This window comes from Pangasianodon hypophthalmus, chromosome 15 (genome assembly GCF_027358585.1).
Source record: "Pangasianodon hypophthalmus isolate fPanHyp1 chromosome 15, fPanHyp1.pri, whole genome shotgun sequence".
Lineage (NCBI taxonomy): Eukaryota > Metazoa > Chordata > Actinopteri > Siluriformes > Pangasiidae > Pangasianodon > Pangasianodon hypophthalmus.
The window spans coordinates 1,612,452-1,668,226 of record NC_069724.1 but is presented as its reverse complement, the minus strand read 5'-3'; the positions used below and the strand labels follow the sequence as shown (position 1 = coordinate 1,668,226).

At 38.1% G+C, this 55,775-nt stretch overlaps 1 protein-coding gene and 1 long non-coding RNA gene across 3 annotated transcripts; one reads left to right on the top strand and one right to left on the bottom strand.

Moving 5' to 3' along the window:
- Window positions 1-2,477: 2,477 nt before the first annotated feature.
- On the top strand, window positions 2,478-55,461 carry si:dkeyp-23e4.3 (rho GTPase-activating protein 7). Of its 2 annotated transcripts, none has more exons than XM_026938669.3 (14): window positions 2,478-2,934; window positions 40,611-40,682; window positions 40,792-40,873; window positions 40,975-41,038; window positions 41,161-42,434; window positions 42,532-42,702; window positions 45,293-45,452; window positions 45,610-45,808; window positions 45,984-46,197; window positions 47,490-47,604; window positions 50,494-50,709; window positions 50,816-51,030; window positions 52,290-52,463; window positions 53,201-55,461. In XM_026938669.3, the coding sequence occupies exons 1-14, from the start codon at window positions 2,814-2,816 to the stop codon at window positions 53,307-53,309; spliced, it is 3,186 nt and encodes a 1,061-aa protein (XP_026794470.3). In that variant the 5' UTR covers window positions 2,478-2,813; the 3' UTR covers window positions 53,310-55,461. The 2 variants fall into 2 exon arrangements, with proteins under 2 accessions (XP_026794470.3, XP_026794471.3); XM_026938670.3 differs by lacking the exon at window positions 2,478-2,934 and adding an exon at window positions 36,366-36,800 and having other exon boundaries at window positions 53,201-55,460.
- LOC117599133 (uncharacterized) lies at window positions 4,052-19,201 on the bottom strand. Its single transcript, XR_004579561.2, has 3 exons — window positions 17,228-19,201; window positions 14,010-14,290; window positions 4,052-13,784 (listed from the first exon to the last, which is right to left on the bottom strand). It is a non-coding gene; the product is annotated as an uncharacterized LOC117599133 (long non-coding RNA).
- Window positions 55,462-55,775: the final 314 nt, after the last annotated feature.

Sequence of the window (55,775 nt, the reverse complement as noted above, 5' to 3'; positions counted from 1 at the left end):
TTTGCTAAACAGCTCACTAGTTGTTGTTGTTAACATTAGGCTACGTGATGACCGTTAATATGTAACTTACTTTAACCTGCTCTACGTTCTATGTATCCCCTTTTGATATCCGAGCCACCATTTTTGCTGGTATCAGCCCGATATCGATATCCTGATCACACTGTTGCCGAGATGCAGGAGGGCATGGGCTACCATGTGCTATGTTGAGGAAGTAAAGAACCACACGGTGAAGGAACAGTTTTTATCCATAGGCCATCAGGCTAGTCAATAACTCTCACCCACTGCCGCTCCCATCAACACACACACCTGCTACCGAACTGTGCAATATTGAACATTTTTGCACAGTGTACTTTCTGACAATGGCTCCTTGCACATAAGGACAAAACATCTTGTACCACTAGTCTATAATTGCACTGTATTAATATTTACACAATGACATCTAATGTCTCTTTTATTGTACAAGGTTACTGCCAGTGTCTTTACTATCACGCTATAGCCGACCTTTTTCATATCATACTTGTAATATACACATAATCACACTCCACCTGTACACCCCATAGTACAATTTCCAACCGTTTTATAACACTATCTTTACAGTATCAGTGGTTTATCAGAAGAAATGTAAGAGTAAGGATTTTATTATACACTGTAACTGCCTGTTTTACTGTGCACATGACAATGAACTCTTGTTTTGTTTTATTTTTTTCATTTCTGTTACAGATACAAAAATAGTCACCAAAAAACTGTGCAAAAAAGTACATAGACCAACAAAGATATATATATATATATATATATATATATGCACTGTGAAAGAGAAAGGGTCAGGGTGACCCAAAAACAAGTTTTGAACCTCCACCAAGCTCAGATTTTCACTGGGGATCCAGGACATCGAGGAACAAGAAAAATATGCAGTGTGATTATGGGAAATTGACTAACATTATGAGAAATTGGCTCACAGCATCTGAGTTACTGGCATGACAATCTCTGTGTCAGTGTCTTCAGCTCAGTGTGTTATCTAATGCAGAAGTTGGAGCTTTGTGTGCGGGATGTTTATCATGGAAGGAGCCGATCTTACGCATACTTACATTCTAGATTTAGAATGAACGGATAATGTGTACTAAACAAATACCGAATACGAAATCCTGAGAACTACAGCAATACAGATAGTGGCAGTGCATAACACACTGATATAGCAGAAGGAAGTGACAAGCATCCTCAAAAATATACAATAATACTAAAAATTCATAAAACTAGAACAAGATCTTTAAAAAAAACACTTACTGTGTGTGTGTGTGTGTATGTTGAGTGCGACTTTAGGGAGACTGGATACTGGCGAAAGTGTTTAAATAGGAATTTTGCGTATTTGAAAAACACGTCACTTTTTTCTGTGATGTATTTATTAAATTAATTTTTTCCAATGTTTTGCCAGTGTAAGCTTTACCTTTAAAAGCCTTTAATAATTCAAAATTATGGGTAATTATGGGGGGAAAAAAACCTTATTCCTAAATACAAATGTCAAAAGTTTTGTACAGATTTTATGTAAATTAGACCAAATGCGATTGGGATTCCCAGGCAAAAGTAGACGCTTTCAGAGCTGTCAAACAAATAAAAACATTTTTAATGTTCTACTGAAATAGAAAGTTTTCTACAGTGATGTTAAACACTTGACGCCCAACGTTACCATTTAGGTGACTTCTAGCTAGTTAGACTAGCTAGCAGTCATTAGCTAGCCAAAGTTAGCTGTTTAATAGGAATTAAGCTATTTCAGTAGAACATAAAACTTTTGATGCTCTTACCTCATTACTGTTCATATCTTCCATTTCGACTCCACATCAGTTAGTCTACTGCACATCGAGCCTGAGGGACGACTGCGATCGGCTTAAACGCTGAATTTGCCCATTCTAGCGTCTAATCATTCCTGAGAATCCCAGATACTTCAACTTTGATCTAATTTACCTAAAATCTGCATTTCTCAGATTGGAATTATATTTGAGATTTGTATCTAAGGTTCTGCTTTTTCTTGTTTCTTTGTGTTTTTTTAATCTCAAAACTGTAACCCATAATGTCAAATACATTTTAAAGGTAAGTCTTACCCCTAGCAAGTTCAAAACAAAGATTTGTTAGTTGTTACTTTGTTAGGAAAAAAACAAAATTTCGATTTTTATTTAACGTGATATTTATGTAATTTAAAATGTACAGTATAGAATTCATATCCAGATAAGTTTCATAGTAATTATTTTCTCGGTTAAAAGAAAGCATGTAGTCAACCTGATCTTTGTGCTAAAAGAAACATGAACACTTTAAATGTCGGTGAGAAGAGAACTTCTGCTTTTGTTTTTGAAAGAGGAAGATGTACGAGACCAAACAACACACAAGGGACGGTTATTCGTCCAGTTCCCCAGACTCACTATCTCTCAACCTTAATATTTATCTCAGCACTCTGCAGATAGATGAGTGTGTATGCATGTGTGTACGTGTGTGTGTGTTAATTATGGCTGTACAGATGGAGAAGTATCTCTCACTCTGAAGCAAGAGGTTCAGCGCTCAACGCATATTTCCTTTTCAGGCGACTTTGACCCCTAGTTTGTGTGTGTGGAGGGAAAACATTTTCTCTTTTCCCCCTCCCTCACTCTCACACACTCTCACATGCTTGGAGGAGAGTGTGTGCCAAATTACATGCAGACTTTTGCATCAAGGGTGAAAAGTTGGAAGTAAAACTTTCCTCCTCTTGCTACGCTCAGCTGCCCAAACTCACTCACGTCTCTCAGCAGATGGAGTGAGGAAAGAACGTTGAGCATTTTTCAGAACAGCACATGGATATGGCACACACGGTGAAAACTCCACTACGGAGGTCCTTCAGCGAGCATGTGAAGGACTCGACCAATAAGGCTTGGGATATATTCTGGAGAAGTGCACGTGAGAAACGTCTGTCAGGTACAGCTACATGAATGATAGTGTTCACTCTTTGATGAGATCAATTGCATTTTTTTTTCTGGTATTTGTGCATTTTAAAAAGAATGAATGTCAAGTGCTGGGTTGTTCCAGAGATGCTTACTCAAATGTTTAGGGGAAGAAGGTGACTGTTTGTTTATAATGCAATAGTAAAAAATTCTAGTTAATCATTTGTGCTTGTTGCATAATTATAGATGTCAGCTTTGCTGCATTAATGCTTGTCAGTGCAAATTCTGCAAGTTTATCACGGGTTCTGCCAAGTTTAAGTTGTGACCCAATAGATTGAGCTGATCTTATTTATTTTTTTTTTTAAAAACTCATTATAGCATGAGGTTTTAAAAGGTGACACTGAAGAATAAATGAGCTGGCAATGTGCATACATTTGCAATCTTTTGGACTATATTAACCTGACATCCACTGAAACAAGACAAGGCTAATTGCCCGGATAGCTATTATTTGCAACCTCAAAGCCTTCTGAGAATCCTCAGGAAGTGGCCTTGGGTTTGCACCCGATTTCCTCCTACCCTCTCTTCTCTCCATGGACCCTTGCATGCTCATTTTGGTTTGATGTTAATGACGGCACTGTCCTAATATTTATGCCCAAGATGACCCAAGATGTCATAACAAATACAGTCCCACACGGATGAGCTCAAGATGTTCATCGACAGTGAACCGGCTACAGCATCTAAAATGTGCAATAACTCCAAACAGCCCACAAGAGCTCTCCAAAGGCCAATAAAAGTGAGGCTTTGTTGCAAAACACTAAATCTAAATCAATAAAATCAAATGAGGTACCATGCACAATGATGCAGTTGCCAGGGTGCTTTGGACAACATAAGAGCCTAAATAAAGAGAACGTATCACTGGGGGAAAAAACAAAAAAAAAAAAGAAGTTGGAGTAAACATCTGGTTCTGGGAGAGAGAGGTGTGCAAGACCAAGCCTTATCTGCTTTTTGTCCATGACTATTTTGTAATCCTGGCCTAACTCTTTTGCAAGAAGGCTGATCAATTTGTGTTTCTCACTCACATCATGTAAGCATTACCTCATTTCATGCACCAGAGCCATGTGTTCGTGTGTGTGTGTGTTCGTGTGTGTGTATTTGTGCGCGCGTAGTGTGAGTGTGCGTGTGTGCTTAAATGGTGGGCTTAGCGAGAGGAAAGAAAGGGGCTGAGTGCTATTATGATGCAGAGCAGGCCCCTGAGCTTGGAGAGATTACTGTGAGAAACCCTTCCCAGATGTTGCAATCTCAAAAAAAAAAAAAAAAAAAAAAAAAAAACCCTCACACAGCTGGGGGAAAAAGGGGAGGAAATGGGGTCAGGTTTCACATTTTTCTTGGCTACAACAACAACAAAAAGAATCTCTGAAAAAGCTATGATCATTTTAAGAAAAAAAAAATCACATCCTTTTTTTTTCCCTCCATCTCTTGGCCATGAATAGTTTAGAATATCTGGTTCCAAAGTGTTTTATCAGGGATGGTTGAGGATTTTGATACCTTACATCTGTGAAATTCATCTTGTAGTCACGCTACGCCGTCAGTGAGGCGATTGTTGCTATCAGGAGCAGAACACTATCAGTAAACTTAATACCGGAGTTGAGGTTTGTGGCTTGTTAAGACATTTTCCACCTGAGAATAAAGTCCTTCTGAGCTCCACACAAACACTTCAGCTGCCTAGAATGTGATGGATCATAACAAAAGATGAAAACTACCAGATAGCGAAGTTTAGCATTGATTTCACAGCCATTCCGAACACACAAGCTGCCAAACTGCATGAATCATAAGATCTGGCTTTCAGAATGTGAACCTTGGAGTTATTTGTCATTATTATTGCTACTATTATTATTATTATAGTTATGGCACACGATACAAGTTCACTTGAACGAACTTTAAAGCATTATTATTTAAAGATTTCTTTTCCATTTCACTCAGTTTTTGACTTTCTTTTTATTTATTGGATTCCTTGGCAGGTGTTTCATTGAATCGACATGAATGTCCATTTATTGTCTGCGCATACCATGGGCAACTTATTCCAAACACAATATCCATTTCAGCTCTTCAGAAATTAATTAAAAATATAGCTGCAGGTGTTGATCATAGGGTCCAAGCATTATATAATAAAAAAGTCTCCAATGTACAGTCTATAAATTATTCATTATGAATCACACGGCCTTTTTTTTTTTTTAACAATGGGAATTGCTGGATTCTTAATTCTGCGGGCTTGTTGTTGGCAGCCATGTTTGTTGACTGCAATAAATGTTATTTTATGAAATGTGAGGATGTCACAGGAAGTTTTCACTTCACAAAAAAAAAAAAAACCCAATGGAAAAGCATTCAACATATCATCAGGAGATCACAAGCTCAAATTCCCAGGCATCCTAAAGAGCAAAATCAGTTGTGCTGTATGGTTGGGAGGGGCATAATCTCTCTCCCCTATCAATCACAGCAACACTAGTGAATTGTGGATGTCTGTGAGCTCATGTATGCAGAAGAAGGCAAACAGCGCTTTCCTCAGAGTGTGTTGCTGCCCTGTGATGCAGCATGAGCAGCAGTTCGAAGTGCTTTGGTTTACGGGTCTCGGAGGAAACACGCGATAACTTGTTTGATTCTCGTTAACCATTTGAGACACCTCAGAACCTCCTAGACAGAATTTTTCTACATTGTTCCCATTCACAGGCTTACAGTATGTATAGGAGTAAATGTTCTCATTTCTAAGAATATTTTCTCACGAATGTAGACCAGAGAAAACAGTGGGAATTTTTAAATCTAGCTCTATCTGTGTTGTCTCTTGGTTGCTTCTCTGAATAATCCCCTCTTTACCTGGTCCCTGACTTTTGCTGGATGGCTTCCTCCTTTGGTGGTTGTGTCATATTCTTTACATTTTTTAGTAATGGATTTAAGGACACTCCATGGGATATTCAAAGGTCTGCAGTAACAAAATTAACACTGTAAGTGCTAATGGTTTTTAGGAAATATAAAAAAATTATATACAGTTTTAAAGTGCAGAGTAAATTGGTAATAGAATGAATATTCTGTTTTTTTATTTATTTATTTATTTATTTTTAAAAAGACTGGCTTTGCCTAAACATTTGTACATGATTATGGGAAATTCAGAACAGCAAAGGTACACTGTGTTCATTGTTCGCAAACATTTAACTCAGACATGACTCGATGTCTTCCAGCCTCCAAATTATTGCTCAAGTAGGCAGCATTTTTTAACACTGACACATCCATGTACATCCATGAGCATATACTAACCAACAGCACACACTTTCAGCACTTTGACCACAAGTCCAGTTAGCACTTTGTCGAGTAAATGTAGATGGCTGTGGTATTTACCAGTACTTTTCTTTGAAACTGGAGAACTTTATAATTCTTTCTGGCTACTACGTGAAGGCATCCTGCTGTGCCCAAGTGCAGCTCATACAAGCCCAGAGGCTACTGGCTCATAAACAGACTGACCTCTATAAGGAGCAGAAAGGTCCAACAAATTATCTTCCTGTTTATGACTTCCCTTCCTTTATATACCTCATTTCCTTCATTTTAAATCATCTCCAACAATGCTTCCTCATCTTGACTCTCTCATTTTCACTCTGACTAAGATGATTATCCTACATAACGGCCTTAGCTGAAGGTTTTTTCATTATGCATGGATTGGTCCAGCACTTCTACAGCAGCTGTCAATCCTGCCCTGAAGATATTAAATCAATTTCTTAATCAGCACATTTTCAGGGACACTGCACTCTAGTGCCATTGTAAATGGTGTGCCTTGAAGAACCATGATTGAAAGCTAGGCCAGTTCAAACAGCTCTAAATCTTTTCTTTTTTATTTCATGGGCAGTTGAGTCAATATGACTGTTATGTTAAATGTGTCACATAAATGTGAAAATTAAAGTTGTTTCATTTCCTGTTGACGTGAACATCCTTTATCTGTATCTGTGTAGCGCTCCAAATCTCTCTGGATTTGAAATGGAAGTGGGCGTGGTCTGGACCGGAGGTTTGTGTTGCTGGGAAGAGAGTCATTTTTTTCCATTTACAAATTATAAAAAAAAGCCATTTGCAGAACTTCCTGAACTTTTACAGTTCCTCAATCTCAGCTACATCACTCAAGTTGATCATCAGTCTCAACCAGATGCCCTATGGAACTTTCTGGCAAACTTTTTAACTTTGTAATTTAATGTGATTGAATAAGCTCAGGAACTAATTTTCAAAACAACAACACAGTTTGCACATCAAGGAACTGTTGTTTGTAGTTGAAAGTAATAGCCATCTAATAATATTTTATCAGATTTATTTTAGATTTTGAGCTTTGTTACATTCCAGAAGAATCAGAAAAGTTCACTGGACACGCTATCAGAATCTACTATGAAGTTGGACGCAGTGCTGCTGCGAGTAAAAATGGAGTCCTTTAAGCTGCATTTTAACGCCATCATTTAAGAATGATGAAATGCATGCACAATGAGCATACAAGTTACTATTTTTAAAATTAAACATTATTTTTAAAATTAAAGCAGAGAGATGCTGCCCTGTACATGGTGTGCGGTCTATATGGAGCAGTGGCTTTATAAATATATTTAAAATGTATTTCTTTTTAGGTTAGTTTGTACAGAAATACGGCAAAACTATGGTTTTATTTTGTAGCTTAGTAAGGCAGTGTTTAGGTCAGGCTACTGCAGCAAAAATGAATAGAGCGTCTCCTATTCTCCTATTATCTGTTCATTCTGAACAGGAAGTATTGGTATTTTCGTTTACATCCCTAAAAGATGAATGAATGGACACTGTAAATATATTACATTCATGTTAATGAACATGGTCTTTGCTTGTCCCATGAGCTTAATATCTGACCACTATCGCCTGCATGAAACTGTAAAAACACGATTTTTACACTTTTCTAGTCTTCTCCTCGTCTTCTCCTAGTCTGCGTCTCCTAGTCTTCTCTACGAACCTATGCATTCATAATCAGTTACATCCCTAGTCTTTATCACATTTGCTTTCAAAATAAATAGCTTGATTGGCCTAACATCTTTGCCACCTCAAAACTCCAGGGTCCCCAGTTTGGTCCTGAAAAACACTAATATACAGACACAAATGTTTATAAAATAGTTTTGCACATTATCTCCACAGATCAGTCCAAACATCGCTTGGTCCCTTAAGCAGAGTCAAAAATGACCAACAGCACATGCATTCTTCATCAGTGCTTTCGTCCTTCTTTATGGCTGGTGAAATAGAAGCTGCTTTGCGCTTCAAGAATGCTCTGACTGTGAAACTATTCATCTGCACCTCTTCACCCAAGAGCGACTCCAGCGAGTGCAGAAATCCCAGCTCTTGAAGATGTGCACATTGGCGGATTTCTAGGAAAATGAAATCCATCTCTTTCAAGGACCATTTCCTTTAGTCAGTCAAGTAGTATTCTGGTTTGCATCAACTGAAATGAGAAGGGATTTGACAGGTTTTGTCATTTTGCCAGGTAAATTAACAGGCTTTGAGTGATCCCCCCCCTCCAACACAGTCTATACAGTGACTCATATACTGCTCATTGGCAAGCAGGTGTGATACTGAAGGACTGTACTGACTCAGTGGCTTATACTTAATCATGGAGATTGGCCGCCTCACAGAAATGTGGGAATGTAGATCTGTGTACATGCTGTTACCAAGAAGCAAAGCTTCATTTTCTGTCCTGCAAGCAATCTAATTACTATCATGTGTGTGAAGAGAAGGTCCATAACGTTTTATATAGCTTAAGAAAAAGAAATAATGAGCTATAAAGAAGCTCTTCTACTTACTCAATAAGCATTCTCCACGTGCCAACCGAGCACTTAAAAGGACTCAGGAGGCATTCCTGGCAAGCTTCCATACATATAGTAATTTTTATAAACAGTTATGGGGAACTAAAGAATGTTGCAGTAAAGTGAGAGGTTTTATAGAAGTTTCAGTTCATCCATTTGGTCATTTTCCTAATGGAAACCACCTTTAATCGGTTAGTCAGTGGTTCAGAGTGATATTGGGGGGAAAAGCCACAAATTTGCTCGTTCTATTAGAAGAAAGTGTTTTTGATGGTGTCACTCGATACACTTCTCCAAGCAGATGACCTCCCCAGAGTGTCATCGCATTGACTCCTGTAGCGCTTCCCTGAGTAGAGTTTGTCATTCTGTGATCAATGTAAATGTTCATGCTCAGCGAGTAAATGTTCTTGAAGCTGATAAAGCAGAGATCCATGAGCCAGCCATCAGGACTGAGAGCTCAAGCTGAAACTGAACTTCCTGCTCCTAGATGATCGCAGATCTCGTAGCGTCGGTTCTCCTGCTGCACCACCAAATGCATAAGGTCTGGAACTGCCAATGAGTCCCAATTGAGATTCAAATCTATCTCTGGTTGGAATTCATTTTCCTTCAGCTCAGTGAATGTAGAGCGGTTTTTAAAAGGAAAGAAAAAAACTGTTTGTACTTTCTGTTTGTACATCAGCTGCTTCCAATCAGTTTGTATTTTTTAAAAAATGGAGTTATCATGATATCTCAGGAAAGCATATTGTAACAACTTCTCACGATATCATTATTATATCATCAAACCCTAATGTGCAGTGCTTAGAAGCTTTTCAGAGGAGACCTGAACTTGGCAGAGTTTCTGCATCCTGCAGTCTTTTACTGTGTTAAACGTGGTACAGACATATGGGTTGTTCTCAGGAAATATGCCATTTCATGGATATTACATGTTTTTTTTCCCCGATTATAGTGGATAGACCAGAGTAAACCTTGCTCGTCAATGAGCTCCTCTGCTTCATTTTTGTGTAGATTTATACGCTTATATTGTTCTCTAGTTTTTAGAGACCAATGACTGAGATTTATTGTTCAGGTTGGTAATGAGCAGAATACCAAAGCAGGTCCATCAAACTGCTCTTTATAACTCTTTATACTTGCTAGAACAACGTGTGTGTGTGTTGGGGGGTGTTCTGTGCTCTAATGGGTTCTGTTCTTAGATAATGTGTTAAAATCTTAATTAAAAATGGAAGTATTCAGCCATAAAATGTACTCTGGTGAAAGTCAAAAAGTTGCTACTCAAGTAGTAAAATGTGAAAAATAAATAAAACTGATGAAATTAACTTAAGGTCATGTTTTCTTATAGAAAAGTATCTTTAATTACTTATTCAAAACTGACTTTCATTTTAAAGCAGCTACACCATTTATGCCTGAAAACATCATTAATTCTCTGCACGTTTGTTTCTACATGACTAGTGCTACGTACTTTGCTAATAAAATAATCACAAATAAAATATCCTGTAAATAACTGATATTTACCATTAGCTAGAATTTGACTTGCGGACTAGCCAAGTACATTAGCTACTGGAATCGTTGCTAGTCTAACCAGGCATTAGCAAAGGAAACAGGCTAACATAGTTAAATATAAGCAGCACATGTTAGCAAAGTAGCAAATCTTACTGTACTTCATGTTCAAATCTTATTGTTCATGCCTTCTAGGGAGGTTAAAGGAGACGCCTCATTTTATACGAGTCTTTGTTTACTCCAGCGTACTGAAACAATTTACTGAGGTAGGGCCCGGGACGTTCATCCTCAACTTCCACACTGCAGTGCGGTGGATTATCCACTGACTTCAGATGCACACAGATAGCTATAGCGCTAATACACTGGGTAGCATGTGAAGGTCAGAGCAGATGACGAACTGTCACGATTCTCCATTGATGTATAGTGTGCAGTCATTAGCTGGATGAAAGACGAAGAGTACAAGCATTCGATTTCATGAATACTCAAGTAAAGTATAAATACATCAAAATAATACATAAATATAGTAATGAAGAACAATTACTGAAGAATTTTCCACTCCTGATTCTGTTTGCCCTTTAAGGTACTTTATAAAGGGAAGTTCTGAGAACAGAGAACAATGGTTCTGCCAGCACACAGTTCATATTCTGTGCAAATAAATGTATTTAATTAACGTTGCATACCCGTATCATTTACCTATTCTCACCTAAAAGCTGCCGCGATTTAACCTTCTTTAAAATCCAGAGCTTTTGTTCATAATGCACTTTATTTTCCTGACGTTTCTACATTTCCACACTTGCTGTGCAACTCCCTTTGCCCGGCCCAATTTATTACCTCCATCTCTCTTCTCTGCTGCCTTATCTGCACCATCATACCTCCCTCCATCTCTGTCTCTCCTCCCTCGCCCTATCGCTTTCGTGCTTATTGCATCCCTCCCTCTTCCTCCATTGATTCTCCGCTTCTCCATCTCCCTGTAGTCTTGCTCCCTCTCATCTTTCTCATTCTCTCTCTCCCCGTCTCCTTTATGGAATGCATGTATCTCCACTTCTCTGATAAAAAGGCTTGGGGCTGGTGTAGTGATGGATTCTGGACGGCCCAAAAAGCGTTTCCGTTTCGGGTCAGCTGAGGGCCCGATAGTGCTGGGTAAGCAGGTCAGGAGGGGTGGCGGGAAAATAAAACAGCTGACTGGAATGTAATATGGTGGAGAAAGGCCTGAAGGGGTGTAAATCTCTCCAGAGGAGGGAGCGAGAGAGAGAGAGAGAGAGTGTAAGCTGTGGGTAAACAGGGAGGAAACGGTCACCTTACATATCTGATCCAATTTGTAGTTTGGTCAGGATGAATGGAGCGCCTGTGTAAACATGAAGATGGCTCGGTGGAAAGATGCAAGGTAGCTGATGATATCGTAGTTAGATGGATGTGTCTGTATTAAGACACTGAAAAGTCCAAAAGTATATTTGGTTCACAATATTTTTGTGTTTCCTCTGCTCAGACCTGTGAGAATGAATTATTTTATGAAATCAGGTTTCGAGATCAGGTGTGCGGTGCAGAGGTTTACCTGAGACTGGGCTGAGAACATCCTCGGCACAACAATGTTCCTTTAGGTCCTCTCAGTGTATGTAGCTTAAATGGGTTTTAAATGTACACTACATCCTTGAGATCCTATAATTTAAGGTGAAAAAGATGTTCCCTTGAGGTTACCACTTACAGTACGTGATGAGCATTCGTACCCTTAAAGGTTCTGATTTCTATGTGTGGTATTTTCTGAGAGTGTGTAGTTGTATTTTCATATATTTTAGCAAGATTGATAAAGACTTCAATATTATGGGCTACTTTGTGTAGATTCTTGTCATATAATCCCAATTAAGTCCATTTCATTTCCGGGTTGTAACACTACAAAAAGTTGAGGGGGTAAATACTTATGCAAAGCACTAAGTGATATATGTTCAATCCATGCATTCAGAACAGATTTAAACAGATAAATGCTGATAAATGAAATCATTAAAAGAGGAGTTGTTGATGTGTCATTAGCTACTAAACTGATTTATTTTTGGGTCCAAACTGAAAGTCCGAACTTGGAATTTACATCATATTCAACCTCTGTGCATTCAAGCTACAAAGTGCGGACGCCTCCATGTTCGTCTTTTGTTAGCAAAAAGTTAGCTAGCTAACTGATGAGAGATGTACGTTTTCCTCCTCAAAACAGCAAACTATATAGTCAGTGTTCTAGATTTAACAATCTAATATGTCTGTATGTCAATTAATCTAGAGCTAATACTTGTATATAAAGTGTAACTCATTTAAAAGTAAACAAGCACTGTTGTGTTTACTGTTCATTCTGTGAGCAGCCATGTTGATTTGAGGTCACTTGCTGAACTCAGGGTTGAGAAGACCATCCCAAGTTCCTGAGTGGGAAATGCAAATTGAGGGGGCATTTTCTTTGGTTTTTCCTAGTCGGAGGTTCGAGTTATGACCTTTAGTTAAATGCAGCATAAATCCAATGCGGCCTGTTACCTAAAATGCTGTTCAGCTGTTTGACACCCCGATACCGATATTGATAAATCGATATGTGACGTTTTTAGTTTAATTCTATTTTTATTTGTATAGCGCTTTTACCAGTAGACATTTTCACAAAGCAGCTTTACAGAAATAAATATGTTCAAATTAAATTAAACCAAAATATATTGTAAATATGTGAATTGATCCCTAATGAGCAAGCCAGAGGTGATGGTGGTGAGGAAAAACTCCCTGAGATGAAATGAGGAAGAAACTTGGAGAGGAACCAGACTCAAAAGAGAACCCATCCTCATGTGGGTGACACTTGATAGTGCGATTATAAATCATTCCCTTCTATAACTGTGTACTATATCGACAAATAGTGCAATTGTGCAACCAGTAAATTCATCATAGTTTTCACATGAAGTCCGGTTTGTTAAACCTATCCACTGTCCACAAAATGTTAAACTAAAGTGATGATTAAAACATTTCATACCCTGGCCAACAACTGAGAAATACTGTATAGTCTAATATAGTAGTCTATAGGCTAATTAACATTTTATTTGCCACAAATCAGCAGTAGGCTCCAGCTTTAGCAATGTTGCACAACAAATACTCATCATTAGTTTCCTAAAGGGGGCAGAGGAGCTTTTTGTAATTCAACTGATTCTCCCCATCTCCCTCTCTCCCTCTCTCTCTCTCTCTCTCTCTCTCATTTATAAAGAAGTCTGTTTCTATCCCACAATGAAATCAACAGCTGCCAATTTCTGGCCTTTCGGTAGCTTTTTAACTCTCTTTAGAAGCGCAAAAGAACGCATCCTGGCAGGACATAATGAAGTACATTAACCTTAAGGCCATGAAACGCTGGTAGCCAGCCCCCTCCGCGGTCAGTGCAGCTGGAACATCTTGCGTTTACAAACAGGAGTGACCTGGCAAAGGCGCTCGAGGCTAGCATTCTTCAGCCGTTGTCTTGGGGCTCTGATGGAAGCTATGCTTCTTCAGACTGCTAATGGAGTTTCTCAGCATGAAACCTGATGAAGTGTGGACTGGAGCTAGATGCTGAGAGCGTCTAAAAAATGAAAAAAAGGTGGAGAGACGTGTCATATGCCAGCATTCCATTTGTGTAGGTGAATTTCACATTGTGAGGGTGCATAAAGTGCATAAAGGCAAGTTGAGAAATATGAGTGGTGCTGAGAAGAACTCAGATGGCTCTGGAACAGAATGAAAGAAAGGAAACGAACGGATGTACAGTTGCATAAAAAAAGCTATGAAGAAGAACAGAGGAGGGACTTACTTCATAGTAAACACACGGTGGTTTATTTGACGTTATCCCGTGCTGTGGAAAAAGTGTGTCTACCTGCATAGGGCCCTTGTTACGAATCACAATGACGGATGAGGCTTCTGCGCTGCTGTGTTAGCTTTAATGGAAACCATGATCACAATGGAGTTAGCTGATCCCATCCTCCAGTTCATAAAAAGCCTCCTCACCTTGAAACTTCAGTCGGCTCTGTTTAGTCCTCAAATCTATCATGTGGCAGTGGCAGCGCTCTCTCCTGCCAAACCATGACTGCAGGCCTGAATCAGAGATGAGAGGCCCAATAATGTTTAATAACTGATTCACCCATTCAAGACTTTTTTTCCCCTTATTTGTCTCAGATTCTGGGATTCTGTAATCCTTCTTTTCTTTCTCTCAACTTGGCAAGGCATACAGAAAGGAACAAATTGATTCGCTTTTTTTTTTTTTTGCACAGGGCATAAAACATGATCGTGGCTGCATTCTGAATAGAAATGGTATGGAAGCTTATTGTCTCCCTCTCCACGAACATGTTCCTTTGAACGTAAATACAAATCCAAAAATAAAAAAATATATGGTGGATGGATTGTTTTCCTCAGCAAATGTTCTTTTCTGGCACAAGACAGCAATACCAAGTAATAAAAAAAAAAAAAACTAAATCAAAGGAGCTGCTATTAATCAAGTTAAAGGACTATGCCTTGTAATGCTTCCAAAGTTCTGTCTGGCATTGGCTTTTCCTGACACACTTGACCTGCCTATTGACTCTCTCTACAAAGTTTAAGAGGGGGGTAATCTTTCAACTTCTACATGCTCTTCTGATCTCCAAAAGCAGCTTGACCGGCCTATCAATTACGCCATTGATATAAGACAATGGGGCAAGCATTTAATCGCTAAATGAAGCAACCATGAGCGTTACTGTGCCATTTGTTTACTCTCTCTGAATACACTTGATTTCCTGTTGGAAAGGATATCCTTTCTGTGATATATCTGGTAAACAGGGACGATTCTTGCTAGGGGTAATAACGGTCACTTAGGGCCCCTGGACCACCAGGGGGTGCCATGATTTTAAAATAGTTATGAAAAAAAAAAAAAAAATCACACTTTACTGTCATTTAGTGAAAAGGTTAACTGTATGTATCAGGCAGTCACAGGCACCACCGTGTGGTGTATAAAGAACAGAAAGTGCAATTTATGTAGCTAAGTTGGGTAACTAACGTCAGAAGATCACAAAGAAGCGGCGAATGTGAAGCATACTGATCTATCTGTGGTGGAAAAAACACAAAAAGATAAAAGCAGAAGAGGATAAACAGACCCAAAACACCATTTAGAAATTAACACAAATTAACTGGATTTAGTCCATTCGTCCACTTTCTTGCTTCTGCTTGTTAATGTAATGGAAGAAAAAGTTCATGGCTAATGTCAGGCTTAGGATTTTTTCCTTAGCTTACCCTTTAATATATACTTTATTATAATTGTTATTTATTGATTTATTTTATTTAGATAATTGACTTGTTTAGAATAGACATAGCACGGTACCACTTCTCCTTTTCCAATACTGAAACCTTGAGTATCAGCCAAAAATGATATTTTCTTTGAAAGCTACTAAGCTTTCATTTTTTTTTTAACTGAAGCACTTCACAGTTAAACTCATTCACACAAAAATTACTTACACTGTAAATATGATAAATATAATAAAGTCTAAATATAATAAAAATCAGTCCCAACAAAAGAAAAAAAACCTGTGAAGTCTCTTTGTATGTAAACATTTCCAGTTCCAAAAATAAATTTCTTTTACCAAATCCAATTCCAATCTTTGCACTTGTTGCAGGATCTGATACGTTTTCTCCGATATCCAATCAACCATTTTTTATGCTGGTACGGGACTGTTGTCATCTCTAGTTTATATGTTGAATTCCTTATGTATGTAGGTCTTTTTTTTTACCTAACTGTTTATTAAACTCCTCATCACATTTTTCCCCTCATCCAAAATAATGAAATATACATTCTGTTCATTCTTTCTCTATAAATTAATATACAGTAATTGGTATGGGGATCAAATCTTCAGAATCGGTCCTCTTCATCTTTGCCTTCATCCCCGAAAAGCTGCCAGGAAGTCACTTTTGCAATTTTTAGGTTTTTTTTTTTTTTCCATCCTCTCATCAGGATTTATTGTTAATGGAGTCATGTATGAATAGGCACTGGATGTACTGAGGACTTTATGACAATCATCTGATTTTTCATTTTTAATGGAATTGCTTCAGTTATTCAGTTCCAGTTTCTGAGCTTTGTATAATCAAGTTGGTGATACAGTATATGACTATCATTTGGTAGGTTCTGAATAACAGGAAACCCTGGTGGTTATCTAAGGTTTAACATAGTGGTGCATGTACCCAGGATTCAATTTCACCCTTTCGCACCACCAGCGGCAGCGTAAAACACCCGGATAACATACATCAACAACGTCACGGTGGACAGGGCTCACCGCTGGACTACACGCTGTATATTGGAAAGCTTCTTGGACTTTTTTAGTGGAAAATGTTACGATTGTGTAGAAAAGCATTCTTCAACTATTCTAACATATTTCAGAGCAAAAAAGTCAAAAATTTCAAAAGTTATGATTATTAAAATGAAAACCAGCTGAACATCTCTAACTGACATTGTTTCACAACTTCAAGACATGTCATGTGAGGCGAGTTCTGTCTTATTCATTCCCTGGAGTGAAAATAAATTCTCTCATTTAAATGGATTCTTACCATTTTCACAAAATGTATTCTTACATGTCAAGCTGCATTATGACAACAGACATTTTTTAATAAAACAACCTACTTTTACATGTTTGTCCCATTTCGTTTATCATGAAGAGAATTCCACTTAAAATTACAGTTAAGCTTAATAACGCTTCAGATATTTATAATGAAGCAGCCTTTACATGGCAGCAACAAACTTCCATAGAAAGGTTAAACCTTTAATAACCAAAAGGCAGTTTATAAATCCAGCACAGAAAGATGACAACAACAACAACAACAACAACAACAACAAAGTCTGGCCTAACTCAAATTCTTCACTAAACAACTTTTTCACAAGTCTGATCTCTATCAAAGTCCCTTGAAGTTCTCAAAGCCAAAGTTCAAACCAAGTAACCTGAAAAAAAGACCATGTTTCTGAACTTCAGAAATTCTACATGCCAAAAACAAATTCTCCACCAAACCAAAACTCACCAGTCCTTGCAATCAGAAGTCCATCCTGAATGCAAAAATCTTCTTCTCAGATATGTTGCATCTACTGTTCAGTTTCCCTGAATAAAAGTATTTTTCACCTTAAGTTATTTAATGTACTCATAATGTGTAAAAGCGCAAACTAGCTACTTAACAGGAGCTGGGCAGTTTTCTATTTTCTATTGTTCTTTTTCCCTCCAAAAACTGACTCCTCCCCTTTTTCTCCCATGTTGGCCAAGGCCACTCCCTATTAAGGCTCAGCCAATGAAACATAAGAAAAGAAAACCTGTAAATAAACTTGATGGAACCATGCAAAAGATCTGCAACTAGCCCAAATCTGGACATTGGAAAAGGGAGACATATTTTTCTTCTTTTTCTGAGCCTCTGTGTGAGAAACAATGATGCGTCACCGTGATGCGTCACCGTGATGCGCACGCATTTCTGATGTACGGACATTATCCACTCCATAATCCCCCTTTCCCTCTCCCAATCTTTACTACTAATATATCTTACAATAGAAATGGTTCTATACATCATAGACACACTTTCTGCACTTATACTTTGCCTTCGTTTGTGAAAATGTATTAGATTTAATTCTGATAATTTAATTTAAAACATTCCTCCCTCAAGCATGGGGCAGCATGACTCCTGCCCCAGTGGGCCTCTATTTATTAGGTCTTAGTTAGGCTGTAGTTCCCAACCACTAGGTTCAATAATAACTCTATGGAGCTGAATGGGGCAGTGAGCACGCTGCACCATGGTTGCATTAGTATTTAAATGAAATGTAAACTATATGAATGAGGACTTTATGAAGATTAACATTTGTTGACTTGCTGATATATATGTAAATGGTGGAGGAGAAGAGTGGTTTGATATTGTGCGTAATGGCTACTGTGTGCACTTCATATAATGGTGTCATGGCACAAATGATTACACACACATTATTAGTTGCTAAATGTTTTACCACAATTTTCTAACAAACAGGTTAACACACATTCTTTAGCGTTTTGCAATCAAAGCCCTTTATTAAGGGTTCAGCAACATGTTACATCTCTGTCAGAAGTCAGTGTTTGTAGAGAGACTGATTAACGTTGTTAACAAATGCCAGTCTTCATATGATTCTGATCCTCAGATGATAAGAACATCACATTATTACAAGACTAGCAATGAATCACAGACTGGACAGCTCTTCTGACACCAAATCTTCAGCTGATGAATAAGCCGCTCCTCTGACTCTGACATTTTTGGAAAGTTGCATCAGAACATTTTAGTCACTGGGTCGTATTTTGCTTACCTGTCTGCTGTTTACACGCATAGCGATCTCTTTAATGCCATGATCTTTAACAGAGAGTGATATTCAATAAGAATAGACAGCTTGACATTTTCATCAAAGCCAGCCTCATCGAATGCTCTGGCATGAGGTTTTTCCATCGTTCCATCTCCTCGATCATGACAAACTCAAGCTTTACTGCAAACGGCTCCAACAGGCTAATGCTAATGTTTCTCTTATCAGCCTTAGTCTCAGTGTCTCGATAGTTAATGAACTGTAGTGTCTGGCGTTAATGTGTTGTGGCCTATCAGTTGATGTGAGTTAATGAAAAAGTTTGGAGTGTAGACTTATGGAAAGAAAAAAAACAGGTCTGCTAAAAAAAAGTAATTTTTCATTCACAAATTATAACAAAAAAAACAACATAACTTTATTCACCTCCTGAACTTCTACAGTTCCTCAGCCTAAGCTACATCACTCGAGATTGTAATCCATTCAAAAGTCTACAGACATCCTGTGGAACTTTCTGAAAACTTCTGAAAATCGAATGCATCTGAGTAAGCAAGGAACTATCTTTCAAAACAACAATGTGTTTCTCAAATCAAGGAACTATTCACTATCATGGACAACAATAGCCACCTAATAATATTTTATCAGATTTATTTTAGATTTTGTGGCTTGTGACATTTCAGAAAGTTTAGAAAAGTTCACTGGGCTACGAAGATGAGACACAATGCTGGTGCGAGTCACAATGACGTCCTTTAAGCTTCATTTCACTATAATCCGTGTATGAATTTCCAGGAAGATTTTCATTCAGTAATGATGAAGAAAGTTCAGTGAGAATAATGAAAAACACGTACAATGAATGTACAAGTTAATATTTTTAAATTAATTCATTTTTGGAGACCCCCAAATGTGCACAGGGCAAGGCCTATATGGAGAAATGACTCAATAAATAAAATCATATTTATTTCACCAGTTTGTAAAAAAAAAATGTTTGAAATATGGGTTTATTTTAGAGCTCTGTAAGGCTGTGTTTCGATCGGGCTGCTTGCGCAAACCACTGATGATCCAAAAATGTAAATGTTGTAAGGGATTTATTCGGTTACATCCCTACTATCTAGAGATTTTACTGCATTAAAGCTCACTGTAAATTCTAATGATGATATTTTATGCTGTGTTTTCAGTAATACTGTAGATTGCCAGAATAACATGGTTACAATAAATTCCATCTTTCACATCAATTACATCACCTCTATTCCCAAAGCACAGATCGCATTTTCAAACCCAGCGGTGTGCAAACAACAAAACTGGATATAATAATGATGATGTCTGGTGTGCAAAAGCTTTCAGCTGTCATTACGAACACACAGCAACCCAATGAACATGTCCGACACCAGTAATAACATAACTGTCTGTCCAAATGACAGCAGACGTTCTGATTGCAGTTTAGTAGCAGCAGTAGCACAAGCATGCGTTACGCTCTGACTGTACATCAAAGAACACGTTCAAAACACATTCACATCGTAATTAAAGGCATAATTAAATATATCTGTAATAAAACAGTATTAAACAGTAGAAGTTCTGTTTGTAATACTGCAGCGTTTAATATGAGGAATAACAAACACCTTAATAACCAGTTTTTATTGAAGTGGAGAGAAAGTATTGTGGATTTGGTCTGTACATTAAAAAGCACACAACACCAACAACTGGACTTTCGTCACTGGTGTGCTTTTACGCTAGGTTCACCCTGCTGCAAAATGATTTCCATATTGCTGTTTTTCGTGTGTGATATTGGATTTTTTTCTGCTTAATGCTTAGAGGTTGATCACATTTCATGCATATACTATATGCCTTAACGCTCACTATGTCAGCATATGAATGCTCTTTTCCACCGAACCGCTCCATGCAGCACCAGTTAGTTCATTAATTATGATTTTGATGACGACAACAACAACAACAACAACAACAACACCAACACAGGGCGTGGGCATGGTGCTTTAGTAGTTAGCATGTTTGCCTCGCTCTTCCAGGGTTGGGGGTTTGATTCCCACCTCTGCCTTGTATGCGCAGAGCTTCCATGTTCTCCCTGTGCTTTGGGGGTTTCCACTCATTCCAAAGACATGCAGTGCAGGCTGATTAGTATCTCTAAATCGTGCATGATTGTGCCCTGCAATGGGTTGGCACCCTGTCCAGGTTGTCCCCTGGGATGTGACCCCGTGTAAGATAAGTGTAGGACTTGTATGGAAGTTGTATGGAAAATGGCTAGATAATAATAATCGTCATTATATGACATCATGTAGCACTTTCATCTCAAAGAGTCTTACGTACGTATAAATGATTAGAAAATCTTAAAGTATTTACGATAAAGGCACATTAGATAACCAACGCACAGTCTCTCATGAGAAAATTACTATGAATCATGACAAGTATATTTAACAAGATAAAACACTCTAAGAATAGTCCAAGTTAAACACGAATGTTTTTTATCTATTGAGCTGGCAATCTTGATATTTGATATTCTCTGGAACAAAACAATTTGAGGCGATGTAAGAAAAACATCTTCCATCTGTTAGAAATTCAGCAACAGTGAGTCAGGATTCAGGAAACTGGTGTTGATCTTCAGTCTCTGATGTTTATCGCACACTTGAAGAATCTTCAGATCAGCTTTTTATCAATAGAGGCATAACTTCAGAATGCTTCACCAGCTCAAATCTACAGATCGAACAGGCATTGTATATGTAGGAAAAGAAGGAAGATAAAGAGGGAAGGGGTAAAGGAGAATGGAGATACAGAGGAAGAAGGCCTAATGCCGCCTGGGTCTGGGAATGCTATCACCTCTAACCTTGATGTGTTCAGTCACAGTGACACAATACTGTATACCAAAACACAAGAAATGAGAAATACATTATCATTAGAAATAGCCTAGGTATAAATGGTCATGCATAATATGAAACAGGATACATGAATAAACATTAGCAAATGATTATAGAATCAGAGGCAAATAATTAGATGCAAATAATTAAAGGCGAATATTTCCTTCACGTATCCAAGTGAAATGCTCATGATGGGTTATACTGTTACAAGAGATCACCAAAACTTTAAATGGCATGAACAGGACTTTGTAGTCTGTAAAGAACTTAACAGGCAGCCAGTGGAACTTGTACAAGGCTGGAGTAATGCACTGTGGCTTTTTTTTCCCCGGTGAGGATGCGGGCTGCTGCGCTCTGAACGAGCTGAAACTTCCTTAAAGAGCAAGCAAGAGTGCAATACAACAGTGCAATGTAGAGGTTATGAAAGCAGGCCCTAGTTTCTCAATGTCATGTGCCTAGGTTTCTCAGATGATAAGCACTTATAGAGAATGAAATGATCTAGGGTTACTATGTCACCATGTTTCTGATACACCAAGGGTATCAAAAATTACATAAAGGTTCTAATCCAGTCCCACCAAATGAATAGTGTTTTAAATTAATGTCATCTTTGTTATTCCATTAGGGGGCAAAATAGAGCAATAAACTCAGCACCATTACCTCAGTTACTGACAGCATATCCTGATGGTATGTAATTATTCGTTAGCAAGCTAAAAATTCAACATTTAATCTCAATTACATCCATTTCAGTTTCAGGTTGTAAATAGTGATGGCACCGATCTGATACCCAGTATCTGTATCGGGCCGATACCAGGGGAAAAAAATGGTGGATCGAATATCAGAGAAAACATCAGATATCGGATCCTGCAGCAAATGGCAAAGATTGGAATTGGATTTGAGAAGAAATTTATTCTTGGAAATGGAAATGTAAGTGTTGTGAAGTGCTTCTAATAAAAAAAATTGAAGCTTAGTCATTTTTAAAGAAAACAATAGGGGAGGAGTATCGATATCAGCTGATACTCAAGGTTTCAGTATCGCTATAGGAAAGAAAAAGTGGTATCGTGCCATCTCTAGTTGTAACACAACAAAATGTTGAATACTTTATGTTACGGTAAAACCAAAACATGGAAAATTAGCATTGCGTTCATCTGTTTTGTAGGTGATATATGTTTAATCCACACAGATAAATACCATTTGAAGAACACATTTAAAAGGAGATGTTGATGTGTTTGATGTGTTGATTACCAAAAACAAGTGTTAGACTGAGAAACTTAACACTATTCATTAACAATTCGCTGACAAACATCGACGTTGTAGTGGGAGAAATGTCAGATAAACCCAGGCACAAACTAACAATGCCATCTCTAGACTCTGATAGGTATTTGAAGAGATTACCTGGGTTAACATTACCTGCGTTTCCAATGACCTTTGCCTCGGTTACCTTAGTTTGAATAGGAAAAGGATTCTGTGGATAAACATACACAACATCTCACAGATATCAGAAGGGCTGCGACCAATGTAACCATGACAATACAATAATCTGCACATTTGCAATCATGAAGGTTACTCTTAAGATTCATAAACAAGGAGAGCCAATAAGAGACACTCTAATCCTGTCTCTCCAACTCTTAAAGATGTGTTAAATATTGTGTCAGAATCTGGAACACACCTTTCATCATCTGCAGTGTGGAAGTAATGCTGCCGAATTTAGCATTTCTGCAAAGTTCGTCCTTGGATGTTAGCCAGGTACGTTCAGAAAGGAAGGGGGAAAAAAAGGAACCATACGGTGCCAAGAATTAATGTATCTGGGAGAAGTGTATATTAAAACATTGGCAGCTTAAATATGGTTCTCCATTAACATTTCAAAACAGGATTATGAATCACCAACAATAACGTGCAGGCGTATCATTCCTTGAATTTCAGTCATCTTGGCTAAAAGTTTATAGAGCTATAGAGGAGTGCTGTGTCTTGTGCTGGCTCTGTCAAATGTACATTTAGGAAGTGTCTACATTTGGGAAGGAGAATGATTTAAATGAGGTGCCGTGTGAAGGATCAAGCGTTGTGAAGATCAGACACAAGGACAGGCAACGAAAAGAATACAAACATAACTCAGTGTCCTAGTGCCCTTCTCAGTGTATATTGACTCGATCCTCTGACCTCTGCCTTTATATATTCCATCTGTTCCCCATCAGTGTCTACCTTTCTCCTTGAGACCGAACCGGAAAGTGCTAACTTAAGGGCCTTAGGGCAGGACTTAGTTAATTAGGCGAGGATTTCCTCTGCAGGCGAGCAGCTATAAAAGGCAATATCACTGCACAAGATCACAGAGTTTGACCACCACTTCCTGCGTGTCACCAACATTCCCTCACAAATCATCATCTGACCATTAAGTCCTACCTATTATAGCAAAGACATGAGATGTCCCGAGAGCTACTGATATAACAGACGCTGCATGACGTGGACCAAATCCAATAATGTTGATTATGTTTAGAGAACTGGACATGTGAGGCAGTGCTGTGGTCTCTGACAAGTGTTATGTCTACAAACATTCCCATAGTGTGAATCACTTTAAAGTTAGTCTTTCTCCTAATGAATGTGTCCCCTACAAACATCAAAGGCACGCAATCCCAGACCCTGGGTTCATATAATAAATTCAAGTAAAAGCAATGGATGTGCCAAATACTTACACTCAGGATGAAGGGACTAATGAGATGTAAAGTCAGATGTTTATAAGCAACTTGATTATATTTTGAGGAAATCATTTACATAAAGAAACACATTTTAATGCAAAATGGTTCTCCAAACCCAAACAAATATCAAAAGCGTATGTGGCATCTTTTCATCACAACTTGTATTAACTCTATAAAGCCATGATACGCACATTTGTTATGAGTGTTTTTTGTAAATGAATGTTTATTTCATAAGGCTAGCTTGTTATTGATTGGTTGAAACCTTTAAGTTTTATTTGTAAAACAATGCTTGGTTGTATTAACCCTAGAAAGCCATGATACATACATTTGCCAGGCTTTAATTTCATTATCTATGTTACTGAGATCGCCTATAGCATGTTATATAATTGTTAGCATGTCTTTTTTGCCCTCTAGTGGGCTTTCAGTGAAATATAATATAATTGCACTACATGAGTTTACCAGTCAGCTCCATTTAAAGAAATTCATCTTATGAGCATTTTTCGGAAATGAATGTTTATTTCATAACACTAGCTTTTTCTTGATTTAAACCATCAAGTTTTATTTGTCAAATAATACTTGCCAAGATACGCCCATTTGGTAGGCTATCATTTAATTTCCACACTTTTCTTGTATTCTGTATTATTATTCGAGCAAAAAAAAGGCCAATTGCGTGCTTTTAACACGTCACTTGGATCTCTCAGTTGAACACAAGTAGTAAAATATTTCTATCTAGATGTACCTAATGCAGTATTAAGCAATTACAATGCAATAATATGTAAATTTTCATTGCAGAGGTTAATGGACCATTTTATGTAATTATTACTGATGCCACATGATGTAATTCTGAATAGTTCTGGTAAGAGATGGAGTGAAAGTGCAACCAATTATGATAGTAATATAAATGAATTATTTTTTATATTAAATTAACTGGAGACTCTGAGAAATACACCCTTATTGTAAATATGTAATATGAAACTTTAATCATGTAATAATAATGATAATAAAATGTGTCAGTGGTGCAATTTGCAGTACACCACTTAAATGTTTCTCACATTTAACACATTATTCACAAATTTATGTACACAAGTGGGAAGTTTGCTTCGAGTCTGCATGAGTGTATATACAGTACACAGTATGGCGCAGTTAAGAGAGATTATCTAAAGCTTCTTCTAAAGTGTTTGGATGTCCTCCACTCCCAGCATTCCTCTCCTCTATTCCACACACTTACACAATTCCTGACGCATTTCAGCACAGCCATTGTCCCTCCTTTCCTGTCCGTGTGTATTGTATTGTAGGTGTCGTGTACTGTCCCACCATTATTCAGGGATGTTCTTGCATAAAAACTTTATGCAATCCCAATATTTTGGTCTACATCACAGGACCCAAACGTCTCGCAATTCTCAACCCTTACCAGTAATATCTAGAATTCACCGTACAGCTCGTAACATCACAGCTCACAGGGCTGAAACTAACTCTAGTTAAAATGAAAGCCTATCTGCTCCATTTAATGCAAGTCAGGCCTGCTTCAAAGAATGCTTCAGAAACGCCTCGGGTGTTGGACTTTAGTGTGATTCAGTGATGGACTCAAAAATTCCAAAATATACTGTCCGGTTTAGAGACCTACAAATATGTAGGAAAAAGAAAAGCTGATGGACCATGAAGAGTTGACTTTCAGCTTTAAATCAAGGGGTTTAACAAACATAATGCATTCACCGTTTAGGAATTTCAGCCATTTATTACGAAGTCCCTCCATTTTCACAGGCTCAAAAGTAATTGAACAAACTAACAATCATAAATATTAGGATTATTTTTAATACTTGGAGGTAAATCCTTTGCAGTCAATGACTGCCTGAAGTCTGGAACTCCTGGACATCACCAAATCCTGAGTTTCCTCCCTTGAGAAGCTTCGCCAGGCCTTTACTGCAGCCAGTTGCTGCTCGTTTGTGGGTCTTTCTGCCTTCAGTTTTGTCTTCAGTAAGTGAAAAGCAGCTCAATTGGCTTGAGGTCAGGTGACTGACTCGGCATTTAAGAACATTCCATTTCTTTGCATTAAGAAGCTCTTGGGTTGCTTTTGCGGTCTGTTTTGGGTCGTTATCCATCTGTACACACTCAAGTTATTATGATTACTATTATTACTACTTGACCAGTGATTCCAAAAAGTAGTCAACTAGTCATCTTGTCATCTAGTCATCATGGTGGCTCGGATATCAGATGAATAATAATAATAACGAATTCAATCCAATCCTGTAACAAATGGAAAAGATTGGGATTGGATTTGGAAAAGTTTTTTTTTTTTCAGAACATTTACAGATATAAAGAGATATGACTATTTTTTTCTTAGGTTTGATTTTATTATATTTATACTTTCCATTATATGGCAAATATATAATAATAAAGCTGCAGTTTTGTTTGGATTTTTTTTCCCTAAAGTGTTTCCAAAAAATTGTTTAAAAATATCATTTTAAAACTAGTAGCTTTCGAAGGAAAAACATCAGATGGGTATCACTTTTATCTGATACTCAAGGCTTCGGTATTGGTATCGTTACTGGAAAAGAAAATGTGGTATCATTCTATTAACCATCACTATTAAAAACTTATGGGTGCAGTTCATACGAAGTGATATGTGAACTTGAAAACGTTCCATTAAAGCAAAAGAAAATAAAGAATGTATCCTACTTTCCCAGCATACACTTACACAATGTGCAGCTGGCTGTAGAATTTGTTTAATCTAGTCTGAAATATTACATATAGACTTTCATAACCAACTTCCTGTTTTTTTTTTCACCCCATCTAGTCGACATCCCCACAGTAAATGTATTACTTTAATCGACTAGTCTGTAAAACCCCTAATATATATTTAAAAAGAAATTAATCACTAATATAAATTTTATCATCTTAGAGTGCATACAGTTGAATAGTTTCTGTTAGTCCTTCACTTTCCTAGAAATGTCCTATTTTACTTTCAGTGTTGATGATTTGATGATATTAAGAATGAAACACAGAATTGATGATAATAAGACCTTACAAGAGTTTGACACTGAAACAGAAAACAGAAGAGTCACATGGCTGGCTACAATGATAAGCCATTTAACCAAATTCTGGGTGAAAAGTTGCCCAAAAAGCTCCAAAGAACAGAAAAAAATGAGGGCAGAAAGTAACATCTCTGTAGGAATTGAACTGATCAGCATTTATTAAAATTAATAAACAAATAAACAAACATATAAAGAAAATACAAAATGATAAAATGTGAGGAAGCAAGAAACAGAGGAAGACACTTAAAAAAAGAAAAAGACACTTAAAAAAAGAAACAGAGAAAGACACTAAAAACACAGGAAGACATTATCACGAGGGTATCGTAAGGGTTCGCATTAATGACAGAGGCTGCTTGTTCTGTTATTTGTTCAGGAAAGCTCAGTGTCAGTGTGAAATCTTGTGTACAGTTTGATTAATAAGACTTGGCAGAGTGGAGGGAGAACAGGAACATGACAAGATTAGTATTGTGACTTTTTCAGCACTGTATACCAGGATTACCGGTTTTATTTTTTCTATCTGAGAAAAAAAAAAAAAAAACATTGTTGGCATGAGGATATCCTAACAGGAACACTCCATCCTCCACCGTGGGAGCTTGGCAGTCTTAATGCTTACGCACTCCGGCTTTCCACACACTTTAGCTCTGGGAACAGTTGGATAACGTAATGTGATGCCTCCCAAATCGCTAATTTGTTAAGTTGTATTTAGGAGCGGGAAAATACTGGAAAACTGCAGTTGCGAGACAGAAAGCACCGTTTTTACAAAATTCTTTTTTTGAGAAAGAGAGAGAGAGAGAGAGAGAGAGAGAAAGAGAGAGAGAGAAGAGTAGATTTCGTGTATGGAATTCTAGGCATAAATGAAACTCCTTAAACTTTATTATCCAGTATTTACCATTAATTATGAAAAGTATGAAAGTTATGACCATCGCATCCCAGGAGTATTCCTACATCACATACAGTTTTCCTGGGATAGTTCTGTAAAGCATGAGCTATGAACATTCCTGTATAATATGGCAGGAATCTGTATAATATTTAAATCTTAATTAAAACAGTGGTTGAAAAGGAGTTTCATCTTTTGCAATACAGCTGTAAGAAGATAGTCAGAAATCATAACAAATCAACAACGAATGTGGAATGTACATTCCACACGATTTTGTGATCCATCCAACTCCAGATTTGTGAAATTCAGTGAAATCCAGAGGCAGTGCCTGAGATCATCAATAAACCTTACAGCAATTTCTAATCATGTTCACACTTAATTGAATCTCATTTGTGGCCTCTGGCTTCAGGCCTGAAGCATCTTGCTCTGCTCTGCTATCTTACTCTTAGCTAATACTTCTAGTCCTGTAGAACTATTACACATCACAGCAGAGTAACAAAAGGGTAGCAAGGCCCCCCAAGCAATCTGGATTATCTTGATAACGAGCTTGATAGCGCTCAGTTTAATATGTCTCCCACTCTTAATTTCCCCTCTCTTCTGCCCTTTGCAAAGGACAAGAGAAAAAGGTGGGACGTTATTAACGTTATCAGCTCCACTTTGCTGAGGTCTGGAGTTGCGACAGCAGGATGGAAGGAAGGAAGGCAGTTCTTGGAGTGTGTGTTTTCATCCAGCAAGGGAAATAGCTTTGTTAAGACTCATAAGCAGCAGGGAAGATTGAACTCGTTCACTTTCACCCAACGATGTGCAAAAATACACCATCCACAAATACACCAGGAACACACCCTTGGACAGATTGTCATCCTGCTGTCATACACTAACCTCCGATGACGCCCCGACCTGGCGTCTCTGCTTTGTCTCTTAGGAAAGGGTCAGGCTAGACGGCCCTCTGAGCCTTTTATATAATATAAACAGTCAAGCTGAAAACCTCAAGCAAACAATGGAAAGCACAGGGCCAAGTGCAGAGGTCTTCACAGTTCACAACACTTGCACGACATGTGCAACTTTGTCTTTCACTGAATTCATACAGACGATGACAGCACAGGCGCCAGAACAACTGCGAAGTGAAACCATTCAAATTCAATCAACACAATCGAACTATCTCGATCGAAATGTCAGCACAAACTATGCACTGCCAAAAAGTGACATTCTCAGCAAGTGAAAGTATCTTGAATACAGTCCAATTTATCTATTATTTCCTACTATAAGATTAAATTAAACCAAATATATGATAATGAATCTTATTTCTGGAAATGTGTATTAATTTCAAGATACACACATTGTCTGTTCAAGAAATACTCACACTTTTTAGCATTTATCTCTAGAAAGAAGCAAGATTATCTGGCAATAGAATAAGAAAATTTAAAGCTTGGATTTAATAAATTTCTAGACATAAGTTTGTTAATTTTATAATTGGTTTAGTGTAATCTTATAATAGGAAATTCTAATTAAATTTGACTATGTTCATATACACTGTATGGCCAAAAGTATGTGTACCCCTGACTATCACACTGATAATATGCGGTTCTTCCATAAACTGTTTCCACAAAGACTTAACCACACAATTGTATAGAACGTCTCTGTGTGCTGTAGCTTTACAATTTCCCTTCACTGGAACTAAGAGGCTCAAACCTGTTCCAGCATGACAATGCCACTGTGCACAAAGCGAGCTCCATGAAGACATGGTGTGTGAAGGTTGGAGTGGAAGAACTCGAGTGTCCTGCACAGAGCCCTGAACTTACTCAACCCCACTGAACACCTTTGGGATGAACTGGAACTGGAGACTCCTTACCCAACATCAGAGCCTGATCTCACTAATGCTCTTGTAGCTGAATGAACACAAATCCCCACAGCCACACTCCAACATCTAGTGGAAAGCTTCCCAGAAGAGTGGAGCTCATTATAACAGCAAAGGGGGAATAAATCTGGAATGAGATGTTCAACAAGAACATACTGTATAAATGTGATGGTCAGGTGTCTCCAAACATTTGGCCATACAGTGTAATATTTAGTGCAATGTGTAATATTTAAATGTAAAGGAAGCACTTAGTTGGAATTTTGTCTCATTCATGTATCATTTATTTATTTATGGTTGTTTGGATGGTTGGTTGGTCGGTAATTATAAAAGAATGAAATGTTTATTAAATCTGCAAGCCAGTTTACAAAAAACTTTTTAGTCCTCAATTGGGCATATGAATACCAAAATTACACATATAAGTATTTAGACCTCAGAACTACTTACGTAACCTCAGATGTAAATATCTACATATTATCTTGACCAAAACAGAGTTGTGTCACAGCTACACACAATTCTCACCCTGAATTTAATTACTGTGATTTGGTCAAGCAACACAGGCAACTCATGCATACCACTTTAGGTAAGTAGCTCTAAATACTGATCTGTGTCATTTTGAGATTCATTCATTTCATGAGCACATTTCAGGAGCTCAGAAAAGATGACATTGGTACTGAACTTTATCATATATGCACAATATTATACCAATCAAAATTAAATATAAAGTGAGCTGTAACCTTACAGAGCCACCAGTTTCTACTGTAATTTGTCACCGCTATACATAAGTGCTTAAGTTAGTGGATGCTGGTAATAAATGTATAAATGTCATGGAATACCACGGAAAAATGAAGTTATGAGCATAGGAACAAAACTATTTTAAAATGTTCACTCATGTCTTTCATTCATATTACATAATATTTATCTTCTCTGGCTGAATTACAAAGAAAAAAGGCAGTGTTTATACATCAAATATATGGAAATGGTTCAGACGCGTCATGTCCATAACGCTAAAATGTCACATCCATAATGCCAGGTTTTTCTTAATGAAGAAATATTTTCAAATTTGTACATTGGTGTTCGTTCAAGTCTCTTTCATGTTGCTTTCTACAACAATCTTTAAAATTCATTTGACGTCACATCCATAACGCTGAGAAACTGCAACGTATTTGAAAACCTGTAAATCAATGCATGTGTTTTTAAGATTTGTCTGCGTTGCCCTCATACAATATGCAAATTGGCTCGTTGATCCTACGACATTTTGTTAGCCAATGTGAGAGCAAATGTCGCATCCATAACGTCCCCATAGTTTCCAGAGAAACAGGATGTTTCTAAAGAAATTCTGTGAAGCAAAGATGCTTTCAAAAAAAGGTTCTGATTACTACATAAAGCAATGTCAAGTAAAATAACCCATAAAAATTTGCATTAAATCCAAATAATCTCTTAGGTACTCTACACTGTCTTGCAGTTTTCGAAGGAAATTAGCTGGTAGGTTTTTCCAGGATTCTCAGAGAACGTTCTACAGTTCTTCTTTCTCTACAAGTAAAATCTGTGAGGCTTTGATCAGAAATATGGTCCATTACTTAAAAAGATACAAAAATCGTTAACTCTGAATAAAACCTAAAGTGCGTACGGAGCTCAACTGTAGGACAGACCACTAAGCCTACTGACACTGCTTCTGGAATTTTCATCTCCACATTTTTTAACTCGGAGACAGATGATTTAATCGGAAGAGTACAGGGTGCTTTACTTCCTGTCCTGCTTATACAATTATGTGGGTGAAGCCGGATTCATTTCAGATGCCCACATCTGTCCTAGCTTGAACTCTCTACATGATCTTATGTTTCAGGTTCACTCAATGAAGCGTTGCTGTGTCCATGAAAAATAAAAGAGAGAGAGTCCATGAAAATTCAGACGCAAGACAAACAAACACTAAATGAGACGTGATTACACTTTAGTTTTACGACAGCATCTTCTATACAGCACATCTTTAAAAGAAAACAAACCCAGATGTCAAGTGCCGAATATCAGACGCTGTGTCTGTATCAGATCCGTCTCATTCGGAGATTATTTGTAAATCATGATTTAGAGAAAAGCAATTTTATCAACAAATCCATGAGGAAATGTTTAAATTCAACTGGATGCCAACAGGACGTGAATCTAACTTCATCAAAGAAAGAACTCGATCTTACTTTGGATTATTAAAAAGCTTCCTCACATATTATTTGCACATTCTGTATTATGTCCTATAAGGGTCTGTGTATTTTTTGGTCATTCTATTTTCATATCAGTAAAAAAATAAATGATGAATGGTTATGTGATTACTGTCTCAACATCCAGGCAGGAGAAACTAACTATTAGCAAACGTTTTTTTTTGGCACTAGCCATTTTTTTTTATTTTTATTGTCAGAAATAGAAGATAAAAACATTTAAAAGTGACCTTTATTTATAGGTTTTTAGCCACCTCTCATTCCAAATGTGCATCAGAGTCAATTTAAGCCACTTTCAGCACAAAAGCTCCCAATAGTCCTTGAGGAAAAGCTACAATCATGCAACATAATCCCTGATAATTTTGTAGAGGTCAATCCTCTCCTCGCAATGTCTGTAATCATTTCAGAATACAGTTCCAAAGTCATACCTGAAGCCTGAAGCTAGCTAAGAGTCATAGGTATGTCAGGGGTTTGCGTACTTTTGCGTTCATTCATTATTCTATTTTTAAACCGAAATGAAAAACCAAAAATGAACAGTTTTATGATTTTTTTTAAATGCTATAATCAATATGTTCATGAACAATTGTTCCTTTTTTAAAATATGTGGAAATGTAAATTCACTATGATCTTCTTTCTCTTTGTTATTTATGAAATGAATCTGCTGAAATCATAAAATACAAAAAATGAAAAATATCAAAAAATATCATTCTACTCGTTTTAAAGGACATGTCTCTGGGCTACGCTGTGTGTAGCCTGGAAGTAATTTAGGCTTTTAGCCTTGACTAGATTTTTCCTGGCAGTTTCAGATTGTGGCTTCGCTTGAGCTATCTCTGTCTCTAGTGTCTCTCAAGATATGTTGTTTTCTCAAGAACTTCTTTTTCTCATGATGTTGAAATGCATGATTAGGCATACATGAGTGCATCAAGGATGAGTGCATCTATTTTTATTTTAATCAGGGACTGGTTTAAGAGAAAAGAGCTGGTGCAATGCAGTGTTCATGTCTTGTAGCTCTGAGATCCTGGGTTTTATCCTGAGCTCAGGTGACTGCATTTTACTCCATTTTGCCCAAAAATTTCCCCTTCGGGATCAGTGAAGTACATCGACCTATCTAGCCTTATATTTGTCAGTGCTAGACAATTTTAAAATTGATGTCAATTGCCTCAATGGACTTATGTAAATACGTTATCTTTTCTATAGTAAGGGACCACGGGTTTCAGAAAAGTGGGCTCTTATTCTGTTTTTTTGTTCTTTTGCGAATTTTTTTTATTTACAAAGAAGCAAAAGAAACACAAATCTCTTTTCAATTTTGTATCAGCTATTTCTGACAATAAAAATGACTAGGGTTGTTTTTTTTGGTGTTGTTGTTTCTCCTTCCTGGATTTTAAAGCAATAATCAAATAAGCATTTGTGTTTAATTTTTAAATTACTGGATCTGACACGAAAATAGAATGATCCAAAAGTACATGGATCCAAAACATTCATCCCGTAACTAAAGTCTTTCTGTTTCAAGTTGGTGTCAAACATTTTAGAACAATTTTGTAAAGCAAGGTCGCTGATCACAGCCGTGTGATTAAGTCACGCCATTCGTTTTTGCAAAAAAAAAAAAAAAAGCAAGATATCATTCTAAGGAATACAACCAACTTCTGCTGAAAGTGCTGGCTTGGAACATCAGTGTGGTTTGGTGTTATGCTAAATTAAATGTGATATAGAAATGAACTCTTTGCTTCGACTGCCACAGGAAAGTCGTTACATTTATTGGAATATTGTGAAAAAACTCTAGTATCGTGAAAATTCTCTAAATCTAATTTCTGTGTGTTTTTCGGTCCAGTGTGTTGATATAGTATGTTTAAGTGAAGAAAGAATGATCAGGTTATATCGGCTAGGTTGTGCTGAAAATGGTTTATTATTAGGCGAACTCAATAGTCTCATATCTCATATGTTTTTTCCCCTCTGCTGCTGCATAACATAAAGGCTAAAGGTCTGTCGAGGCGGAACATTTTGAGCCAAAACTCGAGTTAAAAAGGAAGCATTAGCAGGAGGAGTGCTTTGCGTCCTGCAAGCCAAATGACTTCACACACAATAAGGGTGGGACATGCTGGTGGACATGATGGAGCCAGTGCTCCTGTCATGTTTTCCATTAGCTCTGCACTGTCAAGTTTGTCGTGTTTCTTTCTGCTAGACACTGACAGGTTTAAAATAACACACAAGATCATTCACAGTCCAGAATTTATTTTTTTCATTACATACCTTTCATTCATCCTGTTTAATCAGAAACACATAGAATCTGTGGTTAATTTTTATTAAATTAGCTTTTATTTACAGGAGACGTACTGCTATGGTCCTGATTTAAAACCCTTTAAAACTCTTTCCACCACTGCTTATAATACCAAAGCCTTCTCTATGAAAGGGGTTAGAGGTCAACAATACATGACTAAGAAAGTACATCACCTCATACAACTATTCTATCAAATATTTATCACACATCCTTCAGAATTTCCCAAGGCACCGCAGATCTTGCTTATGAACTAGCTTTAAGATTAAAGCCACGACTGCATCCACTGATGATTCCACTGGAGGTGATGTGAACGTGGTCTGCATACGTCCTACATGCATGACACATACTGTATATGACCTACTCACAGAGCTGACGAGGTGAACGTCCAACCCACCCTTACACTACATCGATATCGACAAATCCCATCACGGCTAATAGTTTTCGACTCCGAGGCTTCATTAGGATCGAGTCCTTGATATCCCATTAGCACTAATGGCTCTCTTGGGTGTTTGATTACATCAAAAGCCTGAAGTTTGGCTCAAAGAGAAGTGAAGAAAAGTACATAGGACTACTTTCAATCCATTTATGAACCCTTAAAAGGCTTTCTTAAGAAATATTTTATATATTTGTCACATAAGTTGACCTGTCGTGTCACTGCATAGACCAGAGATTGATTGGGAACTTCAGTACAAACTGCCAACTTGGCACTTAGAGCGTCTGGCGGCTGTCTGATGGCGCATGAAATCTGTCAATCTAGAAATAATAGGTTGTTAACTTCAGAATGACGTGTCAGTTAACTGCCTGAAAAAAGATTCCTAGCATGGTAAGTTTTGGGGATGGTAGCAGTGGACAGGAGAAGGACAGGAAAATTAGCTCTCGCAGCTCCACCATGGACTAGGGATATGGCAATATGACAAAAATATCATACCATGATACATGACGTGTATCACGATATATCAATGCATTTTTAAAAAATCTAAATGTCTTCAGCAATTATCAGCAGTTTTCAAGATTCATTACAAATTTACTCATTCAAAATTGAATAATTTACCTAATTTACTTAATAACTCAAATCACTAAAAAAAGACTGACGATATCCATGAAAAATATCGATATTATACTGTCATATTGCCCAGCCCTACCATGAACTATGTTACGTCAAACCTTGAACAAAAATCTTCAAGTCAAATATTTTAGTACAAATCTCATGTTTTATTAACATCACCATTACCACATTTACCACATACCTCATTTTTCCTGGTTAATATTTTCATGTTAGACTGTAAACATTGTTGATATGTATCTGTTGAAGCTACAGCCTAAAAATCATACACAATACACAGTTATTCAAACTGTAATATCATGAGCAATCTAAATAATAGTATAATATTTAGTAGGGTACTTAATATCTATTATCAATTTTCCATTCTGTGTATATTTTATAGTACTAAGATATACTGTATATACAGTAGGCCTGTATATATGTATATATACACAGTATATAAGGAATAACAGATGATGCATTGTGCTGTCGAATATAATCCATGCTCGGGTGCCTGGTGTGGATTATTTTTGTACAACAGCATGGCCCAAAGTGTGTTATTCCACTTTTACCACAGTGATTTGCCAACATTTACAATGTTTAAATTATTACTGAATGAGACATTGCGCTTTTTAACTGTTTAGAGTTACATGTAATGTTGTGAAACGTCCATGGGACACATTAGTTCCTGTTAGCACTTATATTACAGCAGCTACAAACAGTCGTTCCCTCACCAGCCTATCTAAGTTAATAAGACAAAGAATAAACGCAGCTTGTCAAAGCACTAACACTGGAGACTCCTTCCATAAATGTTATATAAACGTTTCCTTATCAACAATTATAACACTTTAGCCCTGGGTAATGGTGAGACGTCTGCCCTGTGAATGAGCTGTTACTTTAGAAACTATAGCATATTAGAACTGGCACCTTAATATAAATCATTTATGTTACAGCCAGAATGCCTGTCAGAGCTGCTGTTATAGAAATTTGATGCATTCGAGCTTTAGTTTATTCGGAATTAAATGTCTTGAAGTGACACATTCCAGATGTATTGCAATACTGCTGGTCATTTTCAAGCTTCAGCTACTTAAAAGGCCAGATATAACATGGCAGCCACACAAAGAATGCCTGAAATATGTTTGGGCAGCTTGCACACAACTCTAACCCTTGCCTTTGATGAACCATGGGAACCACCCTCTCAGTCACTTGGTTTAGTCCACTGAAAGGGAAATGCTGTCCCAGTGATATCATCAGTCTGAAAAAGAGAACTAGCTAGCTTTGTTTGTGAGAACTAGCTATTTTTGTGAACTGAAAATTATTTTTTATTAGAGTTGTTCTGTTTTTGTTTGTTTTTTGTAATGCTTGGCTATTTATATACTATTTATTACACTTCTTATTTCTAACTTATTTCTAACTGGCAACACATTTAGTTTGGAGTCAACTCTACAGCAATGTTGATTACAAGTAAGTGAAACATTTTACTTGTCTGTGTCATTTTTTATTTTTTTATTTATTCTGGTAGCTATTTATTAAAAAAAAAAAAAAGGCGAATGAAATTCATGTAATGTTAAATATGCTTGGGAAACATTTCGGAATAGATTGTAGACAGATTATTTGTTTATTAGGACCTTAATCCTAAAATAAAGGGTTAAATTTACACAGAAGAATGGTCCTGATGTTCAGAAATAGAGCTTGTGTATTTGGGATGCTTTTTTGGATCACAGAAGCAGGTGCAACGATTTAATGACTTAATGAACTTGAAATGTTCCTTAAATAATAGTTAATTAAGGTAAAAAAAAAAAATAGGCGAACAAATATGAACATGTTGGAGTTTATTTTTTTGGATCTTTGGTCAAAAATGTTGAATGGTCATGAGAATTTGTCACTAAATATGTGGCTTATTACACAAGAATATAAGGAGAATAAACATTATTTAATTTATACATGGTACACGAGCCGTCTTGTTTATAATAATCTCTGTTTAGATTCCACCCAACGTACGCTGACCTGTTGTGATCATTATAAATGTAATATATTCTTTGTAAATTGGAAATCCAAGCTTCAGAGAGGCTGTTTTCTAGGCTATGAGAAGCACCAGAGCTCCTCTGTCCACTGGCGCTCGTTCAACCGAGTGTTGTTAGCAACGAGCGATACCAACAGGGCATGCAAGCAATTACACCTATGACCTAATGCTTCTCTACCTACCAGATCTGGCAAGAGCAAAAGGCGCCTGCTTTGCACCCAAATCAGACTCGTCACTGATGAAATTGTACATGAGGTAGAAAGAGAGAGAACAGCTGGAAGCACAGTCCATGGAAAATGTTGTATATATTTATACAGCTCAAAAACCCTCTGCACCATGTCAGGGGTATTCATCGGCCCATTAAGGAGCCAATGAGCTGTCGCCGTAATTATCTACTGTTTGTCTTTTTCTGTCCTTCTCTATGACGTCACACTGAATGTTATTCTTGATATAAGGATGTGACAGCTATTAGTGGGGGTTGTACTCTTGACAAAAAGATAGGAAATTAGGACATTTTGGTAGAATCACTGTAGCATGAGTCATTTGTGACGCAGAACTGTAGCAACTCAAGGACGTCAATCGGGACCAGTTTTAACAAATACAATACAGTTATTGATGATGTGTAAAATAAGGAAGGTGGCCTCAAACTAAAATAAGCTGCTGATCACTTTACAAGTTTTCAACCTTATGTTATCTTGGAGTCTAAGCATAATTTTTAAGTTTATGTGGCTTTGCTAGTGGAAATAATTGGGCTACCTCTTGGCCATTTCCCACTATTTATTGGTGTGGCTTTTTTTTTTTTTTTTTGTAATTGCAGAATTCACAATTCCAGAGCAAAAAATGTCCTTGTAACTTTAAGAAATTTAATTTCATTCACGTTTCAGCTCCCCCAAACCCTAAAGCTCCCCAGACTCTCTCTCAAACATCAAATAATCTTAAATAAGCTCTGACAAAATGATCTCAAGTTGTGAATTATACAAGCCGTCAGCAAAACACCTGCGTCTTTACTTTGCGTATTCTTTACTTGTGTCAGTTGACGGAGAAGCGTTCTTGCGAAATAATTTATAGCATTTTTTTCTGAGGCTGCAAAGAACAGCAGTGGTTTATTGTGTGGTTATTATGCCTTCAAGATGGAGTCACTGAATGTTGCCTCTCGTCTGTGTCTGTGAGCGTGGGGTGATGGATGGTAATTAATTGTTTATTTTGTATGTGTAGAGAGCATGCAGCTTGGGAGCACGTATCACCTTGAGCCAAGACCCTCCCAGGCCGTTCAGAAACGTGTAAACTTGTAAAGGCTTCTAGACTGGGAGGAGTACAATTGCACGCTACATCTGTTATCAGCTTCCAAAACCTAAAAAGCATGACTTCCTGTAGGGCCGCCCAGAGTATTTAGAAAAGGAAGTGGCTATATGAAAGGAGAGCCATGTGATACCATCACATATATGATTTGCACGCAAGAGTACCGGCCAGAGCACATCTTTCTACATGGTTAGGGGCTGTAGTTGCAGTTTCTAATTGTAGTCTTTTTACAAAAGCAAAGTAGTTTAGAGAGCAAAGTCAGGGCGGATCAAAGGTTTAGTGCAGAAATGTGACACACTTCATGTACACAATGCCAAATGTACACAACATCAACTGCTAATTTCTCATTTTTGTTGTTATACTTCTATTATTCCACCATCTTCTCTGACTCCAGTTAGACTGTTTAATTTATTATTAATATTTACTGAGTAATATTTCAGCTGACATTTATATCTCTCGCTCTCTTTCTCCAGCCTTTTCTGTAACAAGGTTAAAAATCAGCTTTTTTGAAATAATTATTCATGTTGTTATATTTACAGTATATTATACTGTATTTATGTGTCATATTTTAATTATTATCATTATTAAACTATTTACACCATAAATTACGACAACTTCCTGCTGTAAAATGAGCCAATGTCATTCTTTTTCTTTTTCTTTTTTTTTTCACATGCAGCATTTCAGCAAATTCAGCAAAATTTCAGTACCTCAGCAAAGTTCTATCTGCTTTGCTGAATAATTTGTGTGTAGTCGCCAAGCTGACCTCTCAAACAGAAAAGGACATTTTGTGTGTATGTGCAGAATAAAACAAGAGAGAGAGAGAGAGAGAGAGAGAGAGGGATACTAGAAAACCACAGACACATCTTTAGCCCTGCTGTAAAGAGACCGTAACATTTCACACTTCTGCACAGTGATTACTGAAAAAGCATACATTAAAAATGCGACATAGCCTGAAACTAATGCGGGGTACATCGGCTAATGATATGACATCTAGCAAGGTGACTAGCAACATTATGGGTAGTCCGCATTTTACAAACCGCCAACTGAGCACATAAGCACTCGCATTTTTGCATAAGCTCAAATATTTATGTTATAGCTTTGTCAGATGTGCATTGCATACCTCTGAACATGAAGTTAAAGACTGGGAGCTTAATGCTAAACATAATAGGCCATTATAAACCTACAGTGTTCTTCTCATATTGAATATTCCATATCAAATATGACAGCTGGAGATGCAGCGTGGGAGGTTCCACCGAAGTCCAGTCACACAGACACTGAGGACTCGGTGTCCTCATAGCTAGTTACGCCCATGCTCCACATCCCTATGCTTTCCTTATTTGACCAATTCTGAGCGATCTCTAAGCTGCACCATTTCATTTATTAAGGCTGTTCAGATCAGATGTGGTGAAACAACACTGCTCGTTGAAGCTACACCAGCTATATCCAGCATGGTTCTACATACAGCATACATCTCTTGCATTGAGAGCTGTAAAAAACCCTCCAACTGTTTACATATCAGAGCCATCTGGTCTATGTAGCTCCTGGTCCAGCTGTCTTCCCTTGACCCTCTTGTCGCCTATGGGAAAGACAGAAACTGCCCCAGGCACTGAGGTTTTATGGCGCACCAGCCAGTGTGGAGAAAGTATTTGTTTCCACCATCTGTTCCTGGCTATGGTCTGTTAGGAAAGAATCAGAAAAGGTGAAAGTAAATGGGTGGCAGATGAACAGAGCTATGTGGCAAGGTAATCTGGCTGCTTCTCTGTTTCTCCGTCCATCACGAAAAAGAGAGATGAATTCAAATTGAGCAAATTATTCAGTGTTGCCTCAACAATAATTCATGGGAACTTCATAAGAAAGAAGATATTTCTTTCATGTTCTGAAATATTGTTAATATTTTCCTGGTGAAAACAGAGCAATCAAAAATGACTCACTTTATTTGTTTCTCTTTTTAGAAATTGAAGCAAAGGAGGCTTGCGATTGGCTCCGAGCAGCCGGCTTCCCTCAGTATGCACAGCTTTTCAAAAGTAAATATTTATTTGGAAAATTCCTTGTTGTAATTAATTGTGGCAACAATCACACACTTTTAAATGAACAGTAAATAATGTTTTATATGTAATTCTGTTTGGCTTCTAGATTGCCACATTCCTATTGACATAGACTGGGTGAAGAGTGATCATGAATTCCTGGATAGTGACACATTAGACTCTCTCTGCAGGTGAGTCTGTGTTTTTATAGATTGTATTTTTCATGAGATGGGAATTTGGGGGATATTATACTACTCATTTCTGAGACATTCATGCTTTCTTTTGCACCCAGGAGACTAAACGCCTTAAACAAATGTGCGGAGATGAAGCTGGATCTGAGCAGATTCAAACGACGAGTGAGTTTATGAGAGAATTTGAGTTGAAAATAAATCTTCACACCATGAAACAAACTTTGTTTTCTACACCTGAACCAGGACTTACTGACATGAACTTGGGTCATTTGTTATTTGTAATCTAGGGTGAAGTTGATGACGATGTGGAGCCCTGTGCCATCAGCCCTAAGTGGTCCTACGACCAAAAGAGTAGGCGCTGGATACGTACAGACGGTATGGACTTTCTGCCATCTGTGGACAGCCCTATCTCAAGTCTTAGAAGGTCTGAAAGCTGTGAGGCTTCTCTGTCAGACAGCAGTGAGCACCATGAGATTCTCTCCATGCACAGCTCCAGCAGTGCTGACAGCGATGCCGGTGGTCCAACCCTCAAAACTTCCGAAGATCCTGAGACAAGCCGAAGCTCCTCTAGATGCTCCTCCACCTACAAACACTTGTCCCCAGACAGCTCCTACAGTGGACCTCCATCTCCAGGAGAGCCTCATAACAGCAGTGAAGAGCGCTTCACTGAGAAGCCTCCTCTGAAGAAGGGTCAGAGCCTTCTTCGCAAGATGGACAAGCTCCGACTCCGAGGGTCAACACTATGGCCCCATGCCCAAGGTGGGAAATCACGGTTTGTCATAAGCAGTCCTATACTACAGGAGGGTCATGGGGAGGACAAGCATGAGGAGCTCCACCCTCTTAACATTTCAGGGCTCCCGGATAAGACGTGTAGCCCAGTGTCCTGTGCACCACCTTATAGCTCCAGCAGCAGTCCCTCAGAGAACAGCAGTGCAGTCAGTACACCCAGTCCAGTCACCAAGGTTCGTAGTAACTGTAAAAGACAGAACATTCAATTGCAGGCAAAAGAACAAGCCTGTGTTAGTGAGCAGAAACTCCCCAACCAACACAGTATTAACGGTAACACCATATTTGAGATTCCAGATGGTCACAAGCCAGGCACTTTTCCCACCGTTCTGCAAAATACTGTGCTGTCACCCATTGATAACACCTCCGTCAACTGGAGGACCGGAAGCTTTCATGGATACCATCGCCGTAGATGTCGAAGCAATACATCCAAAGACCAAGAACCACCATGCAGTCCTCTGGTGGCACATGACCATCGTGTTAGCATTTATGACAATGTTCCAGATAATTTGCAAATTATAGACGACGATGTATTTTCAGCCTTGGATAGTGTAATGGAACGTATTACTGGACTACAGCAATTGGTCACTTCATGGACAGACAAACTTCCTGAAGATGGAGATTCAGATTTCTCCCACTCCAACTCTCCTTCCCCTTCTTCTCTGAATGACATCCACCTTGAGATCAAAGAGCAGAGTGAAACGGACCAAACTGGCCCAAAGCAAAATTACAACAAAATCTCACAGGAATGGTCACATACAGTTCAATTCTCTTGGTAAGGCACAATTCCACCACCTTCTGGACATTTTTAAACAGATCTGCTCTGCTACATTGCAATGGCAAATAACGTTGTATGGTTTTATCCATTTCAGTGCTCAGAAACTTCACTGGTGCAGTGAACAGATCCTCACACATAGCTCCACCCCCCGAGCCATTGAGTCCCAGCTTGCCCCCTGTGTTTCAATGCTGCAGAGACTGAGTCTGCTCAGATTGACTGTTCTGATGGACAAACACTCACCCTTCAGCAAGCAAGGATGGAACTGGTAAGATGAGCTAAGGCAGATAAAAACAATGAAGGAACTGCTGAAGAACAAATGTAATAATGTGTGTAGGAGTGAGAGAGACCGGGTTCAGAGATTCATTCATTATTTTTATATGGAAACACACATTCCCCAGACAAATGTAGTATATAACCATAGTTCTACTACTGAGCTGATGCCTTTGGAACTGCTGGAGTTTTCCTGTTTGTTTGTTTCCTTTCAAATACCATGATCAGGCCATTCACATCAATCCAAGTCCAAGTAGCGCTGGCGGTCCTCCACTCAGTTATATATGTAACCTACCATTCTACTTCCTTTCATTCCAGACTGCCATAGCAGTTTCTTTCAGTGGAAGCTAGTGGAGACTGTCTATCAAAGACATCACGAGGGTTAACAACAGCAGACAATAACAGACAGCACTCATAAATACTGCAAACACCATTATTTATTGAGACTCAAGTATCACTCAAGTATCAATACTACTTCCTGTTGAGGAAGAGAACCACTCAAGGTGCTGATATTGTATTCTTTTGATAATAAGAACACGGCTTTCAAGGATGTTGATATGCTGATGCCATATTTTTCCATTTTCCATTCACTTTCAGGTTTTTCCGTACACCCTGTTTCCCATTGCATTCTTGCTAACAGCTTTTGCATTTGCCCCATGCTCACTGCTGGCTCTTTTCATCAGCATTCAGTATGAACTGCTAGATTTGTACACCAGATGAGTCCATGTTGTCAACACTGAACCACATATTACCAAGCTACTTTACAAATTCACTAGACAGTAGCCTATAGGATAAGTCAAGTGTGATAGCCCCTCGACTTCATTTTGTTTGAGGCTATGTCATTAATAATGTCATCCTGCAACACCGAAATCTATGGGTACGAGCTGCTGCTGATCATTTTCCTTAGTGATTCCGCTTAATATGAAGAATATGAATATCAAGGCCATGCAGGCTGTCTAAATGCACATCAGGTGCATTTCAGTCAGCAAGAGGTTTCAGAAGGATCCATCAATCAGGAAACTTGAGCATTTTTGTGCTCGATAAGTAAACATGAGTGGTTAAGATGGATGGAAATACAACGAGTGAATAATAAAACATTCGACATTATAAGTTCCTGTGCGGAAACTGGAGTAAAACTGATTGCTCAAGGCAAAAGGACAGTGTAATTGACTTTTTGAGGGGAAAGTAATGGTCTATTAGCTTTAACAACCATCGGGCTAAGTACAAAAGAAATAACCTTGTTAAGTTCCCTACCCATACCCAACACACACACACACACACACACTGTATTCAGTATTCAGCACAGTCAATTCTGTGTATGACGCTTGATTTCAGATAAGTCTTGTCTGTTGCAGTCCAGTGACTTCTTCCTCTCTTTTCATTTCTAAAGAACAATATCAGCTGCTGTGTACAAAGCTACAGGAAGTCAAGAGATGTCTGTGCCATGTTTAGCCGGTAGTGGAACATCATTGGGATAATGGAATGAAGAGGATACTGATATTGTCTTTTTAATTGAATTCAAATGCGTAGTTTGATCCTAAAGAGCGTTAGGCCGAAATGAAAATGAAAGTCTAATGAAAAGCTTTGCTAGCTCCGATATCAAAGGAAACCATTAGATGGAAATTGGTAAATTCACTGTTGGAAGGGTTGGCTAGTTCCTAGAATCGGAGACTTGAATGGCTTTGAAGGTTCATCTGGATAAAATAATGAGAAGTGGCCCTTCAGCTGCATAGTTTGTGAGCACTGCAGTTGAGCTTCATCAGATCAGATCTTTGCAAAGATCTCTATCAATGAAAGTCTGAAATTTATCATGACTACTTTGTAAACACTTCAATATTTTTCCAAAGAGTAAACCACTATTCCTATTAGGTCATGTAATGCAATGACACAATCTGTATACCTTCAGTGCTCCAAATTTTCATATCTGTATTTATTTTTTTTGTTGCTGTTGTTGTTCTTTTATTTTATTTATGTCATTATTTTTGTTTGAACCTACCTGAGATATCTTGTTTGTCTATTTCCCAAAATATAATCAAAGTAGTAGGCTAATTGAAACCACCAAGACCAGGTAGTTAAGAAGAAATTAATAAAACTTAAATGTAAATGTGACATGCAGAGATTCACATTCATGTTAATTAACATAGTGTTTATTTGTCCCTCAAACCTGACCTTGAAATCTGACCACTCGCTCACCCCTGGAAGCTTCATACGGTATCTGACTGTTCGCTAACATGAAAGTAAAAAGCTTGCATAATTTTTTAGTCCCTTGCTGCACACGACTAGTCTCAACTAAATAGCGCGTCTTATATTCATATCCGTATCTGTATTTGTTTAACTCATTTCTTTACTAAGTTTCCTTACGTCTTTAAACGCTCGACTATGTGGAAGTAGAGAAGAGCACACTCCAACAGACAAATGAAATGTCAAACAAGAACACTCACAAGCTTTAGTGAAGCGGTCCATAAGAGATTCTTCTCAATATCTTTCAAAGGATATTATACAATACGAAAACACTTGACTTTCAAATAGAAATCTGTTTCCTGTTTGATATGCAACAGCTGAACATTATGTGTTTTCCACCGTAGGACAGTTCCAAAAGTCTACAGAAAGATAAACGCTTCAGAGCAGAAGAACAGGAAGGTGTTTGGTGTGCCTTTGCTTCAGAGTGTTCAGTGGTCAGGGAAACCTCTGCCTCCAAGCATCCTCAGAGCAATGGAGTACCTTAAGACTGAGTGCCTGGATCAGGTGAGATCCTCCATACATCCTTCAGGAATAAAGGTCATGCTAGAAGAAGAAACTTTTGCCTAGTCCAAAGGTAGATAAGAGCATTGGGCTATTTGTAGCGTCATAGGGTCATCATCATCATCATACTAACACATGTTTTATCATTTATGTTCAACAGGTTGGCCTCTTCCGGAAGTCTGGAGTCAAATCTCGAATTCAGTATCTAAGAGACATGATTGAGGCTGACCCTGACGGCTTTTCCTTTGAGGGCCAGTCTGCGTTCGACGTAGCCGACATGATAAAGCAATATTTCAGAGACCTACCTGAGCCCATTTTCTCCAGCAAGCTGTGCGAGAGTTTCCTGCACATCTACCAGTGTAGGCATTCCCAAAGCAGACCTCCTTCCATAGTGTATCTAAAGAATATTTATCATAAGAATTACAAAAAAAAAGACAGATGTTCCATGAACCTTCATTAAGTTTTCTGAGATACTTATCTTTCTGGATATCTAGTCTGATTTCTTTCACCGAGTCATCCTTTCATCCACCACAGACTTCCCAAAGGATCAGCAGTTTGCAGCTGTCCAGGCTGCCATCTTCCTCCTGCCTGATGAGAACCGGGAGGCTCTTCAGTGCCTCCTCTTCTTCTTCCATGAAGTAGTGGCCTGCGTGGAAGAAAACCAGATGACCCCAACGAATATTGCTGTTTGCTTGGCCCCCTCTCTGTTCCATCTCAATGTCCTCAAGAGAGACAGCACCAGCAGCAGGTCTTTAACATTTTCTTTAATAAATAAATTTAAAAATATTGGACATTGTCTGACAATCTAGCAAGTCAGATGTATTATAGTAATTAGTAAGTAATTGCCTCTTCCCTAAGTAGCTCTGCATTTCCCAGAAGCACTAAAACCTTATTTTAGGGCAGTTCTACACACATAAATTTATTCATCTCCTGCAAAAGTCTATCTTCTATGATCAAGCAGTACTTATGTAACAGAGTGCAGTTATTGACTTATGCACAACACCACATCTGGCTTAAATCTATCCTAGATAAGCAAGATGTTATATTTCTGGTACATTTTAGTCTAAAGCTTGACTCTGAATGCTGAAAAGAGCAGCATGAATGAAAGAGAGAACGATTTCAGAGAACCAGTTTTGTTTCCCGGAGCGATTCTATATAGATTTTTTTTTCCCCACCATCAGTTTTCTGCCTATGTACTTAAGGAGTGATATACAGTCATCTCAGGAAAAACAGATTTTTAAAAAAGGTAATGAAAGATGTCTTTCTGGTTAATTAGTTTAATCTCACACTGAAAATATGAGAGAAATATAACCTTTACCTTTAAGAAGTAAATTTATTCTACAGAAACTTTTTTAATGCTTTGGTAAAATAGAAATTCCTATGAACAAAATGAAACTGAAGCATTTATATGTTGAGTGCTTAGGAACTCTTATGCGATCATCCATGACTTCCTGTTTCACTGAGGTATAAAATCTGAGGTGACACAGAAGCCAAATTTCCATCACTTGTTTTTAGTAAAGGTCCAAATTCATTTGAATTTGCAACATTCACCATGTCCACACTTCCTCCGTGACATGCTGTTTGGAGATGATGGGCCATGATAACAGCAACGAGAGGAAGTCAAGATTGTAACAACGTCACCACCAGAGCTCCGTAGAGTAAACACATCCCAGTGGTTGAGTCTGCAATCTCTTGTCCAGCTCTGTCTTCCTGCTGTTTTTGGGTGGAGTGTTACAAACTGTCACACTACAGAATAATATCTTTTATGTAACTAAACACCAAGTGCTGCTAGAAGGAAATATATATAAACTGACAGGTTCTCCAGAAATGCTCCTTGAAAATGGAGCACAATGTTCCTTGAAAATGAAGCATTAAGTGGAACAATAACCTTTCATCATTTCAACACTCTCTCTGTCATCTCTCCCAGTAGAGGCAGAAGGAAGGAATGATCCTAATTAGGATTTCCACAAGGCGTCACAGCGCGGTCAGGGTATGAGCTGTGGAATATGCTTATGACATTTCCTGTTTTTTTGAACACAGGGCAGGCCAGAGGAAGTACAGCTTGGGAAGACCGGATCAGAGGGATCTGAGTGAGAACCTGGCTGCTACTCAGGGGCTGGCACATATGGTGACGGAGTGCACTCGACTGTTCCAGGTACTGTACCCTTTACCCGGCGAATTAGTTTTAGGTTTAACCTTTCATGCAGGTGACTTGTCTCCACCAGTGGCAGGAGGGTTGCTTTCAATGTCTGACATACACTATATGGCCAAAGGTGTGTGGACACCTGAGTATTGAACAGCCCATTCTGAAACCATGGGTATTAATAGTGTGTTGCTCCCCCTTTGCACTTATAATGAGCTCCACTCTTCTGGGAAGCTTTCCACTAGATGTTGGAGCGTGGCTGTGGGGATTTGTGTTCATTCAGCTACAAGAGCATTAATGAGATCAAGCACTGATGTCAGATGAGGAGACTCCAGTTCCAGTTCATCCCAAAGGTGTTCAGTGGGGTTGAGGTCAGGGCTCTGTGCAGGACACTCGAGTTCTTCCACTCCAACCTTCACACACCATGTCTTCATGGAGCTCGCTTTGTGCACAGGGGCATTGTCATGCTGGAACAGGTTTGAGCCTCTTAGTTCCAGTGAAGGGAAACTGTAATTCTATACAAATGTGTGCTTCCAACTTTATGGCAACGGTTTGGGGTAGAATCACATATCAGGTCTCCACATACTTTCAGCCATATATTGTATATTACATAAATTATAAAGCAAAAATGTGTATAACAATATTATTTTTGCCATAAATCCATACAACCAATGTATGTAGCTAAGGGGTGGCCGGTTACAAATGTTATATCATGACAATTCTCACTGTGATAGGCTGGTTCGAAACTTTATTTCATCATTGTCCAATAGCGAGGAAATGGTATGCCTAGCAAGCTAACACAGAAGCAATCTGTTCCCTGGTTCCACTGATCACAACAAACAATAACAGCTGATTTCTTCAGTTCATTATTAACTACCGTTAGCTAATGGCACTGAATTCGTAATTCTAGCATACTTCATAAGATGTAATGTAACGTTTTGTTAAATGTGACCTTTGTTGTAGCTTGCTAAACACCAAACAAATGATGCTTAGCTGTGTGAATTTCATGTCCAATGGGGATCCTACTTACTCAGACTGCACATAGATAGGGGGCACCGCATTATGTTATTTTTTTTTATCGATGTAGATTAGTATTTTACTCCACCCTAGATTACCACCCCAATAAAGTCATTAGATCTAACCTGGCCACTCCATTAATGAATCGCATCCTCAGATGAATCACAGGTGAACCAGGCGTACAGAACTATTAAATGGAAGACTCAAGGCTGTCTGTAAAGGAAAATCAAGGTCGCTGGAATGCTGCATCCTTTTCTATTTTGCAACAGAGATTTTGCATTTTGCTAAATAGAATAAATGTATTAATATTGAAGGGTTGATAAACCATTAAATTAGATTTGAAGCTTAAAAACTGCAAGAATTTCTGAAAGTCTATTAACATACAGTAGTAGCTGATATACTCTTATCTACTCGTATTGTACGTTATGAAGGCATGTAGATAAAACGTTACGCCCAGCACTGCACTTTTCTCTGCTTGGTTAGCAAGGAGACTAGATTAAAAACCAATATTACTTTCATTCATCTTTAGCATATACATTAATAACATTTAAGGCTGCGTTAATGTACTTCTGCTGCGGTTGGTGTACATTAAACCTACCATGTTAAATTGAGCAGAGCCAACATGATAAAATATAATCCACATAATGTTGAGTGGTGGCTCATTAATTAAAGAATGATAGTAACAGTCAACTCCATAATTATTGGCACCCTTGGGGTAAATAAGAAAAAAATGAATAATTCAAGTGATACTTTGATCACTTTTAACACAATATTTCTTTATACAAAACAATTTGCTTTTTGTGATGGCACTGACCTACAACCAGGGAGACACGCAAATCCAGTCAGTGCATCTTTTCAAACCAATGCTCACGCTATGCAAGAGGGCAGTTGAACACTCAGTTTACAATCAGTACATGACCTCCAGATGCACATGATTGGCTAGTGTCACTGTGATTGACAAGGGAAAGAGGAGTAATATCATCCCTCGCACCCTGCCTGAGTGGCACCATCAGGATTCAAACCCACAACCTCCTGATGATAGAGTGAAGATGCTTCTGTTGCACCACTCAGGATTCTTAAGAGACCACTAGCTGCAACAGAGCCCTAAAACATTAAAGATAAACCATCTTTTACAATGAGTGTGAATTCCACCAAACATTCTGATGGTGGGCCAGAAAGTGTGAGCTGTAGTGTCCGTGACACTCAGTGAAGTTCATGGACTGCCTTTTTGTTGGTTGCTCTTAGGAAGGGTGTCTTTAAATCAGCTTGTTTTAATGTTGGTAATGTCTTGAAGATTTTAAAAATTGACATGAGTCTGATTTTGGGGCTCTTCTTCTTTGGACTTTCCAATTCTTTCACTGGCAAATATTCAACTGTTCCAAACTTCTGAACCTTTATTATGGTATTACGGGGTATTGAGCTGCTTAGGGGTTTTATAGATCCATTAGCTGACTTGTGCAGGGTGACAGTACTCAACCTCTGCGTTAAAAGCTTTCATATTTTTCTCTTAATGATATAACAAAAATAGTTTTACTTAAATCTTAAATATTATTTAGGGGGATCAATAAATTTTCCAAAATACTAATTAAAAATAAAATCTTATGCTATTAGAATGAAGGTAAAGTAGTCTGTCTTTCCATTGGCTTGAGTGGAAATTTTTTAGGATTTATGTATAATGTTTTGTTTGCATGTAATTTGGGGTGCCAATAATTCTGGAGAAGAGCGTCTGCTAAATGCTGTAAATGTAAATGAGATGACTATAATTCGTTAATGGCTCCAATGTCCTATATATGTAATGCATCTATAATACTATAGATTTGTATTTTACAGATTTTTTAGTATAAATATCACTCACCACCCTGACTAAATCTCACCTTAATTCAGATGCCACATTACTGGCACGAGAGGAATCCCAGCACCTTTAACGAAGACGGCCTCAACATGGACGCAGGCTCTGCTTTAAATACAAGCGAGACTGATGTAGCAGACCGAGCCCGGCTAGACGTCTCCGTCCAGCAGCTCCTGAGGGAGGCGAGGGAGAAAACCAAAAGCTGGGTAACCTGCTCCACCTCCGATCATGTGGATGTGGCATTTAAAAAGGTGAGTGGTCATGTGTCATAAACTTGAAATCAAGTTGTGAGCAAGATGGTACATTCCGAAGAAAAACAGAGAGGGTTAAAGGATGACAAGGAGACATTTGTTGCAGGTGGACGATGGTTACCCGCTGCCGTTGTGGAGGGGGACAGTGGAAGTGGACGCTCCTCAGAAAGATGTTTTCCAACGTGTGCTAAGAGAACACGACCAGTGGCAGAGCGACCTCCAGCACAGCGAGGTGGAGACCTTGGACAAGGATTCTGAGATCTACCACTACACCCTGCAGGCGGTTGGCACAAGACCACCTCTACAACATCTGCTTTTGAGGTACTGAGTTCAAATCCCACACTGCCAAGCTGCCATGGTTGAGTCTTTGAAAAACAACCTTCAACTACTCAGATATTCCTTTGTATAAAATGGAACTGTTGGTACTAATAAAGATGAATGAATAAATAAGATTAACCTCATCAGGAGGACAGAGGCAGTTAAACAGGGATAGACTGGAGGAATCATGTAAAAAAAAACTGAGCATTACAAAAGATGTTTTTATCCGAGGCAACGTTTATATAATTGCAAAAGTTTTTTCTTTCGTCAAATCACATGCGTACATTCTCCTCATGATGTTTAACGCCAACTTCCGTTAAAGTTAGAATACTAGCTGCGTCTCAAAGAGCACTGGCTAGCTAAACAAAAAAGCTTGTAAATATGGCAAGCTAAATAGCTGAGGTGGCGAATAACTTTACGAATAAAGTTGTGCTGGAAAGTGATGGCTCAGTAGTTAAGGCTTTGGGTTACTGATCAGTAGGTCATGAGTCCAAATCCCAGCATCAGCAGCCTTAACCAAGGATAAAAGCATCATCCAAATGAGTAACTCTAGCAATATGGCTTTATTTCAAGGCTATTAGTAGGAAGAGACAATCAGAAGCAGGTCTCTTAACAGTAGCATTTTTTCGTAGCTCTAATAACCCTTTCTAACCCTTGGATCTCTGGGGCTATTTTGTTCATTTCTGCATGCTTTTGATTTTGCCTATGTATATACAAAACCTTTAAAAATGTTTGCCATGTTTGCCAAGTGTCTGTTTTCTGGGGGGGTTTTTTTCCAGTGGAGCCTAGTCAACGTGACCGGATATTTCTTTTTTCACTTTTTCACTGTTTCAAAACACAAAAAAAGAAAAATAATTTAAAAATTCCTGTTTGTTTATATAGACAAAAAGATATTCCAACGAATGTGAAGACTGTCCTGTGCGCAGTCTGATAATCAAAACAAACATGAGATTTTTTCTATCAAACTTACTTTATCTCCGTTTCTACATGGTGTGCCAACACCGAACAAAAAACACACTAAAGTTTCAAGCCAGCACTTTTGACAGGCCGTATTGCTTAGAAAGCTGTCATTTTTTGCGGCATTGTTGTAAAAAAAATTATAAGACTTTTCCTATTACTGTAAAAAGAACTGACATGATCTAGATGAGATTTTGTATAAATGTTTTCCCCTTGCCAGTTGAGTAACTTTTCAAACTACAGTCTCCAGCAACAGTATAATACTCATGTTCAGCTTTTGAACTTCTCGACCCCTCTACCTGCAGGACATGGCAGTCTGATCCTTCATCAGGGCCTCTGTTCGTGGCGGCCACTTCAGTCGAACACGCTGACACACCAAACAGAGGGGTTACAGCCCAAGTGCTGTGCTGCATGTTCCTGGTGGAGCCGACGGGGCCAAAAAAGTCACGACTCACACACTTTTGCCGCACAGATACCAGGTGAGTACTAGTGATTTACAAGGGTGAAAATAATGCAAGATAGAGAAAGATTAAAAAAAACTCCCAGTGGACGTTCTTCTGTATTTTCTTGGGAGATCAATTTGTTCCCTGCATAACTCATTCGAAGCAAGGGCTCAGGCAGCAAGTACAATCAATGAAACATAAGGACATAATACAAAAAGACGATGTTGAGAAAATTGAGGCGCGCACCAGGGGTGTACTGTCATAGTGAAAAAAACAGAGCGCAATCATTTGAAATTATTGCGCTACCTCCTTTGATTGGCATCTACCTACTAGCTGACAGGTTTGGGAACGCAACGGAAGAGACTATATATTTACCTCTATATTGCACTGTACAGTTTACTGCCAAAGCAAAGTTACAGGTCTAGTGCTGCATGTTAATGTTAATTAAATTCATCTCTGTCACACCCGTTAAGTTAATTACAACCACTGTAGCAACAGAGAAGTCCACTCAGCTCTTCCTATTCCTTACTCTTATTAAAACACTTTAAAAAACACAGCAAAAATGTGGTAAGTAGAAGATTTTTTGACATTAATTTAGGCCAGTGGCAGCTTCTCATGTTTATTTGTTCCTTTTAAGTCTGCTTAACATTGTCTGCGAGCCTAATGGGGCCGATCTCATTAGCTAAGAAGGAAATTGAAAGTAAACTGGTCTTTGTGTGAGGCTCTCATGGCCCATAAATCTCAGGCAGAAAATAACTGTCTTTCTTTATCAGGGGCCGATCTCTGGAGTGGCACAATAAAGTTGGTGGGCACCTGCTTTCATCCACCCTGGTGGCAATTAGGGACTCCTTTAAGTCCAAGACGAAAGACGCAAAGCTATGAAAGGACACCGAGGAGTGATTCATGCAACCTTGAACTGATTTGAGGCCCTTCAGAAGAACAAGAGGAAAATAAAATATCGTTGTATGAGGAGTACACAGGATTTCAGAAGGTGTTTCACAGGCAGCACAGGACAATAACAGAGCCTTTGTAACGCAGAGACGAGTCTGGTTGACGAAGAAGAACAACCATATGATGAGATGTTCCAGGACAGTCGGTCTGCTTGGCTGATCAAGAATGACTAGGAGGAGCGTCAGAGTAATGAAATGTCTTATCCCATTTGAAGGACCTTTTGACAAAATAACAGACTGCAAAGGTGGTCTCTGACACCCGCAGTTTTTAAAAGCATTAAAAGGACGACTGGGTGACGATGTGAAAATCTACTTCTTTGGGGAGTCGCTGTGGAAACACCACAGGTGCTTTACCTCCAGTAGTGGCTTGTGATCATAGATTTCGGTAAGGCAGGACGACATTAATAACGACAAAACAAAAAGTTGAGAGGGTATTTAGTGAATTTCAAGAATCCACAACATACCGTCCTCCAGTGTACAGTCCAGCAGTTTGTTTTGAGTGGTTTTTAGATCTATCTTTGTTCACCTGTGTTCCTTACAGAAGGTGTGTTTCCCGAAGAGCTAATATCATTAACCAGGGTTGCCAGGTTTCAGCAAAATTTCCAGCTATATCTCAAAAACCACACAAAATACCTGAAACTAGCCCAAACAAATTTGGGCATTGGAAAAGGGAGACACATTTTTCTCAGCCTTTTGTGTGGAAAACAAGGCCACTGTAGTGCGCACTCATTTCTGATGTACGGATATTATCCAATCCATAATCCCCCTTTCCCTCTCTCAGCCATACAACAGAAATGCTTCTGTACATCATAGATGCACTGTCTGCAGAACACGTTCCTTTGTTTGCGAAGACTTTAGTAGATTTAATTCCGAATATTTGCTTTAAAACAAGATCTTGGCGGCTGCGTCGTTTTTTTTTTACTAGCTCAATTTGGTGTAAAAAAAAAAAAAACTGCGATCCTGGCAACTCTGTTATTAACCGTCCTGTCCGCTGGTCCTCCTCTATTAAAAATGTTCATAAAGCAAGCATGAGGCAGCGTGATTCCCGCCCCAATGGGCCTCTATTTATTAGTGTGATGCAGTTCCCATTTTGCAATAATAACTAAACGGAGCTGAATGGGGCAGTGAGCACACTGCACCACGATTGCACAACATCTAGAAAGGCGAGCGAATCAACAGAACATCTGTCAAATAGCAATGCTTTTTAAACTCATTAGTCGTCCAAAAGAGGTAATTAGTATTTCAATGGAATTTAAAATGTATTGTTTTGTGTGAATGAGGACTTTATGAAGATTAACACTTGTTGAATAATATATATGGTGGGACTCCACATTACCTGCCTCTATAGACGAGCCGCCACTCATTATGTCAAAGTGTAACAGTTGTACAATAAGGAAATTCGTTTGTACATGAGCAACTATGACCCTGATTCATGTTGGAAACTGTAACTAACATTCGCATATTTATTCCAAAGTGTTCAAAAGCATTTCTGACAACGCTTAGCTCCTCCACCGGAGAGGGCATGAATGTGATGTGGCATGTTATAGTGGAGTTTAATGATGTTCACTAAATGCCAGGCTTCTATTAACGTTGCAATCTGAATATGTATTGGTACATATTTAAAGATGTGTGATTTATTTTATTGAACTTATAAATCGTTTTATGATGACTTAATTTAATATATCAATGTATTAAATGTTACAGAAGAGATTATTTAAACGTATGTAAACCATTAAAGATGGCTTGGACTTGCTGAGCGGTTTTATTAAACTTTCTTCACTACGCAGTTTGCTACCTTTTAAGCTAATCAGCTCTAAGCAGTGCATTCATTGTTAAAAATATATTTCTTTCATTTTCATGGATTTGAATGAAACCTTTATCAGATGGTTTATATGCATGGATTAAAATGTCGCATAAAGATTGTATTTTCGTACAGAAAACTGTGTAGTATGTATTATCAAAATGCACACACGTTATCAAAAGTTCATTTTGTGTTTCAAATCAGAATAACTATTATAGGAATTTTTTTATAATTTGATGTGTAATAAATTTTATCTGTGAAAATTTCTGTGACTGAAGCAAGGTCATAACGCCTCCTTTTCTCACAACACAGACATGATTAATACAAAACATCATAACTGAAGCTATAATTTTCTTTCACTGGAGTGTAAATACAAAAAAAACTTTCTAATTAGCATTAATATTAGACGTATTTTGTTAGATTTGACACTTTGGTGTAGGGCAAAGTTAAATTCAATCTTTTTTTTCATGTTTTTTTTTTTTTTTTTGAAAAAAAAAAAAAGCCATTTTTGACCGATTGATGAAAGTTTTGGTGAAAAACTTCAAAATTTTCTTAGGCATCCTTAATTAATATAATTAACTGATGATAACTATATAC

What these genes read in the sequence shown, in the direction of transcription:
- si:dkeyp-23e4.3 (XM_026938669.3), top strand. Translation starts at nt 2,814, where the DNA reads ATGGATATGGCACACACGGTGAAAACTCCACTACGGAGGTCCTTCAGC. An exon ending in GTATGCACAGCTTTTCAAAA is followed by an intron (nt 40,683 to 40,791) that starts GTAAATATTTAT and finishes TTTGGCTTCTAG; the next exon opens with ATTGCCACATTCCTATTGAC. An exon ending in TGGATGTGGCATTTAAAAAG is followed by an intron (nt 50,710 to 50,815) that starts GTGAGTGGTCAT and finishes CATTTGTTGCAG; the next exon opens with GTGGACGATGGTTACCCGCT.